The sequence below is a fragment of the Rattus norvegicus genome, chromosome 19 (assembly GCF_036323735.1).
Source record: "Rattus norvegicus strain BN/NHsdMcwi chromosome 19, GRCr8, whole genome shotgun sequence".
Taxonomy (NCBI): Eukaryota; Metazoa; Chordata; class Mammalia; order Rodentia; family Muridae; genus Rattus; species Rattus norvegicus.
In genome coordinates, this window is record NC_086037.1 from 14,312,591 (window position 1) to 14,383,962 (window position 71,372).

Consider the following 71,372-nt stretch of genomic DNA (forward strand, 5'->3'; position numbering starts at 1 on the left):
GAGGGTTCCCGGGATCCTTTAATACATTGTCTGCATTGTCTTCATTAATGTTTCTGTTTAATTTTTTATTCCATGTGTATTGATCTCCTTGTAGGGGTGTGCATGCCAAAGCATGAGTGTTGAAGGTGGAGGAAAAGCCATGGGAGTCACTTTATCCTACTGTGCGGGGTCCGAGGCTCTGAACTGGGTCATTGAGCTTCTTTACAAAGAGCTTTCATGCTGAATTTCTTGCTGGCTCTGATTTCAGGGAGAGCATCTCATAGAGCCCAGACTGGCCAGTAAACTACTGATCATCCTACCTCAAGCATTGCCATCTACTTCATGAAAGGTTGAGTTATTGACACGAGGAACTGGGGATGGCAGAGGTGCATGACTGAGGCTATCTCTGCTCAGTGGCATACCTTTGGGGACTGATAGTTTTCATCACTGATATGTCATTTGGTCATCACTGCAGTGACACCTCACCCCTGCAGTGTGTGGTCATCCCTGCAGGGACACCTCACCCCTGAAGTGTGTGGTCATCACTGCAGTGACACCTCACCCCTGCAGTGTGTGGTCATCCCTGAGGTGACACCTCACCCATGCAGTGTGTGGTCATCCCCTCAGTGATGCCCCACCCCTGCAGTGTGTGGTCATCCATGCAGGGACACCTCACCCCTGAAGTGTGTGGTCATCACTGCAGTGACACCTCACCCCTGCAGTGTGTGGTCATCCCTGAGGTGACACCTCACCCCTGCAGTGTGTGGTCATCCCTGAGGTGACTCCTCACCCCTGCAGTGTGTGGTCATCCCTGCAGTGACACCTCACCCCTGCAGTGTGTTGTCATCCCTGCAGTGACACCTCACCCCTGCAGTGTGTGGTCATCCCTGCAGTCACACTTCACCCCTGCGGTGTGTGGTCATCACTGCAGTGACACCTCACCCCTGCAGTGTGTGGTCATCCCTGTGGTGACACCTCACCCCTGAAGTGTGTGGTCATCCCTGCAGTGACTCCTCACCCCTGCACTGTGTGGTCATCCCTGCAGTGACACCTCACCCCTGCAGTGTGTTGTCATCCTTGTAGTGACACTGCACCTCTGCAGTGTGTGGTCATCCCTGCGGTGACACCTCACCCCTGCAGTGTGTGGTCATCCCGGCAGTGACCCCTCACCCCTGCACTGTGTGGTCATCCCTGCAGTCACACTTCACCCCTGCAGTGTGTGGTCATCCCTGCAGTGACCCCTCACCCCTGCAATGTGTGGTCATCACTGCAGTGACACCTCACCCCTGCAGTGTGTGGACATCCCTGCGGTGACACCTCACCCCTGCAGTGTGTGGTCATCCCGGCAGTGACACCTAACCCCTGCACTGTGTGGTCATCCCTGCAGTCACACTTCACCCCTGCAGTGTGTGGTCATCCCTGCAGTGACCCCTCACCCCTGCAATGTGTGGTCATCACTGCAGTGACACCTCACCCCTGCAATGTGTGGACATCCCTGCGGTGACACCTCACCCATGCAGTGTGTGGTCATCCCCTCAGTGATGCCCCACCCCTGCAGTGTGTGGTCATCCCCTGAGTGACGCCTCAGCCCTGCACTGTGTGGTCATCCCTGCAGTGACACCCCACCCCTGCAGTGTGTGGTCATCCCTGCAGTGATGCCTCACCCCTGCAGTGTGTGGTCATCCCCGCAGTGACTCCTCACCCCTGCAGTGTGTGGTCATCCCTGCAGTGATGCCTCACCCCTGCAGTGCAGACCTTTGGGACTGTGGCCTTCAGGTTCCAGATTATCTGTTAAACTCAGTTCATAATCAGAATGTTTTGTGTTCAGCCTCTGCCTGGACTGTACTCCAAGAAGAGTTCAAGGGTTTCTGTGGCAACATCTAGCGACCAAGCCTTAGCAAAAGGATTCTCACATCACCCTGCAGGCAGATTCCCATAGTCATCCCTAGTCCATTTAAGCTGCTGCTGAAGATGCCTTGAAGGCATAGGCACAGCGCCCCCATGTGTTCACACGTGATGTTTTCATTCAGGAACCATGATGCTGAGTCTTCTCCTAACCCAGCAGAGGGTCCCTGCATCAGGCTGGAGTTTTGAGTTTCTGTGTTGTCCTGATAACACCTGCTGTTTCCTCCTGGGTCAGAATGGATCTCAGAAGGTCTGGGCCAGTCTCACTGGTTGAGGATTCTTGCAAGGCCTCATCTCCAATTCCTGAGGGAAGGTGTAGGTTAGGAGAACGCCTGGATTTGAAATTCAGTGCTTTCAGATTTCAGGATTGGATGAGGGGAACTCAGGGTGTGCATGTGTCCATGTGTCTGTATGCATGCACATGCAGGCCAGGGATGGACACCAGCAACCTTCCTCAGTCACCCTATGCCTCTCACACAAAGGAGCTCTCACACAGAAGCTGTGGTTCACAGATGAGGTTGCTCAGGCTTAGAGTCCCAGAGATTCTTCTGCTGTGCTTCAAAACTTTGAGAGAGAGAGAGAGAGAGAGAGAGAGAGAGAGAGAGAGAGAGAGAGAGAGATTGATTCTACCAGCTTGTACAACCATGCATGCACATATGGATGCCAGAGGGAAATATCCGGTGTCTTCCTTTTCGAACAGGGTCCTAATCAACTATCAGGTCTCTATATCTTAATATCTAGCAGGGGTCCCAGCGTGAGCATACCCAGGGCATACACATGCTTGGCTGTCAGGCAGGCAAGAGGCAGAGATCTTGTTCTATTCTTCATGGTTAATGCTCTTAGTGCCCTTGAGGGCCTGGCTGACACCTGCCTGGAGATGGCTGGATCTGATGCTGGCCTAGACAGCCAGGGCTATTGATGATGGATGCCGAAAGTGGCCCTCATTCTTGGCAAACTTCTCTCTTCTAGTCTAAATGTGCTTGGGTGTTTAATGCAAGGACTGGGTTTTAGTTTTCCTCTTCCATCCTGCTGCCTCCTTGTTTTCTTCAGCGGGTCACCTGCCCTAGTGAGGAAAGAGAAGTGTGTGAGCCACAGCACCACCCTCCCATGCTTCTGCTTGCTGGTCTGTGGTATCTGTTGATGGAGAACCGTTCCTGTGGCGGTCCTGTTGCTGTTTGTGAGTTTTGAGGATACGTCAGTGTAGTAATGTGCATAGTCATCCTGGGAAACACCACAGGGAGTTGGTCCCCAGGTTTCAGCACACAGAAGCACAGGCCAGAAGAGATGCCCAGGTGTTGAAGGAGGTCCGGTAGATGTGCTGTTAGTTTCCTGTGTCTGAGGCATGATTGTCCCTTGCTTAATAAAATGTATACACAAAACTCTTTAAGTGTCCCACTGACCTCTGAGAAAGAACATCACTGGGAAGATGGCTTTGAACTCTTAACTCCCTGTTCCTGTCCTCATAACAGGTTTCTGTAGCAACCAAAGGAGAGAAGCCACCTGAGGGAAGGAAGTCCAAGACAGTGCCTAGGAGCAGAAGTAGGGTCTGGCTGTAGAGGGGACAAGTGGCTGGGTATAGGGACTCTAGGATCAGAAAAGAGGCTGTCTGGCATCTCCCACAGCAACGAAGACAGTCACGCATAGTCATGCTCAAAGGCCAGTCTGATCCACACTGTCCCTCATTTCCCAGGTGATTATAGATTGTGTCAGGTAGCAGTTGAAAACTGGCCATTATGGGGTCTCTGTAAGAAAGGGCGTGATTCAAGTGTTTATTAAGGTATCATGGCATCAAGAGTATATGAGGACATAGCCATATGTACACAGAATGACTTGCAGATCCAGAGAGCAGGAAGGGAATAGCCAGGAGCTCCTGCTTGCTGCTGCCTTAGGGGTTCTACAGAAATCCCAGTGGTACTTGGGAAGTGGAGGCAATATCAATTAGGGATTGTGGCCACATGGGGAGATTGAAACCAGCCATGTGCTGTGGCATCAGAACACTGACCAGCGATGACAAAATGGAACATAAAACACTGGTTGCTCAGCTTTGATACTGCTGACTGCTGACATGGCCAGGGGCCATCCGGTTCACCAAAGGCTCAGCCAACAGTTGTCTCTCCACTCAACAAAAGTCAAAGAGTGGCCCAGCTCCACAACCAAATGTGTGCCCACATTGCAATGGCTCCGGTACTGTTTCACCTCAGCTGCGGAGATCTCAGGATCCTTGAGTGTCCAGCACGCACACACCCGAAAGAGACAGTCTTAGGGGTCTTAGGCAGCACTGAGGGTGGTGAGCCTCTGCCTCACGGCTGAACGGCCCTGACCTTAGCATTGTTTGGGCACAAGAGAGCAAAGTGATGGGGACAGACAACCTGCAGTCTACCATGCTGGAAGGGCATGACTAACACTGATTGATCACATCCATGTGACTACTGAAGCCAATCTGGCCTACAAGAAGCTAGGTTCTATTCTGTATTTTATCAGATGTGCATAATACATATGGTCATCATTGATATTAGGTGAAAGATCTGCTCTAATATGGACACTAAGTGATGCTGGAGGATGATGCTGACCCACAATGAGCAGTGGGAACACCAGAGCCCTGTAGGGATGCCTGACAACCTAACACGTTGAACACGCACAGCTCAGTAAGTTCCCTGTGAACACACATCTCCTGAGATCTCTCTATTTAATTGGAGGTGATCCTGTCCACCTAATACAGCACCTCATGTGGAATAACAAAAGCTACCTGCAGGAGCTGTGGTGATGACTCACAGGGTAGAGCATCTGCTGCTCTCTCAGAAGAACCACATGGACCCTAACAATTGGGTAAAGTGTGTCAGTGATTACATCATAAAGTGTGTGTCTGAGACCCAGCCACATTATCCTCACAAAAGACACTATCACACTGGGTACCCCTTGGTGACTTTGAATTCACTTATTAGGCCAGGCTCCATGGAACATGCAGAGATCCATCTGTAGCTGTCAGTTCTAGGTCCACAGGAGGGGACAGAACCCTTGAATAAGAATGATGGTCTTAAGAGTCAAGAGATAGAATTCAATTTTTATTCATAACAAATACATTTTTACAACAAAACAAGATTAACATGAGTAAAAATATTTAAAAATATTTGAAAGTAAAAATAGTAACAAGAACATATAAATATGAAACAACAAAAAGAAAACTTCAATTAAAATCATAACAAAAATATTTCTAAAAGCATATTCTTAACGAACATTTAGAAGCACAGACGTATTGCTGTTTCTCCTCTAGCACACATAATGAAAGGCGGTCCCCCAAGTTGTCTCTCAAGTGCTGTTTTCTGAGAAGAAAGTAAGACCTCAATCAGTCAGGCTGGCTTAGTGGTATATGAATTTAGGGTCTCTAAGAAATGACAAATTAACTCAGAGGATGAATACTCATCCAAAAAATGTTGTTACCATTCAGGATGTTGTTGGTCATCAGGGACTCCTGAGAAAGCAACTTATTCTTCAGGAAGCTCTCTTACTGGTGTGTGTCCAATTCCAGCTCTCTTGCACTTTCTGAGACCTGGGAGAGGAAGGCAGTTTTTCAGACACTGATTTGGTGGGGAAATGCAAGCCAGCTGTCAGAATGCTGCCTTCTACCACCTCAGTTCTATTGGATAGTCAACATGGACATTTTAAGTGATATCATTGTTGCTAACTCTGTGGGCAGGGCAAAATCTCCAGAGAGCCTCACAGTAATGTGGGCTGCCAATATGGGACCCAGACTTATACCAGTGCAAAACAAGAACAGGGCAATGGCAAGAGACCTCATCAGGTTGCAGGAAGAAAGGAGATGTCCATATGTCACCAAGGTTAAAGCCAATGACAAGTACTAATTTGACATTTGCACTTGGTTCTTATCCCGGAAAGGTGCTTCCTACACAAGAAGTCGCATGACCACAGAGTGTCATTTGTCAAAGAACCAAGAACTTGTTCAAAACTCTGCATAGGATCCAATGTATCACATGGATATGCAATAATAGGATATGTTATTCATCTGTCACCATTTCTAGACTGCAGCTTCAAAAAGAGCAGCAAAATATGCTTGCACAATAATTCAGTTTCTGAAAAGTGGTTAACTTCCCAGAATACTTGTGCATAGGCAGAGCAATGAACAATTCCATTACATGAGGTGGTTGGCTGGTTGTGAGTGTAAATTAGAAAGGTGGTAAGAGAAGCAAAGATGTATCAAATTGGCAAATTTTATCAGATATTGTTAAGCTAACACATCTGCTCGTCCCTACCTGATAATGCTGGTTCTGGCCGTTGATGGTCTTTATCTTTCTTGTTGAAGTCAACCAAATATTTCTGGTTCAGTGCACAATCAAGATGTACCTCCTTGTTCTCCTGCTTCAGTGGGACCAACTTCTTCCTACATGTGTTCTCCATCAGGAGCTGGCTGAGCAGGTTTCTGGAAATACAGTCTGCATAGTAAGATCATGCTGGCCCTTTCTCCCATTCCTACTCCCAAGTCCCACTAACTCTACCAGGTCCCACATAACCATGAAGACTTAATAAAATGCATCTTGATACATATAAGGCTACTGCACAAACCATAAAGAGTTAATTCGGGGAAGAATAAATTGTTTGCTTGGCCTGACACCAATTAGTGTCCACACCTCTGAGAAAGAACATGGATCTACCACTATCCATGAAAGCCCAATGCATGGGGCCAACATCAATTAGTACTGGGCCAACACCCTCAAAAGAGGTCAGTAGAACCAAGAGAAGATCATGCTAACCATGTGGTCCACGCACTGAGTTTTGTAAAACCTGGTGTGACACCATAGGTCCAGGTCAGCATAATAACCTTCTGCTTACTTCAATCAGTACTGTTCTCTCTAGAGCCTTCTGAAGATGCCTAGACAATCCTGGGATGAGGAACAGTCTTTTATGGAACTGAAAACTGAGTCCTAATGACCCTGGAACACTGATGGGTAAATAGCGCAAGAGATAGAACCAAAGCTGAAGACCGTCCAATCCAGAACAAAGAAAGTCAGAAATGGCCATTCCACAAGTGATAGCCTTTCTGACCAGGACTTACCTAGAGAAGGTAATCTCCTTCTTCAGCTTATGGTTGTTCTCATGGACCTCAGTGTTCTCCATCTCTAAGTTGTGCAGAATTGACATGACCGCCTCCTCCATTCTCTCCAGGTCTTCATAATATGGATTTGGCCTGATGTGTGGCCTGGCCCCAAATGATAGAATACAATGAACATCGGCATTTAGGAATATATGAACTCAGGGTGGGTCCTATATTACCCCAGGCTGCTGCCTGGATCTTCCAGCACTCAGTCCCCTGCCTAGCAAGGACAGAGACTCACCATAAACTCACTGCAATTACAATCTTGCAAAGCCACCAGCTGTGAAGGGCTTTGCAAATGCACACTGGGAACTCACTCTCCCTGACTTTATCCCTGAATTCTTCATTCAGACCACAAGTTCTGCTTTTCAATAAATGGAAGCAGATGAGTCCATTTTCAATCTCACTCCTCAGGAAGGGTCAGGTTCTGAATCTCCTCTATATGGGAGGTGAGGTTTAGCACAGGGTGGTTAGGGAGGCACAGCTTTCTAGAACCCAAAACCTTAATAGGATAAGAAAAAGGTGACCTTGCAGACCCAGGAATGAAACAAGCGCATTTGGAGTGATTCATACCTGTTCTTCATGGATCTCTCTGTCAGAAACCTCAGTCGATCTCTCAGGTCATTTCTCTCCTCGGTAATGAGCTGCAGCTCTTTAATCAGCCTCTCCTTTTCCTTCATGGCCTGATTCTTGCTTAGTTCAGTGCCAGGGTATGATGTTTCTCTCCCAGCGTCTGTAGGTAGAAGAACACAAGTGAACCTGCATGGGGAGAATGCATAGAGTGTTCATAGACCTCAGTGAGGCCTAAACAGGAGAACAAGCCAGGTACCCAGTGTCATTGCTAGGCGATTGGTCTATGCTTAAGAGGCCTCCTCAGTGGATCTCAGTTCTCCCACTACTCTATAGAGACCAAGAGATGTAAGCAGCCAGGTGTTCCCTATGCCGGACATCACGTGCTTACATGTACCACGGAGATGGCTTCTCCAGGATTATTATCAGCTGAACAGGGTACAGCTTGGTTTCAGGACCCTCACTCCTGTGGCTTCAGAACTCAGATGATAAATTCACCATCCACAAAACTTGAGTGATTGGAGACACTCAGATGTCCTACCCTGATACTCTAAGCCAACAACTTTGGATTTAAAACGCATTTCCAGGGAGGATATGTTCAACAGACTTATCAGTGTCCCTATGTGAAATACCAAATGCCCCAGAAGTGCGAATAGGTTACAGGCTGAATCTTGGTCTACACGTTCCAAATAGTTTTGGTATGTAGAAAATTTTTGTAGCATACAACCTCTAATATATAAAGCAAACGATGACCATGCCAGTTAGAAGAAATCAGAGAAGGTCTAAGAACATAAGGTTATTGCCTGGAGCACAATCTCTCCCTGTTACAACTGTCAGATACCCACTGTATTTAAAGAAGCAATGATAGTGAAATACATTGCTGCCCTGTCTAAACTCAGAAAAGGTGGACCCTCCATGACTCCTGATGGTGTTATTATATCAATGTAACATAACAAATGAAGTGAAAAGTAAAGGCCAGAAGTTCACAGTATAATAGCATTGGCCTTACCATATCCTCCCAGTGGGGATGGGGAAACTAAAGTTCTGAAATCCTTGACTTTAAGGAATTGTGATATTCATGGAAATTCAATTCCTTTTCAGATGCTCCAGTTGTTGTGGCCCATTGCTAGAAAGGTCAGCTTAAGCCTGCAGCCCCCCTGACAGGAAGCTCAAAATATACTGCCCAGAACTTACTCCACATTCCCCAGAAGTGCTGTCTTTGTCCATCATTACTTTGAGACGAAAGGCCAGACTCCTTCACTCTAGTCTGTCCACAATCGACGTTCCCCCTCCCAAAACGCTTGCGAAGACGGGAAAACATGTCTTAGCTTGTAACTGCCAGACTCAGACTGAGAGAAACTAGGGCACTGGTTGTCACTGATGTCTGGTGACATCACAGAGGATGCCAGAACTCTCTAGGAGACAATAGAATGTCCAAGAAGGGACAGCTGATGTCATGGGGAGCAGACTTTGCCTCCCTGCTAATGATCTCCCTGTACTGAGCATTAGCAGAGGTGCCCTTTCCAGGAGCCTTTCCTGGGGCAGAGCCACTGAGCATCTCCTGCTTCCAAAGCCAAATTTTCCTCACGGCTTGATTATAAAAAACCTTAGTAATTCCTATGCATCTAGATGAATGTTTCCTTTCAAATCTTTCCCAAAAAAAATGTCTCACTAACTCAAATTGTCCTCATTCACCAATGTTAGCCATTAAAACGTCCTGAGATTTCACACCAGCTTGAATATGCAGTCAAAAGTTCTCTTGTCTCATTATGTACAGGTGCTTTAAATCACATCAAGAAATAGTCTGCATGGTAGGTTACAACATGCGTGTGTATTAGGGGAACACTCATGAAGTCATGTGCTTAGCAATCGACAATTGCCAGAAAATTCCTTAGGAGAAAGAGTTGAAGTCTTTAAGGTGCTAGGAAAAGTGTGGAGACCAGTTGGCAGAGGAAAGTGCAATATTGGAGCCACCAGTGAAGGGAACCTCATGCTGGTGGTGGGCTTCTCCTCTCTGCACCAATGTCGAAAAGGAGCACTGCTCACAGGCCTGAGTAAGATATACCATGAGCTTCTATCAGAAAAATAAAATAGTCAAGAGATATAGGGGGTGCACAGAAACGTCTAAAATGAGGCTATAAACATCATTAAGTGGATAGAGCAAGGTCCCTGCACCTGTACACTGGGAAATGGCCACCACACCAAACACAAAAGCATCTATCATAGTAAAAAATGAATACTTTATAGAATGCACACACTAACATTGATTGATCACATACATAGTTCAAATTTTGGGGGCAAATTCATGGCCTTAACTATCTTTGTCTCAACTTATATAGCAAAAAATAAGAAAGAACGAGAAAAGAAAAAGTCAAAACCAAAAGCTCAAGCTTCTCATATGAGGATTGCAGGAAGTGTTATATGGTAGTCAGTTCTGATTAGACCATTTTAGATAGAACAGTGCATAGTGACCCTTATTGTGATGGGCCCTATATAAAGCTTTCTGCAATATTGGAATTTTAACAAACCTCATCCATAACGTACGGAAGAGGCACCATGAGATCACCATGTGATCACCATGTCCTTACTCAGCATCAGGTTATTTTTCTGCATCCTTGATTGTCAGGCATATAACAGCAACAATCTGAAATAACTGGTAGACATGGAAAAACATGGCTAAAACTATAGTTGTGGGTTACACACCTCAACTGTGAAAGGCTAATGCTGTCTGCACAGTCCTTGGAGGCCACTCTTATAAGCCTATTTATTGCAAAGTGAAAGGAGGTTTATCTGAGCTCAAAGTGATCCTGGCCAGCCAGGTAGAGGGCAACATGTGATACTTGAGACCCTGTTTTAAACCAGCACAGAAATCCACACTTCATTCAAAGCATCATCTACGAATTCTCGATTATTTACCATTCTCTCCCTACCAGCCGTTCTGTTTGGAATGGTAGAAAACAACTGGAACTGATCTTTCTATTTTAAGGACCTTGATCTCTCTTTTTTTAGGTCCACATTAAGAGTGCATACAAATGGACATCACCATCTGAACATCTTAGTATTATCTACTCTGTATATGTAACATAATACTGTGCCTATGACAGTCTCAAGCTTCCTTGAGTGTAGTTGCCCCATCAAGAAGTGTGAAGTTCTGAGTTCAAACCCCAGTGATGCTTTAAAGGGACTAGAAGAAAGCCATCAGAGATACGCCACTTCTTTGTCCTTAGATTAAATCAAGTTGACACAATGTGAACCTGGTGGACTATTTAACCATGCATCTTTCTCCCAACCCCACTTCCACGAGTTCAGTCCATGGCAGAATTCATCCCCCACCATCCTAGATATTTCTTTGTATATTTCTACAAGAGCCAGGTTTCTTTTTTTTAATAGAATTAGTTGTAGTCAATCAACTGCTGCCCTATGTGAGAAATGATTAGTATCTATTGCAACTTACCACAGTGTATTTGTGTATCCAAGTACATTATTGGAAATCCAGCATTACTGAGGGGTTGGAAACCAGTGCTGTGGCCTTGCCTTTCTGTGCCTCTTCCTGGCTCACAGGCAGCAGGGGGCAGACCTTGAGTTCCTCTTCAGGGACAGAGTGATGTTGAATGGGCACTGAGCAGGCAGAGAAACACAGCTGAGGCAGCTCCTTTCAGTTATCAAACACATCATCTCCTTCCCATCTTTTTTTTTATTTTTTTTTATTTTTTTATTTTTTTTTATTAACTTGAGTACTTCTTATATACATTTCAAGTGTTATTCCCTTTCCCGGTTTCCGGGCAAAAATCCCCCTCCCCCCTCCCCTTCCTTATGGGTGTTCCCCTCCCAACCCTCCCCCCATTGCCGCCCTCCCCCCATAGTCTACTTCACTGGGGGTTCAGGTTTAGCAGGACCCAGGGCTTCCCCTTCCACTGGTGCTCTTACTAGGATATTCATTGCTACCTATGGGGTCAGAGTCCAGGGTCAGTCCATGTATAGTCTTTAGGTAGTGGCTTAGTCCCTGGAAGCTCTGGTTGCTTGGCATTGTTGTACATATGGGGTCTCGAGCCCCTTCAAGCTCTTCCAGTTCTTTCTCTGATTCCTTCAACGGGGGTCCTATTCTCAGTTCAGTGGTTTGCTGCTGGCATTCGCCTCTGTATTTGCTGTATTCTGGCTGTGTCTCTCAGGAGCAATCTACATCCGGCTCCTGTCGGTCTGCACTTCTTTGCTTCATCCATCTTGTCTAATTTGGTGGCTCTATGTGTATGGGCCACATGTGGGGCAGGCTCTGAATGGGTGTTCCTTCAGTCTCTGTTTTAATCATTGCCTCTCCCTTCCCTGCCAAGGGTATTCTTTTTCCTCATTTAAAGAAGGAGTGAAGCATTCACCTTTTGATCATCCGTCTTGAATTTCGTTTGTTCTAGGGATCTAGGGTAATTCAAGCATTTGGGCTAATAGCCACTTATCAATGAGTGCATACCATGTATGTCTTTCTGTGATTGGGTTAGCTCACTCAGGATGATATTTTCCAGTTCCAACCATTTGCCTACAAATTTCATAAACTCGTTGTTTTTGATAGCTGAGTAATATTCCATTGTGTAGATGTACCACATTTTCTGTATCCATTCCTCTGTTGAAGGGCATCTGGGTTCTTTCCAGTTTCTGGCTATTATAAATAAGGCTGCGATGAACATAGTGGAGCATGTGTCTCTTTTATATGTTGAGGCATCTTTTGGGTATATGCCCAAGAGAGGTATAGCTGGATCCTCAGGCAGTTCAATGTCCAATTTTCTGAGGAACCTCCTTCCCATCTTAAGGGCTACTGCTGAGGTCTTGCCCCCATACCTACCTTAATAGCAGTGAATTTGTTACACAGCAGCCAGCTCTTTCCTATTGTTCTGTAATACTTCTCCACATCATGGATGCCAAGAAAAACACTAACAAAGAACAAAAAACTCTGAGGTTGAACTGTGTGGTGCTGGTCACATACCCTGTTATGTTCTGTATGTTATGAGGTTTGTTAATCTTAACAAGTTCCCCAAGTATATTCTTCACATAGGACCCAATAGATTCAAGGAAAATTGGAACAATTATGTGTAAAATGGCCTCAGTCAGGGCCCATAGACTGAAGCATTTGCAACACTTGTGCATGAGCCCATGTGGATTTTGCAACGAGCGGGGCCTAGCAATGTCCAGTACACAGTTGTGAGCTGTTGCTCTGGTTGAACTGTATTGGTGTGTGCATTCAATGAACTACACCTATTTAAATGAATTCAGTGTCCTGTGGTTTGAATCCAGACCCCTTGACACCAGATCTTCCCTTCTGCAGCACTTGGGAAAAAGGCTAAGTTTAGGAAAGGTGACGTCTTGTCATAAGTTATGTGACAGGAGGGATGGTGAATGATCCCTTGTGATAAGAATCAAGGTTTCCTCTGTGGTATTTAGGTCTATACTGGCCCTGTGCAACAGCTTCAAGAACCCATTTCTGATTTTCCTTGGGATTCCCGTGATGATGCACTCAGACATGATTGGAAACAACCAAAACGGTGGTCAGACTTGATTTATAAAATGTAGGTAACATTGCAAACTTATGTTGTAGGATATTTGATAATATTGTCATCCCCAATATTGCGTTATTTACTTAGAAAAATACCTTCTGGCTGTGTAGTTCAGCACTAGCACCAATATTTAACCCTAGAGCTATTTTTGTTTGTTTGTTTGTTTGTTTTTTGTTTTTGTTTTTGGATGAACAAGTACTTTCCTATTTTGTGGCCCAGCCCTAGCTCTTACTTCTTTGCACAGTCATAGAGAGACCTCAAACATATACTCAGACAAAGCCAGGGGAGTGTATAAAAGGGCCTAAGGCAATACCACATAATGACATTGAAAGTGGGCTCTCTTCTTGATCCACGCCTCCAGCTCTCCTGACATCTACATGAATTATAACTCCTAATGCAGTGTAAATGATGTCTGCGCTATTGCTGAAGGAATCATGAGAATAACAACTGTAAACATTCCACCATGGATAGAATTTGTGGAAAAAGGTGACTGGCAGCCAACAAGAGGGCTCTACAGTTAAAGGGGCTTGCTGTCAAGTCTGATGAGCTTGACTCAATCCCCAGGACCCACGTGGTAAAAGGGAGAGAACCAAGGGCCAAGCTGTCCTCTGGCTTCCACTCATGCGCTTACATGTATGTGCGTATATATGTATATGTCTGTATGTATGTGTGGATATGAATGTGTGTATGCATGTATGTATACGTGTATATGTATATGTGTGTATATGTCTGTCTATATGTGTGTATAGGTGTATTTGTATGTGTGTATATGTATTGTATGTGTGTATATGTGTGTATGTATATGTGTATGTGTGTATGCCTGTATGTGTGTATGTGTGTATGTGTGTGTATGTGTGTGTGTATGTGTGTATGCATGTAGGTGTGTATGTATCTGTGTGTGAGCATGAATGTGTATAGTCATGTATAGGCATGTGTTTTCATGTACGTGTATTCGTGTATATGTACGAATGTATGTGTGTATATGCATGTATGGACACACAAACACACACAATGTTAAAACATAAAAAGCTCCTTGGAGTATTCACCGTGCCTGGATAAGTGGTGACCATGTGGGGGAAACACATGTCCATGTAAGCACACCTGTTCACATGCGCTGAGCAATGCCCAGCCTGGTCTTGAGCTCACTACCTGCCCAACGATGAGTTTCTGCCCACCTGGTCTTCTCAGAGCCAGGCGACGATTGTTCCTGCCATTCCAGTTCTGTTCCAGTTTCTCATGCCACAAACCTTCTAGCTTGAATCTCACCTACTGACGGAGAAAGTTAACAGCCTCCAACCCAGTGAAGTAACTAAACTTCTTCCTGATATCCTCAGGCTTGGTGTCCCCCATGAGTCACAGGGAGGAAGGATGGCATGCACCAAGGAGAAGGGCCATGGGCAAGGAAGAAAGGATCATAAGTCAGTCATCACTGACACCAGCAAAGTGTGTGCTTCAGAGCTGGCTCTGCTCACTCTTGTCCCAGTGGCAGGACTTAAGAGTGGTGCATACCTGTCACCCAGCACTCAGAGACGTCTGAGGCATGAGAACCAGGAGTTCATGGCCATCTTAACTAATGGTGAGATCAAAGCCAGCCTGGGCTGCATGAGACTCAGTCTCAAAGCAGGCAAGGAGGAACTTGCTATATTTGAGCAAGGAAGCTGGAATCCTCCTGGGTTCTAAACATTCACTGCAATACAGAAAGATGCTAGGGCTAGTCTGGCAGAAAGTAGGAGACAGAGAAGCTAGGTTAACCCTCCCTAATCTTCTCATGCTGTGTGAGCTATGAGTAGATGGTGCCCTATACACTGTGGACAGGATGGTCTCTCAGACGGTTCAGAAAGCCATGGAGGACTCCAGCAATTCTCCATTTGGGTGTCACTTGAGTCTTATATGTGTGTGTTTACAAGCCAAAATATAAGATCCATAGGTGACTGTGTAAATTCAACATGGCACAGCCATGTGCTGGAATATTATTCAGCCTTACATAGGATTCAGATTCTGACCCTTGAACAGGAATGAGAATGGTAGCCATTCTCCTAAGTCAGACCTCCAGGCAGTGCAAAGACAAACTAACACTGTATGACACACTGAGGGCTGCAGTGTCACCAATTATATAAAGACAGAAAGCAGGAAGGTCTACAGAGCTCCAGGGGTGACATGGAGTGGGGAGGTTGGAGGGTAGGTGTGTAAGTGGGACTGAGCCTCAGAGGAGTCAGACATGGCTGCAGAATATTCATGTGGCTGCCTCCCATACCTGTGAGTCCTGCCTCCTCAGAAAGGCAAATACAGCAAAAGAAAGGAACAGAGGAGACAGGCTCTGACCTCCTGTAGACACACACAAATGACATAACAGAATGTGCACACTGATGCCTTGCTGCAGGAGCAGTTGAGCATCCAGAAGGGTTGAAAGAGGCTGGAAGGGCTGAGCATGGCACTTAGTTCAAGGACATAGCTTTAGGTCCTGGGGAACCTACGGTGCCCAGGCCCCATCCTGCTGATACTGAGGGACATCGCTGACATTCAGGGTGATGGCCGGGCTGGGCTGGGGAATAGGTGTCCACTCTCACCTGCCTCAGCTTGCAGATGCGCTGGGTGAAGTAGGACTGCAACTGCTTGTTGGATTCATTGATGCAAATCTGCTGGAAGCTATTCTGTTCAAAGTCCTCAAATCTGAATATGGCTAAGACACCAATGGGCAAGCACTGGGAGACAAGGTTTGGTTATAGCCGGGGCCTCCTGGAAAGATTAGCCCTCCTGAGAGGAGTTGCAGCAGAGGGGTGTGTTTTCCTGACCTGTTTGGTACCCAGTGTTTTTTACCAAGGGTTCCTTTATTACTTCTTGATGGAACCAGGCCTGCACATATCCAGGAAGCATTGGGGTGGAACCTGGGCTTGGTGCCCACATGCTGGCATCGCTGAGGGTGAAGCCTAGCCTATCACACTTGCAGACACCGAGTGCAGATGCCTGGGTTCCTATAGAATGGCGGTTCTTACCGTTCCTAATCCTGTGTCTCTTTATTTCAGTTCTTCATGTTGTGATCCCAACCATAAACTTATTGGAGAGCTACTTCATGAGTGTAACTTTGTTACTGTGAGGAACTGTAATGTAAATGTCGGGTGTGCAGGAGCTCTGATGTAGAACCCACAGATTGAGAGCAGCTGCTGTAGAGGATCAGAGTCCCCTTCCAGCCCTGGTGTTTGCAGAGATCCCCTGGGTTCCTAGTCTCCATGGCTTTCCCAAGGACAGGGTTTATTCTTGGCCATCTCAGGGCCCGGGACCTCACAGAAACAGCCTCTCCCATGTCCTTCCTGTTGAGGAGAGCGTGGTTGGTCCTCAGCACAGACCAGTCAAACAGGGCGCTGTATAGACACTTGGCCAGGGGTCTCCTGCAGTTATGGCCTCTGGACAGAGGGGTTTCTTCCCTGGGGTGGGGCAACCATGCCAGGTACAGGCAGTGATGCTCAGAGTCAAGACCTAGTTTTGTCTTATTTTCATAGACAAAGTTGCCCAGGCTGGCCTCGAACTTGCCGTGTAGCCAAGGATAATTAAACAACTGATCCTACTGCCTCTACCCCCCATGGCCTGGCATTGCAGATGAGTGTCACCAGAGCTGGTTTGTCACAGCTGCTATACGGCTCTAAGTCAGGTGCCTCATGTGCAGGAGTGTTATGACTGTGCCATCCCCACATTGCAAACAGGGTTTTCACCTTTCTCCTGCTGAAGTCTGCTTAATCCCACCCTGGACCCAGGACACAGCAGCTGTGGGAGACTCAAAGCCTGGGGCTTCAGCACAGCATGGGTACACAGCATGGCATGCAGCCTACACTGCTGTGAAAAAGCCAAGGAAGTGCTTCTCAGCTCACCCCCTGTAGGAGTGTCTAGTCCATCCTTCTCGCAATGGACGCAGACATCTGCTTCCAACTGCCCGACAGTCCCTCTGGTTTTGACTTTCCTGGATGCCATGTCAATGCCACCACACAGAGTGCTGCCTCTACTGGGGACACACACACAACCTCTCTGGGGGACATCTGAGCCAAGCAGGGATTGGGTGCACTGCAGAGAGGTCAAGTCATGTCGTGAAGTACCTTGTCCCACAAAGGCTCACTGTTCAGGGAGTTGACTGGAAAAGTAAGCTTATGCCCCTGGGCAGGGTTCCCCATAGGGAGTGTCCCACACCCTGCTATCAGGTCTATTCCTGGTGCCATGCAAATTCAATTTGCAAGACCCAATGCTCTGGAAATGTCAAGAGCTAACGGAAATGTACCAGGAAGTGCACATCATAGCAAAGGGACAGGATGGCACAGAGACCTATGCTATGGGTTAAAGGGCACGGAAAGGCCACCTCGAGCACAGGGGTCAGTCACCTCTTTCACAAACAAGGCAAAGGTCAATGCTCTCAGCTCTGGGAGCCTACAGGGCTCTGTGGCTCTTAAGCCCTGCAGCTGCAGCCAGAAGCAGTACTGAACAGGATGTAAATGCTGAGTATGGCGATGTCAATAAAACTTTATTTACAAAACCAAATTGGTGGTAGTGGTGGTGGTGGTGGTGGTGGTGGTGGTGGTGGTGGTGGTGGTGGTGGTGGTGTCGGCGGACTGGTTCATTTCAAAGCACGCTGGAGTGGCATGGCCACTGAGCATCGGGAAACACAGAAAGGAATGCGACCGGACGCAGGGCTCCCAACACCCTAGACGTCGACCTATGGCACTGGAACAGGGTCCCTGAAGGTAAGTCTGGACAGTCATATAAGGTAAGTACAATTTATTACAAGGAAATGGGACAAGATAAATCTTCTCTTCATCTCGCTATGCTTAAGCATCTTTAAGAGTGCAGGGAATTCATGTCTATCAGTCTGGTTTAGAAAAGTGTTTAGAGACAGCAAGAGTAAACTCCATGGTTCCCTGACGAGGGTTCCAGGGATTCTGATATCTGGGTCAAAGTGAAAGTTAAGGTGAAAAAGGCTGTCAGGCAGAGCAAAAAGATTCCAATTTCTGGTCTCTTTGGGCTGTAATTTTTACTGTGTTCAAGGCCATGAATGCAGACAGGGTAATAACGAATACAGAACAAGAAGCTACAGCTTCATTAAGACAAAACGTAAGTAAAAGTTTTGCCCTCTGCACCATTGCCTGAAGCAGGTTTTTCTAAGTCGTTTCCCGAGGATGGCATGTTGACCATTAGATTCACAAGATGATAATGACGAATTCACCTGCCTTTTCTTTTCCTATAATTAGGCCAGCATCGATTCAAGGTGTGGCCCAACCCACTTATTATAAAGGATGATACTGGTTGGTTGAAAAAGGTAGTAGCTTTCTATGAACCATATATTAAGTTTTTATGTATATTAAAATTAACATTGGAAAGAACAATGGTAGGAGAGGAAGCTGGAGGACAACTGCTGCAAATGCTTGCTTTTGAAAATGCTAATGAAGAGTACAGGAGAGCATTATTACCTATAAAGGAGGCTGGGGATATTAATGCTTATATGAAGGCATGCAAGGGTATCTTTTCTGAAAATGGAAAGATGCATATTTGGCACGTATTGATCCAGATAGAGTTATTAAATTATATGTTTAAATACTCTTGAATATCCTACAGGCGCTTTCGCTCAGGATGAGTTGCCTTTAGAATGGGTTTATATTAAATAAAACTTTAACCAAACATTAACAAATTATGAGGAACAAATTTCTTTAATTATTCAGCAAGGCATACAAAGACCTGTTACTCTGTGGGGATATGATTGTGCTGCTATTGTTTTCCCATTAAGCAAAGATAAAGGGGAATATTTAATGCAGATGTCTGAGGTTTTTCAATTAGCCATGATTTCTTACACTGGAAATATTGAATTTCATCCTCCCCATAGTAAATTGTGGGATTGCATTAAAAAACAAAAAAAAATTTGATAAATACACTAATTTCTGTTGATCCATTACCATCACCCTTTACTGTGTTTACAGATGGCTCTAACACCAAGATGGCTTATTGGACCAAAGATTAATTTTGGGGACAAGAATCTTCTTTTGGGTCAGTACAACAAAATGAATTATTAGCGGTAATTAATGTATTCCAGGATTTTACTCATGATGTAAAAATATTATAGCTGAGTCCGCTTATGTTGTAGGAGTAGTACAGAATATTGCGACTGCTGTTGTTTCTACATCTAAGCATATATTAAATGTTATTCTCACATATTAAAGGACTATTGTTATTATGAAACTCTAGAATATTCATTACACATACTAGATCACATTCAAAATTTCCAGAATCTTTAACACTTGGCAATCCTATGGTAGATCAATTAGTGGCATTTGCTACCCCAGAAGAACACAGTCATAATCATGCCAATACAGGATATTTACATATTAAATATAAGCTTCCCTATTCTCAAGCCAAACAAATTATTGCTAATTGTCCTATGTGTCAGTCTTCACATATAAAATGTGTTCCATCTCAAATTAATCCCAGAAGGATGCAACTTAATACATCGTGGCAGATGGATGGAACCCATATTTCTGAGTTTGGTCGCCTTTCACATATAGATGTAAGCATAGATAATTTTTCAAAATTTGTGTGGGCTACACCATTGCCAGGAGTACGCACTGCTCATGTTATACAGCATCTATTGGAAACTTTTGCTGTTATGGGACTGCCCTCTAAAATTAAAATTGATAATGGACCAACATATATTTCTTATCAATATAAACAATTTTGTCAATGATATCATATTGTACATATTACTGGTACAGAACACAATACACAAGGACAAGCTTTTGTTGAAAGAATTCACCATACCCTGAAATGACAAATTATAAAATTAAAAAGGGGGAAAAGAGATGGCCTTATGCAACCTGAAGGAGTTTGCAGACCAGTCCCAGAGCTATATTGGCACAAGCATTATACGTTATTAATTTTCTTAATTTACCACAAGGTGAAGTTATATCAAGAGCCGATAGACACTTTGTTGAACTTCCCCCCAGAAGGCATGGAACAGACAGTATGGATAAAAATTGCCCGGGATGCTGAATGGCAGGAAGGGACATCATTGTATATAGGGGAGAGGGTTTTGTCTCATTACAGGATGGGAGACTATTCTGGTTACCTGGGAGATGGATCCAAGCACAGAATAATAAGAACTGCTCCCTACCCTCAAAGGAATCCAGTTAAACCAGCTACATTTTCTCCTGATGGATGTTCTCAGGAGATGAGGAGGTGTCCTCCATTACTGAGGCCCTGGCTCCTCTTAGTGTCCACAAACAACAATGGATAAGGATCCATGTAGTGACAACCCTATTACCTATATGGGGTAAGGTGAAGCGATTAAGCACTGAAAGGAATAATTTTGTCCCCTTCAGGAAAGTCCTTTACTGCTGAGCACTTATTCTTAGCAATGTGTGTTTTACTCATGGTTTCTTCTGCTGCGGCCAATGCCAGTTATCGGGCTTATAATGCTTATCATGATGAAATCCTACTACTTTTCTGTTAGTAAATATATGGATAATGACACAGAACATGATTGGAAGTTAATTCAAGCCTATTTAGAGTGTAATGAAAGTGCTTCAAAAGTAATTAATGCCTTGAAATATGATGTTCGAATGTCTTTTGGTAAACAGCTAGAAGATACTACCCCTATGGAAATAGCGAAATTATTGGCTAATCAATTGACAGGATTAGATCCCAAGGCTTGGCTTCAAAGGATTTTCCATAGCATGGGAGGAGCTAGTTTTGCCATAATCTTATGTACATTATGTATTATGTTGCTTTATTTTTACCTGACTAAACCACTACAAGGACCTTTAGCTATGTTATGTAAAGTGTTACTTTAAAACAAAAGAAAAAAGAAGGAATTGTTAAGACATAGAGATGCAGCTCCAAGGCAGGGTCAAGAAAGGCCTGGTGACAGATTCAAGTAGGGGCTGGAATGCCGCCCTGGAGAAGAAAATGTTTTTCTCACTTGGCCTTAAATTATGTTCTGCTGTGTCCCGTTTCTGTGGAAGTGGTTCTAAAGCTCTCTTGGTAATGGTGAGTATATTTTGATTATAATAAGAAAGGTGATTTTTTATATGAATATTTTTAGAAGAAGCTTTTGTTTATTCGTCTTTCTTTGTTTAATCTTCCCTCATTGTTCCTGGTATCCTGGGAATAATGATCTTATGGTATCTTGACATAATGAAAATTGTAGTAATGCATATTCTTAGCTTAATAAGGATTAATAAAGCTTGCAACTGCGTATAGTTTCTTCTGCCTTTGCTCTGCACCCCCTGTGTCCTGGGGTATGCGACCATACCCAGGGCCCCAACTCACTAGACATTGACAATGGGTCACCCCACAAAACACAGAAGCATCTACCTTAGTCAAAAATGGACATTTTATTGAATGCATACACTAACACTGATTGATCATATCCATAGCTAAGATACTAGGGGCAGATCCGTGGCCCAAAATACATTCCTCTAAACCTATAAAGTGAAAGAAAGAAAGAAAGAAAGAAAGAAAGAAAGAAAGAAAGAAAGAAAGGAAGGAAGAAAGGAAGGAAGAAGAAAAAACACAAAAAACTTAAGCTTCTCATAGGAACTTCGCAGGAAGTGTTGTCTGGCGGTCAGTTCTGATTAGGCCATTTTAGATGAAACAGTGCATAGTGACCCTTAATGTGATGGGCCCTATATAAAGCTTTTTGGAATATTGGAATTTTAACAAACCTCTCCAGAACATACAGCAGAGGCAAGGATGTGATCACCATGTCCTTGCTCTCTATCAGGTTATTTTTCTGTGTCCTTGATTGTCAGGCATAGAACAGCAACAATCTGAAATAGCTGGTAGACATGGAACAAAGTGGCTAAAACTATAGTTGTGGGTTGCACACCTCAACTGTCAATGGCTAATGCTGTCCTCAGGGACCTCGGAGACCCCTCTTGTAAGACTATCTATTGAAAATAGAAGCACTGAGTTCAAAGTGAACTGGGCCAGCCAGGGAGAGGGCAACATGGGATACTTGAGACCCTGTCTAAAACCAGCACAAAAACCAACCCTTCATTCAAAGCATCATCTATTAATTCTTTATTATTTACCACTTTCTCCCTACCAGCCTTTCAGTCTGGAATGGTAGAAAAGGACTGGGAATGTTCCTTCTATTCTAAGGACCTTGATCTCTCTTTCCTTAGGTCCACATTAAGAACACATGCAAATGGATATCACCATCTGAACAACTTAGTATCATCTACTCAGTATATCTATCCTAATACTGTGCTATGACAATCTCAAGCTTCCCTGAGTTTCGCTGACCCAGCAAGAAGTATGAAGTACTGAGGCCACACCCCAGTGATCCTTTCAAGGGGTTAGAAGAAAGCCATGAGAGATGCTCCACTTCTTTGTCCCTAGATTAAATCACATTGACACAAGGTGGGTGGACTATTTAACCAGACATGTTTCTCCCAACCCCACCTTTCTGAGTTCAGACCATGGCAGAATTCATGCCCCACCACCCTAGATATTGAGTTTAGTGATATGTAATTATTATTTAAACCTATGTATTAAATTTTGTCATTTTGTTAATTTTTGTGGTTTTCACAGTCTTCTTTGATTAACTTTCCTAGTTTTAATAATTTATCCCCTGTGTTCTCTGGTATTTTGTCCTTCCTTTCAAACTAAAGTAATCCTTTTAGGATCCTCTACAGAGCTGTCTTACTGGTAACTCATATTGTGTTAAATTTATTTTTAGTGTGCATTAGTCAGCACAGTAGCTGTGCAGCTGCCTGCCCTCCATGGTACCAGATCTACTTTCCAAACAATAAAGCTAACTCTTACAGGTTGTGTAGCATCTTGGCTGTTTTTGTTCCACTTGGACAGCCCTCAGGACTAGGCACTCCTCTCCCTTAACCATGGCTGCAGTATTCTTCCTCTCTCCTCTCCATCACACATGTTATTCCTTTATTCTCTGGCAGCTTCTTCCTCCTTCTTCCCTCCTCATGATCCTCTCTAGAAAAGCCCTCAAAGCTCCCCTCCCCCATCTCTCTGCTGTGCAGCTGTTGGCTGTTGGCTTCTTTATAATCCCAGTTAACTGGGAGCAGGGTCAGTTATTTGGGGTTAACCAGTCTCACGTTCTACAAATTAGCATTAAAATACAAGCAGCATTAGGCCAATACACTACAGGGGTGTTTGTTTGTTTGTTTGTTTGCTTTGGTTTAATTTTCATTTACCTTTTTACTTGTTATTTTATTTTTGGCTATTTATTATTAATTGGTTATTTTATTTATTTACATTTCAACTGTTGTCCTGCTTTCCACACTCCCCTCATCAAATTTACATCCCATTTCTGCTCAGCTTTGCCTATGTGACAGTGCTCCTGCACCCACACATATCCATTCCCACCTCACACCTCTAGGATCTGCCTTTGGTGGGCAACAGGCCTCACCTTGAACTATAGAGCATCCTTGCATACACTTTGGCAGGCAGTTTGGCCCCTGGGAGCTTGGGGATTAGGGAAAGAGGATCTGGTCAGATATTAAAGCCAATGATTGCTGCTTTCTCTTCTTTTTCTGGTTATAGGTGAAATTATGTTTGTGTGCTTCTCTTTTTTTAAATTATTGAGAGAAGATTAATTTCTTGGTTTTTCTTGGGTATAGTTTAGTTCATTGTCTTGGAGTTTTCCTCCTATTAGCCTCAGTTGTGCTTTCTTACAGAAAAGAATTGTTTAAATTTGGTTTTGTCATGAAATATCCTGGTTCCTCCTTTTATGGTGATTGAGGATTATGCTGGATATAGGAGCCTGTGTCTGCATTACATCTGCCCAAGATTTTCTGACTTTTAGAATCTCTGTTGAGAAGTCTGGTGTAATTCAGATACGTCTGAATTTATTTGTTACTAGATATTTATACCTTACCCCTTTTAATGTTCTTTCTTGATCTGTGCATATAGCATTTTAATTATTATGTGAATGGAGGCATTTTTCTGGTACAATTAGTTTGATGTTTTGTAGGCTTGTTGTACCTTTATGGCCTTTTCTTTCTTTACCTTATGGAAGTTTGCTGCTATGATTTGTTGAATGTGTTTACTGGATCTATGAACTAGAAATCTTAATTCTCTTCTATATCTATTATCCTTAGGTTTCAACATTTAATTGTGTCCTGAAATTCATGGATGTTTTGGATTCAATAAACCATACATGTTTATCTGAGATGGGTGTTTTGTGCTTTGTGGGATGACCTCCTTGACCCCAGGCTGCATGAAGAATCTCAGCTGACAATGGGGACATAAATTATGAGTATGTGTAGCAAGGCCCAGGCCTCTTCCAGGTTCTTGGATATTAACTGAGAACCTCAAATACAGTAGTGATGTGATAGTGTGGTGTGAATCTAGTTACTATTCTCTATTTTGATATAGATGACTCTTTTTGTGTCATGGTCAGCTTATAATGACTAGAAGACCTAAGCTTGAGAATAACCAAAGACTACATTGCTTCTCTAGCAGCTGAGCTTTTAAAAGTCCTGGTGTGACAGCAACTGTTGGTGGATATTCTGGATTATTCCTTCTGTACTTTAACTCTCTGTGTCACTTCCACCATCAGTAAGTTAGTTCAATTCCATAAATTGGAAATCCATCACCTGGAAGAAATACTCTTTTTTTTTAAAGATTTATTTATTTATTTATTTATTATATACAAGTACACCGTGATTGTCTTCAGACACACCAGAAGAGGGCATCCTATCTCATTACAGATGGTTGTGAGCCACCATGTGGTTGCTGGGATTTGAACTCAGGACCTCTGGAAGAGCTGTCAGTGCTCTTAACCACTAAGCCATCTCTTTAGCCCAAGAAATACTTTCTGAATATGATCTGAGATTGGCCATGGAAAAAGGGTAGCTTGAATGTCCCACCTAGGTTCTGGGCCTGCACAGGCCTGCTCTCCAAAAGAAACCTGTGTTCACAGCTGTTGGCTGGCTAAGAAAGATTTCACGAGACGTGATACACAGCCCTCGGACTTCTGCTCCAGTCATCTGCACAATTTTTCCCGGACAATATCCTCATACCTCCAGCAGGCGGGTGATGAAGCTGTCCACTCTCAGCTCCCCTTCAGCCATCTTGTGGGCACCAGACTCTCCTCCCTGCAGCAGGAACAAGGGCTTCTCCATGGTGGCTGCAGCAGCAGTGGTGGTTTGGCATTCTCACCTAGGAGGCCCTATGCCTTTCTACCCCAGTTCCAACTCACCTCAGGCCCGGGCCTTCCCCCCATCCACTTCCCACGGAGCAGGGAGAGCAGCACCCACTAGAAATAAAAGGGAAGCCCTTGGTCCTGCCAAGAGTGAACCCCCAGTGAAGGGGCTTGTTGGGGGGGGAGGGTGGCAATGGGAGGAGGATGGGGAGGGGACACCAATAGAGAAGGGGAGGGGGAGGGGTTAGGGGGATGTTTGCCTGGAAACCCAGAAAGGTAATAACAATTGAAATGTAAATAAGAAATACCCAATTTAATAAAGATGGAGAAAAAAAGAGAAAAGTGTCACACATTTAAAACAGAAGAATATGGACCCTAATTTTAAAGCACAGCTCTGTCAATTAACTAAACCTTTAAAAAGCTCAGAAAATCAGGCCAAACAATATTTTCTCGGTTTATGTATCTGTAATGTCGCATAAATAATAATGTCCGTTTCTTGCTATTGTGGAGGGAATTAAATAGATAATATGTAATCATGGAAATTTTGAAGTACCATCCACTTTTCTGTTCATTAAATCACTCTTCCTCATTTCATTGATCAAGTATGTATGTTTTCTTTTCATAGTTACATGTATAATAAAACCAGCATAAAAACCTTCAGAATTGTATAAGCTTTCACTTTTAACAAATTAAATTAGTTGTTCTTTGTATTTCTGCTGAACATTTAAATGTTCTTTATATGTCCCAATGCGAGTTTATTAGGTACCTATAAACTTTAAACTCTTTGCCTGAGAGCATGAGTACTATTTAATTATATAGTAACTACACTCAGGCTGTCTTTGTATTAGAACCAATTATATCAGACTCTAAGAAAAATTACTACACTTGATCTTAGCCAAAAGGCCGAGAAGCTATTAAGAAAAATTACTATTGCTTTAAAGTTTGTGTGTGTATGAGTGAGAGTATGAGTATGAGTGTCTGTCTGTGTGTGTGTGTATGTGTGTGTGTGTGTGTGTGTGTGTGTGTGTGCAGCACATGACCAAACAACTTTCAGGAGCCATTTCTCTCCTTCTGTCATGTGGGTCCCAGGATATAACCCAGATGTTTGACTTTGGCAATAAATAATATTACCCACTAAATAAATAAATAAACAAACAAAAAACAAGCCACAAATCAACTTTAAAAGTAAAGGCCAGAAGTTCACAGAATAGTAGCATTGGCCTTACCATATCCTTTCTTTGGGGATGGGAAAATTAATGTTCTGAAATCCATGACTTTCAGGAATTGTGATATTCATGGAAATTCAATTCCTTTGCAGATGCTCCAGTTGTTGTGGCCAATTGCTAGAAAGGTCAGCTTAAGCTTGCAGGACCCCCACCATCCCTCCCCCCACCCCACCTCCAAGAAAGCTCAAAAGACACTGCCCAGAACTTACTCCACATTCCCCAGAACCACTTTCTTTGTCCATCATTTCTGTGAGACGAAAGGTCAGACTCCTTCACCCTAGTCTCTCCACAATTGACATTCGCCCCTCCCAAAACACTTCTAAGACTGGAAAACATGTCTTAGGATGTATCTGTCAGACTCGGACTGAGAGAAACTAGGGCACTGGTTGTCACTACAACACTGGTGACAGAGGATGCCAGAACTCTCTAGGAGACAATAGAATGTCCAAGAAGGGACAGCTGATGTCATGGGGAGCAGACTTTGCCTCCCTGCTAATGTTCTCCCTGTACTGAGCATAAGCTGAGGTGCCCTTTCCAGGAGACTTTCCCGGGGCAGAGCCACTGAGCATCTCCTTCTTCCAAAGCCAAATTTTCCTCAAGGTTTGATTATAAAAACCTTAGTAATTCCTATGCATGTAAATGAATGTTTCCTTCCAAATCCTGCCCAAAAATGTCTCATCCTAACTCAAATTATCCTTCTTCACCAATATTAGCCATTAAAAATTCCTGAGAAATAATAACAGTTTGAATATGCAGTCAAAATGTTCTCCTGTCTTATTATGTACAGGTGCTTGAAATCACATCAAGAAATAGCCTGCATGGAAGGTTTCAACATGTGTGTGTGTTAGGGGAACACTCATGAAGCCTTGTGCTTAGCATTCAACGGTTGCCACAAAATTCCTTAGGAGGAAGACTTGAAATCATTATGGTGCTAGAAACAGTGTGGAGGCCAGTTGGCAGAGGAAAGTGAAACATTAGAGCCACCATTGAAGGCTCCTGTTGGGCCCTACCTTGGTGTTTCCCTCCCCCCTCACTGAGCCTTTCAGCCTGCTATAGCAAGAAATTGTTTACACCTTTGACAGCTGCTCTTAGCCCCTGATTTGGGGCTGGGATTTTCCATGGCACCCTTCCTCCCCACTGAGCTTTCCTGCTTCTTGTTTTTAAGAAGCTGTTTATGCCCCTGATTGGGCTGGAACTTTCACCACACAGACTTGTCCTATTTTCCTGTTTGGGGATTTTCACCTGCCTTGTTGATTTTCCACGGCTTTTGCCTCTGGTATATAAGGAGATCTCAGTAAAGCCTTGGTGGCACTGGCTAAAAAGGGGTGACCCGTGTACGTGTTTTCTTTAAACCCCACAAACCTACACCTGATATTCACACACTGTCGGCACAGGCACTGACAATAGGTATCACAATAGAAACTAGTAACTAGATTTAACCAAACTATCACATTAATGCTGTATTTCGTGGTATTTTTTTTTTTGCTCTCCTAGAACCTGGAAGAGGCTTGGGGTTTTCTAATCCTACTCATAATTTATTATCCTTCCCAACACTATGGGCTTTGTTCTGTTAATGCTAACAGCGCCATCCAATACCTAGGATATTTTCTAATGACATGTGTGACATGAGACAAAACAGTCCCTGTCATCCCTCACCTGAATAAACTTCCTTAGAGATCAGTGTAGTTGGAGGGTCCTTCTTTCCTCTCCAAGATCGAGAAACATTTCCAGTCTTCAGACAAGTGTGTCAGCCATTGTCCAGTGACTGTCTTGAGATGTCCACATTGTCAGCTGAGTGTCGTCATCCAGCCTGCCCTGTAATTGTTGTAGATGATTAATAGGGTTCCAGCCCTAGGATTTAATTCAGTGCTACAGTACTTGCCAAACATGCTAAAGCCCTAGCTGCCACCCTAGTCCTGTGTGCTCTAGAGAAAGAAAATAAAGAACCACATTGTCTATCAAGTTTCTCCTCCAATAGAAGGAGAATGTGCATCGGGTCTTTTAAGTAACTCTAAGCCCCAGCTTCCCCACAGCTCCCTCCTTCGATTCCATTATTGGTGCATTTTCAGCAACGCTCACTTTATTTTTGGTGTGCAAAGAATATGCACCATGTCAGTAAAGTGTGTGTGTGTGTGTGTGTGTGTGTGTTCATCCATGAACTCACTATAAATTATTATCAAATGACCCATAAGACTGTGGAGAAACCTGTCTATGTGCATGCAGAATTATGTTACTACTGTTCCATGGCACCTTGCAGGGAACACTGAATTAGTGGGCCGCTTTAATAGAGCCTAAAACCAGGGTATGCATGGTTTTCGGTGAGATTGTGATGTGCAACACCACAACAGAGATCAGCAGAAGCTTCATTTATTCCATGCTGCTGTTACCAAGAGGAGGCAAAGCCTCATCCCATAGAGAGTCTGGTAGGATCTGATGAAAGGAAATAAATTCAGGGTTGAAATCAAGCCTTTAGAAACAAAGAGAAAAATACAAAGTCAAGGAAAGCAAGAGCTGTCTTTTCTTCCTCTTTTTTTTTTTTTGAGAAGATCCACAATAGAGACAACCCCTTCCTCAAACTAACAATGCACAAGAGAGACAATACATGAATTAAAAATCAGAAATGAAATGAGGGACATAACAATAGACACCGAGCAAATTCCAAAATCATTAGTTCTTACTCCCGAGGACTTTATGCCAAAAAACTGGAATATTTATTCGATATTGTTGATTTTGTAGACAGATAACAATTACCAAAGTTAAATCCAGATCTGGGAAGGTATCTGAATAATACCCCTAAGAAAATAGATACACTCATTAAAGGTTGCATACATTATATATTATATTGCTTTCTTTTTGCATGATTAAAACCCTTCAAGGACATTTAGCTATGTTATAGAAAGTGTTACTTTTAAAACAAAAGGACAAAGAGAGAAATTGAGGAGTCACTGAGAGACACTTCCCAGACAGGATCAAGGAAAGACGGCTGAGAGATGCAAGCAGGGGCTGCAATGCTGCCCTTGAGAAGAAAATGTTTTTCTCACTTTACCTAACACTATGCTGTACTGTGTCCGTTTTTTGTGGATGCGGCTCTCATGCTCTCTGGGTTATGACAAGCATATTGTGAAACTAGGAAGAGGGGTGATTTGCTATACAGATATTTTAAGGAGAAGCCTTTGCTTAGTCTCACTTCTTTGCCTAGTCTTGCCTCAGTCGTTCCTGGTATCATGGGAATAACGATCTTATTATATCTTGCCAAAGGGGAAAGTGAGGTAATCCATATTCATGCCTATATAAGGGTTAATAAGCTTGCAGCTGCATGCAGTTGCATCTGCCTTTGCTCTGCATCCCCTGTGTCCTGGTTATTTGTGACCGTACCTGGGCCGCCAACGCACTAGATGTTGACAGGCATCACCCTTCTCAGTGTCAGGTTTATTTTCTTTCTTTTTTGAAATCTAAGATGTGGAGGCGTATTACAGAAACAATATGAAATAGCAGGCTGGCATGTATGAAAATTGCTGTGTTTAAGCTAGGTGTGGGGACAAGTCCTCAAAAGGAGCTGTTAAGATGGGAAACACATAATGCATTTGTTGCTGGAATTGAGTTGCCTCAGCTGTGTTGCTCTGCCTGCTCAGTGTCCATTCATCCTCACTCTGTTTCTACAGAGGAACTCAAGGTTTGCCCCAGCCGCCTGTGAGCTGTGATGTGGGCAGAGAAAGGCCAGGACACAGTGGTGATTTCCCACTCCTCAGTTATGCTGAATTTTCCACTACAGTACTTGTATACACAAGTACAGTGTGGTCAGTTATTATAGATATTTGTCATTTCTTACAGAGGGCAACTATGATTGACTACACCCAATTCCATAAAAAACAAAATTCAGGAAACCTGGCCCTTGGCAGCAATGAATCAAGAAATATCTAGGATGGTGGGGCATGAATTCTGCCAAGCAATGAACTCAGATAGGTGGGGTTGTGAGGAAGATGTATGGTTGAATATCCCAATAGATTAACGTTGTATCATCTTGATTTAATCTAAGGACAAAGAAGTGCAGTATCTCTGATGGCTTTCTTCTAAAACCTTGAAAGGTTCAGTGGGGTTTGACCTCAGTTCTTCATTCTTCTTGCTGGGGCAGCAACAGTCAGGGAAGCTTGAGATTACCATAGGCACAGTATTAGGCTAGAAATGCTGAGTAGGTGATACTAAGTTGTTCAGATGGTGATACCCATTTCATTTGTTCTTAACGTGGACCAAAGGAAAGACAGATCAAGATCCTTAGAATAAAAAGATCATTTCCAGTTTTTTTCTACCTTTCCTGAATGAAAGACTGGTTGGTAGAGAATGGTAAAAATTCAAGAATTGGTAGATGATGCTTTGAATGAAGGGTGGGTTTCTGTGCTGGTTTTAGACAGGTTCTCAATAAGTTGCTCATCAGGTTCACTTTGAGCTCAAATAAAGCTGCTTCTACTTTCCAAAAGGTAGTCTTACAAAGGGGCCTCCAAGGACTGTGAGGACAGCATTAGCCAATGAGAATTGAGGTGTGTAACCCACAACTATAGCTTTATCTGAAAGACCCTCAGACAGAGGAGACTCTCGCTCCAGTCCTGAGGACAATCACCACCCCATGAACACACAGGACTCAGTCTTGATGTAAAAACAAGAGGTTTACTTTGGGATACCAATGCACTGGGGCTCGACACAGTCCTCACGAGGAGGGATGTAAGGAGCCTCAAACAACAGAAATGTACAGCTTAAACCGTCATTTATGATCACACAGTTTCATTAGCTCAGCTATTTCGGTGCCAAGAATAACTAGGCAGATGTTTCTCGTCCTGGGATAAGGCCGTAACCACATCAATGTAGCTATTTCAATAGGAAGGATTTCTGACTTGATATATGTTTTCTTATCCTGGGGTTCCCAGGACAAGGACCAAGGATATCTGTCTTGGTAGGTGTTTCTCTTCTGGAGTTCCCAGGACAAGGCTATAGTGATGTCAGCCTATAGCACAGCTGCATTCAGTACCAAGGATATCTCACTTCTATAGTGGTCAGTCAGCTTCCCAGAGATGTTTCCTGTCTTGTAATTGCCCTGCAGTAAATATGTTCTATACCCTCTGTTCTTATGGTCGGGCGGCTTCCTAGAGAGTGGGTGGGAATGTGCTTTCTGTACTTTCTGGTCTATTGTCTAACGTCTAGGGGCTAAGCGAGGGCCAGCTTAAAAGATTCTCATGCTTACGAAATGGCTGTACTGATATCAAACGGGGATCTTTCATATCCACTTTCTTCCAAGTCTACCAGCCATCTCAGATTGTTGCTGTAATATGCCTGACAATCAAGGACACAGAAAAATAACTTGATACACAGCAAGGACATGGCAATCATATCCTGTGTCGTTATGTATGTTCTGGATGAGGTTTGTTAAAATGACAATTTGCACAAAGCTTTATATAGGACCCATCAAATTAAGGGTCACTATGCACCGTCATAGCTAAAATGGCCTGGTCAGAAGTGACCACTGGATCACTCTTCTGTAACTTCACATGGGAGGCTTGTGCTTTTTGTGTTTTTTATTTTTGTGTTTTTTTCTTATTTATTTATTTATTTATTTATTTATTTATTTATTGCTTTATATGTTGTCAGGAAGATAGTTCAAGTCATGTATCTGCCCCCAAAATCTGAGCTTTGCCACTAATACTGTAAACAGTATTAGTGTATGCATTCAATGCATTCAATAAAATAACTTGTTTTTTTTTTTTTTTTTTTTTTTTTTTTTTTTTTTTTTTTTTTTAGTATGATAGATGCTTTTGTGTTTTGTGGGGTGATCCATGAAACAGGAGTGAAGATGCTTGTTTCTTACTCTGTCTACTGAGTTATGTCTCTAGGCTTGTCCTACTCCTTTGGCTGCATCCCCCCCCCCACATTTGCTGACTATTTTATTTTTCAGATGAAATCACACGTTATAGCTTAGAGAGGCCTGTAAGCAATCCTACTTTGGTAACTTAAGTGCAAAGAGGAGAGCCCCACACTCAGCCTGAGGGTGCATTCAATTGTGGATCCAATATTTCAGTTTCCTCTCCTAACAGATCACCACATTGTTGCCAGGACCATAATGAATGCAATTCTTTCTCCTAAGGAATCTGGTGGCAACTGTCAAATGTTAAGCACAAAGCTTCAGGTTGTACCTATAACACACACCCACATTGCAACCTACCCTACAGGCTATTTCTGGGTGTGATTTCATGCACCTGCACATGATGAGACAGGAGACCTCTTTGGCTACTTATAGGAACTGGTGTGATTTCTCAGTAATCTTTAATGGGTAATATTGCTGACTGAGGAGAATTTGAGGTAGGATGAAACATTTCTGTGCAGGGATTGGGGAGAAGCACTCATTTAGATACATAGCAATGACTTAGGTTTTTCCAATCAAGCCTAGAGCCAAATTTGGCTTTGGAAGCATGTGGTGCTCAGTGGCTATGCCACAGGGAAGTCCCCTGAAAAGGGCACATCAGCTTTTGCTCAGTACAGGCAGAACATTAGCAGGGAGGCAAAGTCTGTTATCCATGACATCAGCCGTCCCTTCGTGGACATTCTATTGTCTCCTAGAGAGACCTTGGAATCCCTGTGATGTCACCAGTATCGTTGTGACAACCAATTCCCTACTTTTTCTCTTAGTGTCCAAAGGATATATCCACAGACATGTTTGCCCGTCTTTGTAGGCGCTTTGGGAGAGTTGATGTTGATAGAGAAGAGTCTAGAGTGAAGCAAACGAAACCTAAAGGTAATGATGGACACAGGACATGGGGAATGTGGAGTAAGTTCTGGGCAGTGTATGTTGAGCTTCCTCTCAGGGGTGAGTGTGGGGGCCTTCAGCTGGCCTTTATAGCAACGGGCCACAACCACTGGAACATCTCCACAGATATTGAATTCCATGATTATCACAATTCCTGAAAGTCAAGGTTTTCACATTATTAGTTTCTCCATAACCACATGGAGGATATGGCAATGCCTATGCTATTATTGGGTGAACTTCTAGTCTTTACTTTTACAGTGCATTCGGTATGTTAAATTGATATAATAACACCATAAGTAGTCATGGAGGGTATAACTTTTCTGAATTAAACAGGGCATCAATGTACTTCACTTTCATTGCTTCTTTAAATTCAATGACTATCTGACAGTAGTAAGAGGGAGAGAACTGTGCTCCTGGCATGACCTTATATTCTTAGAACTCCTTTGACTACCTCTGGCTGACGGGGCCAATCTTACCTTCATATATTAGAGGTTCTGTGTGGCAGATATTTTTCTACAGTAGCCAAACTATATGGAGCAGGTAGAGAAAGAGCCTGTAACCTATTGGAACTTCTGGGGCATTTGTCATTTCAGTAGGGGGAATTAATAAATCTGTTGACCATGTCCTCCCCCTACATGACTTTTTAATGCAAAGTTATTGGACTAGAGTAACAGTGTAGGATGTCTGAGTATCCCTGATCAATCAATTCATTGTGGATGCTGAATTGATGATCTGACTTCTGAAACCAGAGGGGTGAGGGTCCTGAAACCAGGTTGTAGCCTGCGTACCTGATAATAATCGTGGAGAAGGCATCTCTCTGGTACTTGTAAGCCTGTGTGGGCGGGCATAGGGAACACCTGGCTGCTTACATCTCTTGGTCTCTATATAGTAGTGGGGGAACTGTGATCCACTTAGGATGCCTCTTACACATAGACCAAACTCCTTGCAGTGACACTGGCTTCCAAGCATGTTCTCCTGTTTGGACCTCACTGTGGTCTGTGTATGCTCTATGCATTCGCCCCATGCAGGTTCACTTGTGTTCTTCTACCTACAGCGGCCTGCAGACAGACGTCATCCCCTGAAAATGTCCTAAACAAGGTGCAGGCCAACGAGGAAGAGGAGAGGCTGAATAGAGAACTGGAGCTAACTACCAAGGAGAGAAATGAGCTGACAGAACGCCTCCTTTATGTGACAGGTGGATCCATGAGCAAGAGGTATGCATTGCTCCAAACAAACGACCTTGTTCTAAACCTCATCTCCCATAGATAGGAGATTCAGAACCTGACCCTTACTGAGGAGTGAGATTGAAAATGGACTCTCTGATTCTGCCTGTTGAAAATCTGAACTTGCAATCTGAGTGAAGAACTCAGGGATAAAGTCACTGGAGCATGAGTTCCCAGTGTACAATTGGAAAGCCCTTGACAGGTGGTAGTTTTGCAAGGTTCTAGGTGCTGTGAGTTTGTGGAGAGTGTTTGTACTTGCTAGGAAGGTGACTGAACACTATCATCTCCTGGCAGCAGCCTTAGGTGACAGGTCCCACAGTGTTCATATCAATGCTTAAGTAGAAGGCCTGAGGCTCTGGCCTGCTCCTTCTTGTCTCTGTGCCTTACACTCTGAGACAGTAATGGTGCATGCATTTCTACTGATTCTCATTGTGCTCTTTCCATATTTGTCTCTCTTTCTCATTCTCTGAGTCTGTTTACTTTTCTTTTCTTCTTTTTTTTTTTTTGGTTCTTTTTTTCGGAGCTGGAGACCTTACTTTTCTTTTCTTGTGGGTGTGCCCCAGTTTGTGTGTCTGTGTGTGCAGAACAGCACAGTTCTTTGCCTGTGTAGTCACATTTGTCTATACATTTGTATGCCTTGGGCAGATTATAAGTTTGTGGCAATATCTGGTCTCATCTCCAGAATTATGTGTACTGTCTGCCTCTAGAATATTAGTTATTCGGCTTGTAGCATTCCATTTGTCAAAACAGGAAAAATGAAATCAGAGGTTTCTGGATGTGTGTGTGTGTGTGTGTGTGTGTGTGTGTGTCTGTGTGTGTTTGTGTGTGTGTGTGTGTGGTTGGGTAAGCTCTGTGGCCTAGGCTCTTGACAGCATAACAGGTTTGAATGCAGATCCAGCCCTCCTGATTGAAAAATGTGAGCCAGGGAACCCTTTATCTGGGTGCTTAGTTTTTGTTGTCCTGGGCACACAATTCCAAGTTTCTGAAGCTGAAGAAGATCCAAATATGTAGAATTCAGAAAGTGTCCTTCCAGGGTTGGGGTAGTACAGGACACAGCCTGAGTTCCTATAATCCTAAACCTCGATGTTCATTGGGTTCTATCTTCCTGGGGCCAGCCCCTACTTCAGGCCAAATCCATTTTATGAAAACTTGAAGATAAAGGAGAAAGAGGTCATGTCATTACTGCACAACTTAGACACAAAGAACATTGAACATCGTGAGAAATTTCAGGAGCTCAAGAAGGAGATTCACTTCTATTGGTAAGTACTTGTCAGAAGGGCCCATCACTTGTGGAATATCCATTGCTGCCTCTCTTTGTTCTGGACTGGAGAGCCTGCAGCTCTGGGTCCATGTCTTCTGCTGTTTAAATATCACTGTGCTGTGGGTCTTTTGGACTCAGTTTCAGTTCTTTAAGAGACTGTGACTTCTCACCACAGTGTCTATGCATCTTTACAAGGCTCTGGATAGAACTACACAGATTCAGGCATCAGAGTGTTATTAGGCCAACCTGCGGCTCTGGGGTCATACCAGGTTTAACAAAGCTCAATGTGTGGACCACATGGTTTGCATGACCTCCCTTGGTTCTACTGTCCTCTTGTGGTTATTTGCCGCCTACTAATTGATGTTGCCCAGATGCATTGGGCTCTCATGGGTAGTTGTAGATCCCTTGTTCTTTTGGACAGACATGGACTCTTATTGGTGCTTGGGTCACAGAAACAATTTATTCTTCCCTGGATTGGCCATTTGCTGTTTGTGCAGCAGCCTTACATGTATGGAGATGTACTCTATGAAGTCTTTATGGGTATCTGGGTCCTGGTGGACTTTGTGGGATTTGGCAGTTGGAATGGGAGGAAGAGGCTTCAGGATATTACTATGCAGAGTGTGTTTCCAGCAACCTGCACAGCCGGCTCCTGATGGACCAGGCATGTATGAAGAAGAAGTTGGTCACATTGAAGCAGGAGAGCAAGGAGGTACAGCGATATTTGTTTGAGTTGAACCCGAATGCTGAAAACGAACAGGAGAAGACCAGCAACCTCCAGACCCAGCAAAATGTGGTAGGAACAAGCAGCTGAGTCAGATTAACAATGTCTGATACCATTTGCCTATTGGATACATCTTTGCTTCCCCTATCATCTTTCTAATATCCCCACACCCAATCAGTCACCCACCTCATGTGATAGAGTTATTCATTGCTCTGTCTATGCACAAGTATTCTGAGATGTTAACCACTTTTCAGAAACTGAATTATGGGCAAGTACACTTCTCTGCCCTTTTTGTAACTGCAGTCCAGAAATGGTGACAGAGGAATAACATATCACATGACTGCATCTCCCTATTACAGATTGGATGCTATGAAGAGTTTTGAACGAGTTCTTGGTCGTGTGACAAAGGTCATACAGGGGTCATGTGATGGTTGGAAGCACCTTGTAGGGATAAGAACCAAGTGCAAATGGCAAATGAGTCCTGGTCATTGGCTTTGATCTCAGTATCATGTGGCCTTCTACTTTCTTCCTGCAACCCAGTTAGGTCTCTTCTCCTTTCCCCGTTCTTGGTTATCACTGGTAGAAGTTTGAGGAGCAGCTTGTTCTCCCACAGTACTGTGAGGGTTGTTGGTGACTTTCCCCAGGCTGCAGAGATATCAGCAATGATTTCAGTGAAAAGATCAGTGCTGTCTGTCCAATGCAGCTGAAGGGACCAAAGGCAGCAACTTGACAGCTGGTATGCGTGTCCCCACCAAATCAGTGTCTTAATAGCTGCCTTCTCCTCCCAGGTCTCAGGAACTGCAGGAGACATGGAATAGGACAGATCCCAAGAAGACAGCCCCCTGAAGAGTGAGTTTCTCTGTCAGGAGTTCCCTGCTGACGACAATCCTCAACAGTCAAAGACTTTTTTGGGGAGAATATTCTTCTTCTCAGTTAATTTCCTCATTGTATAGAGACCCTAAATTTATGTATCCGTATGCCAGCCTGTCTCATTGAGGTCTTTCTCCTCTCTCATACCGACAACACCATTTGAGAGACAAATGAGGGGACTGCCTTGAAATCTCCCTAGAGGAGAAACAGCACTACAACTGTGTTTCTAAATGTTCATTAAGAAAATGCTGTTAAGAAATATTTTTGGTTATGATTTTCATTGAAGTTTTCTTTTTGTTATATCATAGTTATATATTCTTGTTACTGTTTTTCATTTTTTATACCATTTTAGTTGTTCATTTTATGCCTGTTTTTTGTAAATTATATTCCTTATGAATAAAAATTGATTTGTAACTCTTGACTCTTAAGACCATCTTTTTCAAGGGTCCTTTCCCCTCCTGTAGACTTAGAACTGACAGCTGGATATGGATCTTTTCATGGTCCAGGCAGCATGGGTAAATAGGGAATTTAAAGCCACCAAGCTGTACACGGGGTCATAGTGTCTTTTGTGTGGATAATGTGACTTTTTTATGGACACACACTTTATGATGTAATCACTGACATACTGTATCCATGCTGTCATGTGTTCTGCTCATCCTAATCTATATCAGTCTACAACACCCATTCCTTATTGACTGTTTGCCCAGATATTGAGTAACACACACTCATGCCTGTAGAGCTGCAGAAAAAATGACAACTTTCACAAAGGAATATAGAATAATCCTAATCGAGAACCATGTGCCTCGGTTTTTCTTACAATACAGCATTAGTATTAAACCACAAAGATAATAACCATCAACGTCATTTTGGGAAATAGGTTTTTATAGGTGCTGTTTCATTTGATCATTCATATGCTGTGTTTTTTATTGTTGCTGATTATATTTATTTTTATCATTTAACTCAATGGATCTTTTTTTTTTCAAATGTATGTCTGGGCCACTCCTGAGTGCATTTCCCTCATGATACAAAAGAGGGAATAGCATTCCCCATTGTAGATGATTGTTAGGGACCATGTGGTTCTTCTGAGAGAGCAGCAGATGCTCTAACCTGTGAGCCATCACCACAGCTCCTGTAGGTAGCTTTTGTCCTTCCAGGGCATGTGCTATACTAGATGGACGCCATCATCTCCCATTAAGGAGAGAGATCTCAGGAGATGTGTATGTACAGGTGGTTGAGCAGTGCCTGCTCAATGTGGTAGCCTGCTAGGCATCCACACCGGGCTCTGGTGCCTCCACTGCTCATTGTGCATTCAGCATCATCCTCCAGCATCACTCAGTTTCAATTCCAAACAGATCTTTCACTTACTATCGATAATCATATAGATTATGCACATCTGATAAAATACAGAAGAGACTAGCCTCCTTCTACAGGCCAACTTGGCATAATGAATTCTTTTGATAGAAAGCAAGATAATTATCTTAATCTATGCAGTTTAGGGAGGTCCTCAAGAGCATCCATAGTGAATGCAGACTGCAGCTGTGACCACATGTTTCTTTTGCAGAGCAGGTCTGTGCAAGCCCAGAACTTAGGTGGGATAGTTCATGTTTCACCTTTTACGTGGAAATCTGTGATCGTATTGAGAAAGTATATTTTCCACGTGACTCATTTACAATTTATGGAATTAAACTGACTTACTGAGAGTGGAGGTGACTCAGAGAGATAAAGTGCAGAAGACTTATCCAGTATGTCTGCAAACAGATGCTGTCTCATTAGTGCTTTTCAATGCTCAGCAGCTAGAGAAGCAAGGGAGAGGCATTGGTGACTCTCAAGCTTAGGTCCTCTAGTCATTATAAGCTGAGCATGACACAAAAAGGGTCATAGTTATCACACTAGAATCTAGTAACTAGATTTAACCAACCTATCACATTAATGCTATGTTTGGTGGTATTTTTTGCTCTCTTAGGACCTGGAAGAGGCTTGGGGTTTTCTAATCCTACTCATAATTTATTAATCTTCCCAACACTATCTGCTTTGTTCTGTTAATGCTAACAGCGCCATCCAATACCTAGGATATTTTCTACTGACATGTGTGACGTGAGACAAAACAGTCCCTGTCATCCCTCACCTTAATAAACTTCCTTAGAGTTCAGTGTAGTTGGAGGGTCCTTCTTTCCTCTCCAAGATAGAGAAACATTTCCAGTCTTCAGACAAGTGTGTCAGCCATTGTCCAGTGACTGTCTTGAGATGTCCACATTGTCAGCTGAGTGAGGGCAGGGCAGGGCAGGGCAGGGCAGGGCAGGGGATTGGGGCAGGGCAGGGCAGGGCAGGGGATTGGGGCAGGGCAGGGCAGGGTAGGGCAGGGGATTGTGGCAGGGCAGGGCAGGGCATTGGGGCAGGGCAGGGCAGGTCATTGGGGCAGGGCAGGGGTTTGGGGCAGGGCACAGCAGGGCAAGGCAGGGAAGGGCAGGGGATTGGGGCAGAGTCCATGAGATGTCAGTAGGCAACAGGCCAGCTGGGGCTAGTGTGGGTACAGGGCTTCTAGTGTGGGTGTGAGAGGAGGAAATTAGGAATGGTCAGATTCTGAGGCAGCACATAGGCCGGAAGCAGCTTAGATCATCTCAGTGCTATATAGGGACATTGTAGACACTGATGGGCAGTGTGGGGATGGTAGGGTCCCATATACTGCTCTCTGCAGGTGTCAGGAGAGCATACAGTGGCTCTGTCAGACTTATGACAATCAGGCAGGCACTGGGTGCAAGTGAGAATCATGGGACAAGCCCTGTGTGCAGCCTGGTTTTGGGACATTCCCAGGTGCCCCATGGACTGCAAATTAAAGGCAAAGGACACAGGGAAGCCAGCAATTCCCATGCACAGGACATAAATACCTGTAGAACTTTCTAGAATTTCCATAGACTATCTGTTACTAGTCCTCATTATAGAAGGCACCAACATTCTGCCCTCTACTTCAACTTGGTGAGACAGTTATTCTAACTCCAGCAGGAAGGCCTCAGGGAAGACAGTAAGAACTCGCAGGTGACCCCTTTTATATTGAAACAGGGTCTTCCTATGGAGCCCAGAGTGGCTGTAGGATACTAATGCTCCTGCCTCACAGTGACTAGAATTCCAATCCACCCTCAAGAGCAGTTGATTCATCACTAGATCAGACTAAGGACATGTGAGGCCCCAGGGTGCTAGGATTACCAGGGTCCTAGTAAGTTTCTCCAGCCTAAATTACAACCTGAGTCAGTGCTGCTATTTGGGACACTGCCTGATGCCCAGTGACATCACACCTTGGAACTCTTTGTCAAACATAAGCTGTTATGGGAATGAAGTAGCCACACAATAAACACTGGTCTGGACACTCCTAGGTCAAGAATCCCCTGTTGGAAATGCCTTGGACCGCAAAATTTTAAATTCTAGATCCTTCTGGGTTTTAGAAGATTTATAAATACAAAAAAAGAAAGTTGGGCATAGTAATTTAAGCCAGTGATCCCAGTCATGGGAAACTGAGTAAGGGTGATGGAAGACTGTAAGTTCCAGGCCAACCTGTGTTTCAAGAAAAAAAAAAAAGGCATGGGGAAGATTCCACTCAAGTGGAAACCAAAAGGGTTTCACATGGGCCCTGCCATCCACTGGTCACTACATCCACTCTCATCACCACAGCCACAGGCAGACACTGGGGAACATTTCCCACTGTCTCTCTTTGGGATGCAATCCACCCCATGATTCTATGTGAGGAATCCCCCAAAGGTTGCATCATGTGAGGGACCTAGAAAGTTCCAAGATTGGGAGAATTTAGGAGTTTATAATTAGGGATGATCTACAGCTGTGGCAAAGCCTTTTCCCAGCACATGGCAGCACTAGGTTTGCCCACAACAGTAAAAATAAAATCCCCCAAAATAATTCAAACAAAATATCCTGAAGCCTGCGCCCTGACCAGTCTCCTCAAAAGTGCCAGGAACCTGGGTCCACATTTAGGACCCAGCACGACCTCTGTGACCCATGAGAAGGGATCTAATATGGGAATTAGTACAGTATGACTTATCCTTGTGGATACCTTTGGTGACAATAACCACCTGACCCCTGAAAACCCATCTACCTGGGGGGCTCAACACTCATGTCACCCAAAAAGCCCAGATCCTAGGGCCAGCATGGGCAGGTTGTGAAGAAAGTTTGTCTCTCGTGAACATCAGTTGCCGCTCCTGACCTGACTCTATCCTCAGGAGACAATGTCACCCCAGAAAGTGTGGGTGTCAACGGCTCTTCCCAGGCCAAGGCTGGAATACTCCTTAAGGTCCACAATGCACAGCAGTGCTCACTCTAGAGCTAAATGTTCTACAGCTGAAAGGGGTGGGTGCTCTGCTGGCCACGCCCCTCCCCTGCAGTATTTAGTGCACTCAGAGTGGTGCTTCAGATGTGAGGGACTTCTTGAGGCTACTCCCATGGAGAATGGCAGATTCATCAGAACGGGGCACAGGGTGAGTTCAGAGCACAGCTGGGAGGAATTTAGGGATGCCCAGCCATGACTAAGACCAGATCCTGGGCTGACAGGCAGTTGAGCTGGAGAACTGGCATCCAAAGTGTGACTGCCTAAATTCCTCTTAGACCAAAAGCCCTGGATCTGAGCTACTTTGGTGCGTGCTCCTAAGTGGGGTCCCAGACACAGCTCAGAATTGGGGCTGTGCATGGACTTTGGTGCTGGCAGCAGGTGGCTTAGCCATAAAGTGCCGAGCTTTCCCATCTGTGCCCACTCAAACTCCTCTGTTTCATTTTAGGTGTGTTTGGTATAGTTTTGAGACAGGGTATCTTGTAGCAGCCCAACTCGCTTTGAGCAACACTGTAACATAAAAATAACCTTGAATTCAAGATCCTCCAACCCCTCTGTCCCAAGTCCTGGAATTAAGACCTCCAGCTGTGACCATTTTACTGCAGCATAGGATCCATCTGTATTAGAGTGAGCTTTGGAAATACTGGAGCTCCGACTGTTCCTTAGAATTCAGGTTTCCTTAATTCTTAGCAGGAGTTTTGTGATGATGCTGATGAGAGAGTCAGGAGTTACACTGGGAGAGGTAACAGTCCTGGCAGCCCTGAGTGCACAGTGAAAGTCAAGACAGAAGCCTGCTGATTAGCACCTGAGTGAAAGTGGGAGGATTCAGAGTTCAAGAACAGACTCAGTTACATACCTAAGACCATATTGCAACAATTTTGTTTCATTTTTGGCTTGTTTTCTTTGAGACAAGGTGTTAATTTATAGCCCTGGCTGTCCTGGAACTCACAATGCCTCTACCTCCCAACGGATGGAATTAAAGGCATGTGCCAACATGCACTGCCACTAATTAATTTTTAATTAAACATGCTGGCACAATCCAGTAATCCCAGTGCTTAAGAGGCGGAAGCAGGCCGATATCTGGTTTCCTGACAAATCTGATCTACAGAGAGCATGTCAGAATAGCCAGGGCCAAACAGAGAAACCCTGTCTCAAAAAATAAACAACAAAATGAATTTGTTTTAAAGAAGAGAGGAACGATTTAACAGAGAATTAGTGGCCGAGATCCAAATGATATTGGGTAGTGCAGAGTCTAGCTTCTGAGATGAAACTGGACACCATGGGGTTAGGGTGGGGATTCTCATCTTGGACTGGGAGACAGAGGGTGACTTCAGGCATGGAAGGTCAGTCAGTCATTAGTCAGGATTCTCAATCAAGAGGGTGTTGTAAGATCCAAAATGTGTGAGCAGTGTTCTGCATGAGACTAGAAGAGCCCGCCTACCCATACAAAACAGCCAATGAAGAGTAATCACAAGCATACGTCTGGAGGTCCACAAGAGGTTAACGTCCACCTTAGTGTGGATTATTCAGAGCACAGGTGGAGAGGAGTAGAAGAGCTGATGGTGGCTGAGGCAGGAGAGGAGTTCGGGTGTGAATTTCAGCCAGGAAAGGAGCTTGTAGGTCGGGCAGAGCAATGAGAGGTCTAACAGCATAGCTGTTGAGATCCTTCAGATTAATTTGTCTTAAGAGCCTCATGCCATAGCCAAGGACAGGAGTAGATCTGACTATTGGGTGGCTGGGCTCACATAGCCCAACAGGTTTGGCCTTGCATCTGTGGGATTCCAAGTCTCTCCCTTTAGACACAGCCATGGTGAAGGTGTAGCAGTGAAGGTGCAGATGGCTTTGCAATGCTTGGCTTATGGTGTTGAGTACTTCATGGTCCACAGAGCTAGGGAATGTCCTAGAAGCCAGGGAGGCCGAGCCATGAGGAAGACATTTCTCCGTGAGAGAGAAATGATAACCAAAGTCACTAAGAACTTCCTGAATCACAGTGTCTATTAACCATATATTTTATTTACTTATTTTTATGGGCCTGAGTGTTTCACCTAATAAATGCTTGTGCACCATGTGGTATGTCTGGTGCCCATGAAGTCCAGAACGATTCCACTGAACTGCAATTACAGGCTAATACGAGCCACCATGTGGGCACTGGGAACTGAACCCTGGTCTTCTGCTCTTAGCCACTAAACCATCCATCTCTTCAGCACCACCCCCAATTGTATTGTCATTAATATTTAAGCATTTAGCCCTCAGTATTTGAATTAATGCAGATGTGACAAGAGTTATAGTTAACATGATGGTTCAGGTATAGACATGCAGGCATCTCATTGTATACAAAATATAAATCCTTTCTTTCTTTCTTTCTTTCTTTCTTTCTTTCTTTCTTTCTTTCTCTTTCTTTGTTTTACTCATGGAAACAGGGTTTCTTTTGTGTAGCTGACCTGGAACTAGCTCTATAGAGGGAGCTGGCCTAGAATTCACAGAGATCTGTCTGCCTCTGCCTCCCAAGTGTTAGGATCAAAGGTGTACACCACCACCACCACAAATCCTCCTGTTTTAAAGGAAAAATGTAGCCCTACATGGCAGCACCAGTTTAGTCCCAGTATAGACATTTTTCTAGAGTTCCTGAAGGGCTTGCTGCCTTCCCCTTTAGGCCTGGCTAACATGAGAGCTCCACACCTATGGGGTTTGCTTCATAAGAGTCTGGAGGATGAGGGTCACAGGCTGATGTAACTGTGTACAGCAAAGGATGCTTGGTGAAGGTCAAGTGGGTACAGATCAGCAGGTAAAGGCTCTGCCACCCAGCCTCATGGCCTCAGTTTGATCATCTGGTGAAAGTAGAGAACTGAGTCCACATTGTGTCCTCTGCTCTCCATGTGCATATCATGGCACAGGAACACCACAAACTACATAAAATGTAAAATGCTGAAATGCTGAGAGAAGAGGCCTATGGTAGGCGCCTCCTACACCTGAGACTTCCAACGCCGAAAAGCAGGGGGTAGAGAGTGAGGATGCAGAGTGCACACAGGTCAGGACAAGGCCATGTTACTGAAGCCTCCATGTGTGGTGAGCAGGCTCTGGGGCACCATGAGGGACATCAGGATCTTCTGCACTTTGTAGAATTACAGGGTTCCATGTTACCTCATATGCCCACGTTTTGCCCCCTGCTGCAGGGAGAAGCCAACACCAGAAGCCTCCAGCTCCCAGCCCTGCTGGAAGGTTTGAGGAAGGTGGTCCTCTTCTTGTGGTGCCTCTAGTAGGAGTAGCCCACACTTGGGCCCAGCTCCCACTATCAGGAAAAGACAGGTGGCTCTGGTCTTTGCACAGCTCCAGTGGAATGAACAGTGCATCTCTCCTCTCTCTCTTGCAGGAAGTCTCACCCTCTGGTGCAGGTGATGTTCCCAAGGCAAAGGAAAGGGAAGTGCAGAGTGAGGGTTCCCAGGATCCTTTTTAAAAATGTCTGCATTGTCTTCATTAATTTTTCTGTTTAATTTTTATTCCATGTGTATTGATCTCATTGTAGGGGTGTGCATTCCAAAGCATGAGTGTTGAATGTAGAGGAAAAAGCCATGGGAGTCACTTTATCCTACCGTGTGGGGTCCCAGGCTCTGAACCGGGTTGTTGAGCTTGGCTACAAAGAGCTTTCATACTGAATTTCCTGCTGGCTCTGATTTCAGGGATGGCATCTCATAGAGCCCAGATTGGCCAGTAAACTACTGATCATCCTGCCTCAAGTATTGCCATCTAGTTCATGAAAGGGTTGAGTTATTAACACGAGGAACTGGGGATGGGCAGAGGTGCATGACTGAGGCTATCTCTGCTCAGTGGCATGCCTTTGGGGACTGGTAGTTTTCATCACTGAAATGTCATTTGACTGCAGTGCTCCTCTGGAGAGAAGGAGTCTCTTTTGCCAGGGCATCAGGCTCTCCAGACAGGCCTGGAAGGTGGAGGTCTAGAGGCCAGGCCTGCATTCCTCTTCAGAAGCTGCATTTACCACTATGGACAGTGCTATAGCACAGGGTCACATATCCAGTTCTACCCTGAGACCTGCTGATAAAGAATGTCTATCCTGGGACAATGTCTATCATCGGTTCAAGGTGTGGCCCAACCAACTTATTATAAAGGATGATAGTGGTTGGTTGAAAAAGGCAGTAACTTTCTATGAACCATATATTAAGTTTTTATGTATACTAAAATTAACATTGGAAAGAACAGTGGTAGGAGAGGAAGCTAGAGGACAACTGCTGAAAATGCTTGCTTTTGAAAATGCTAATGAAGAGTATAGGAGAGCATTGTTACCTATAAAGGAGACTGGGGATATTAATGCTTATATGAAGGCATGTAAGTATATCTTCTCTGAAAATGGAAAGATGCATATTTGGCACGTATTGATCCAGATAGAGTTATTAACTTAAACATTGAAATACTCTTGAATATCCTATAGGCACTTTAGCTCAAGATGAGTTGCCTTTAGAATGGATACATATTAAATTTAACTTTAACAAAACATTAACAACATATGAGGAACAAATTTCTTTAGTTATTCAGCAAGGCATACAAAGACCTGTTACACTGTGGGGATATGATTGTGCTGCTTTTGTTTTCTCATTAAGCAAAAAATAAAGTGGAATATTTAATGCAGACGTCTGAAGTTTTTCAATTAGCCATGATTTCTTACACTAGAAATACTGAATTTCATTTTCCCCATAGTAAATTCTGGGATTGCTTAAGAAAACAAAAAAAAAATGTGATAAATACACTAATTTCTGTTGATCCATTACCATCTGCCCTTAGTGTGTTTACAGATGGCTCCAAGACCAAACATCTAAGACAGATGGCTTATTGGACCAAAGATAAATTTTGGGGACAAGAATCTTCTTTTGGGTCAGTTCAACAAAATGAAGTATTAGCAGTAATTAATGTATTGCCGGATTTTACTCATGATGTAAAAATATTAAAGCCGAGTCAGCTTATGTTGTAGTAGTACAGAATATTGCGACTGCTGTTGTTTCTACATCTAAGCCTATATTAAATGTTATTCTCACATATTAAAGGACTATTGTTATTCTGAAACTCTAGAATATTTATTACACATATTAGATTACATTCAAGATTGCCAGCATCTTTAACACATGGCAATCATATGGTAGATCAATTAGTGGCATTTGCTACCCCAGAAGAAAACAGTCATAATCATGCCAATACAGGATATTTGCATATTAAATATAAGGTTCCCTATTCTGAAGCCAAACAAATTATTGCTAATTGTGGTATTTGTGAGCCTTCACTTATAAAATGTATTCCATCTGAAATTAATCCCAGAAGAATGCAACCTAATACATCGTGGCAGATGGATGGAACCCATATTTCTGAGTTTGGTCGCCTTTCATATATACTTGTAAGCATAGATAATTTTTCAATATTTGTATGGGCTACACCATTGCCAGGAGTACGCACTGCTCATGTTATACAGCATCTATTGGAAACTTCTGCTGTTATGGGACCGCCTTCTAAAATTAAAACTGATTATGGACCAACATATATTTCTTAACAATTTTGTCGGCTCTTCCGGGAAAATGGTGACTCCTGCACGTGCTCCAGAGTTGCTGCTGCCAAGGACCCTGCGACCGCCATGGGCCCTGCTGGGGAACCCTGCCTGCGGGGCCAGCCTCAGCCCATGCACAATGTGCTCCCTGCCCCGCGGCTTCGAGCCCCCAGTTCCTGAGGACGTGGGGCGGCAGAGTTTGGAGGAGTTGCGGGAGAGGTTGAGGCGTCAGGAGAGACTTTTGAGCAAAGAAAAATTCATTTGCAAATTGCCCGACAAAGGTAAAAAGATCTCAGACACCACTGCCAAACTGAAAGCTGCCATTTCAGAAAGTGAAGAGGTCAGAGGGAGAACTGAACTACTTCATCCTGTTAGTGATGACTGTAAGCTAAGGCATAAAGCAACCACAAGAGTTGATACCGACATAGACAAGGCCCAGAATTCTGACCTGATGCTTGATACTTCATCATTAGTTCCTGAATGTTCCTCAGTAGACATTGAATCATCTAAAACAACCTCAGAAACTCAGGGACCTACACAGCTCACTCACAAAGGCAATGAAGAGACTTTGGAGACTGGCTGCACAGTGAATACCAGCCCCTCTGTCCGCATCACAGCCCAGGCTCCCCCATATGAAGTTAATGAACATCTCCCCCAGCATTCAAGTCAAGCGGAAGAGGTTTCCAGCAGCATCGACAGTCTGTTTATCACTAAATTGCAAAAGATCACAACTGCAGACCAGACTGAACCCTCAGAAGAAAACACCAGCACTGACAACTTTCCAGGACTGCAGAGTGAGACTCCTAAGAAGCCTCATTACATGACAGTGCTAGAAATGCGAGCTAGAAACCCAGTGCCCCCTCCTCATAAGTTTAAGACCAATGTGTTACCCACACAACAGAGTGACTCACCAAGTCATTGTCAGAGGGCTCAGTCTCCTGCTTCCTCAGAAGAGCAGCGACGCAGGGCTAGGCAGCATCTTGATGATGTCACAGCAGCTCGCCTTCTTCTGCTCCACCACCTGCCTGCACAGCTGCTCTCCATAGAAGAGTCGCTGGCTCTGCAGAAAGAGCAGAAGCAGAATTATGAGGAGATGCAGGCAAAGCTCGCAGCACAGAAACTAGCTGAGAGACTGAATATTACAATGCAGAGCTACAATCCAGAAGGGGAGTCTTCAGGGAGATACCGAGAAGTGAGGGATGAAGATGATGCCCAGTCCTCGGACGAATGCTGAAAATGAGCGCTGGGAGATCCCGGGAGTTGACTGTTGAGCTTACATTGTCTCATCGAACTTCCTTACATGTACCAAGAGTGTCAGACCTTGTTGAGGGACAGCAGTTTAAGTTACACAAAGGTAGCTACAAAATAAGAACCCAGTTTGTCTTTCTGAAGATGATCTTCACATGCTTGAACAGTTCAATATTTGAACATTGTGTTTGGCCGTATTGTGTTACAGTTTTGCAGTATATTGTGCATTGGTCTGATATTTTAGTGTGAGTACAACACACGTTTTCTTTAAGATATCTGCTTTTTCCTTCTTCGTATTCTTATCAGATAGCACTGCTTACACCCCTTCTGGTGAAATACTTTGTTACCCCAGGCACCTAAAGTAAATTAGGAAGGCCTGGTCCCCTCACTCGAGAAATGAGGGGAGCAGTCTAAAGAATGGTACGCATGCTTGCATGGACACGTTCCTGAGACGCTGGATGTGAAATGCCGCACACAACACTCGGGAACCACAACAAGTGTGTCTGCTGCTCTGTCCTCTCTTGGGGTGACTGCTGTCACCTGTGATGAGGTTAAGGAGCACTTGGAAGAAGTGCTGGGTGGGGAGGGTCTTCTGACCTGGTGTGGGGAGCTGCTCCTGGCTGCCCTAGGCTTGAACTCATTGCCATCTGGGATGATAGGTCCCTGTACAGGACACTCGTGCTTGGTAAGGAAACCTGTGTTTTTCTAAGAGTTACAGTTGAATTGTCAGTATATTGCTTTTTTTTCCTTGTTAAACCCACAGAGTTGTTTACAGGGTGCAGAAACCTCAGTCCTGTATGTGCATATTTGTGCTGTTTAAAATGATTATATGATCATTTCCAGCAAAGATAACAATGTTATCAAAAAGCCTTTGTCTATTATGTGGAACTTGTAAAGGAGAAATAAAATACCAATCAGAGCAAAAAAAAAAAAAACCCATTTTGTCAATGATATCATATTGTACACATTACTGGTATAGAATACCATCCACAAGGACAAGCTTTTGTTGAAAGAGTTCACCATACTCTGAAATGACAAATTGTAAAGTTAAAAAGGAGGAAAAGAGATGACCTTACACAGCCTGAATGGAGTTGGCATACCAGTCCCAGAGTAAATTGGCATAAGCATTATTTTTTATTAATCTTCTTAATTTACCACAAGGTGAAGTTATATGAAGAGCAGATAGACTCTTTATTGGACTTCTCCCTGAAGGCATGGAACAGACAGTATGGATAAAAATTGCCCGAGATGCTGAATGACAGGAAGGGACATTACTGTATGTAGGGGAGAGGGTTTTGTCTCCTTACAGGATGGGGGACAATTCTGGTTACCCGGGAGACAGATCCAAGCACAGAATGATAAGAACCGGTCCCTACCCTCAGAGGAATCCAGTTAAACCAGGTACATTTTCTCCTGATGGATGTTCTCCGGAGATGAAAGAGGTGTCCTCCATTACTGAGGCCCTGGCTTCTCTTTGTGTCTTCAAACAACAACGCAGAAGGATCGATGCAGTGACAACCCCATTACCTAAGTGAGGCGATTAAGCCCTGAAAGGAAAACTATGTTGACTCCTACAGGAAAGTCCTTACTGCTGAGCACGTATTGTTAGCAGTGTGTGCTTTACTCACGGTTTCTTCTGTTGCGGCCAATGTGAGTTATCAGGCTTATATTCCTTATCCACCTTTATTTGAACCTGCTACTTGGCGGGGAAACAGATGTGGTTTTATACACCACCCCAAGCATTTTATCATCTCTTGGAATAATTTGACCTTTGGAATAGAGGTGATGGAGCTTTGTATAATTTTCCTTATGCTGGATTAAAGATGCCTTTGTGTTTAGGAAAGAGACCAGGCCTACAATGAGTTATTAAAATTGGCGATTACCAGGAATAATTGTTACAGGCTCTAGGATTGACAACTTGGTCTATAACCAAAATTGGAATAACATTACATTTGTTAGCGAGCCAGTATATCCTATTTGTGCTTGGTTTACTTATGTAGGCTTAAAATATCTCCCATGCAATTGGAAATACTGCCCTGGCATGTTTCGAAAAATTATTCAAGATAAATGAATAAATTTGGGTCCTTATGGCCAATTATTAATACATGTTCAGAATGGAATGTTACCACTTGTGATTTGTCAAATGTTACCAGGATGAACTGAGAGAAGAATGAACGCCTTAATGGATGCTTGCTGATAGAGTGTGGAGATGGAGGCCTTGCTGATAACCGACTGGCCTCTGTGGAAGATCCTACTGTGTTTCAAGCTCATTTGTGGAAGACTGTCACTGCATTAAAAGAAGATGTGCTTGCTAATGGAAGCTTTTCTGGGACACTCAATCTGCCTCTCAGTATAATTTTACAACATTTAAGAAAGAAAAGGTTACTACTTCTATTCCTATGCCATATTTGTTTTTAATAGGTAGATTTAATTTTGCTAATGGATTTGCTTGTACTAACTGTCATTACTATTCATGTATTAATTCATCTATTCAGTTTAATATAAATCAATATTCTATTATGATATTCAGCAAAAAAATATATGTATGGATGCCTGTTAATTTGAGACATCATTGGTCTCAAGATCCTCTTAATTATATGATTATTGAATTTTTTAATAATCTGCTGAGGAACAGAAAAAGAATTATTGGAGTTTGTAGCTACTATTTTAAGCCTTATTTCTGTTGCTACTTTGGCAGCCCTTTCCAGCATAACATTAAAAACATCTATTGAGACAAAGCATTTTGTTGAAGACTGGCATAAAGATTCACATGAGTTATGGATCGAGCACACTAAAACTGATACTAGACTTCAACATCAACTAGATGTCTCAAAACAAACAGTAGAATGGCTGGGTCGAAAGATGTTATTTATTGAAAAATATGAGGATTGAAGATATGATTGAAATCCTACTACTTTTGTGTTAATGAATATATGGATAATGATATAGAACATGATTGGAAGTTAATTCAAGCCTATTTGGAAGGTAATGAAAGTGCTACAAAAGTAATTAATGCCTTGAAATACGATGCTCGAATGTCTTTTGGTAAACAGCTAGAAGATACTACCCCTATGGAAATAGCTAAATTATTGGCTGATCAATTGACAGGATTAGATCCCAAGGCTTGGCTTCAAAGGATTTTCCATAGCTTGGGAGGAGCTAGTTTTGCCATAATCTTCTGTACATTATGTGTTATGTTGCTTTATTTTTACATGATTAAACCCCTACAAAGACTTTTGCTATGTTATGGAAAGTGTTTCTTTTAAAACAAAAGAAAAAAGAAGGAATTGTTAAGACATAGAGATGCAGCTCCCAGGCAGGGTCAAGAAAGGCCTGGTGACAGATACAAGTAGGGGCTGGAATTCCACCCTGGAGAACAAAATGTTTTTCTCACTTGGCCTTAAGCTATGTTCTGCTATGTCCTGTTTCTGTGGAAGTGGTTCTAACGCTCTCTCGGTAATGGTGAGTATATTTTGATTATAATAAGAGAGGTGATTTGTTATATGAATATTTTGAGAAGAAGCCTTTGTTTATTCGTATTTCTTTGTTTAGTCTTCCCTCAGTTGTTCCTGGTATCCAGGGAATAATGATTTTATGGTATCTTGACAAAATGAAAATTGTAGTAATGCATATTCCTAGCTATATAAGGATTAATAAAGCTTGCAACTGTGTGCAGTTGCTTCTGCCTTTGCTGTGCACCCCTTGTGTCCTGGGGGTATGCGACCGTACCCAGGGCCCCCAATTCACTAGACATTGACAATGGGTCACCCCACAAAACACAGAAGCATCTACCTTAGTCAAAAATGGATATTTTATCGAATGCACACACTAACACTGATTGATCACATCCATGTAACTACTGAAGCTTTTTCTGCTCTCTGTAGTGGTGATGACGTCAAAATCTTACTGAAAACCATGCACACCCGGTTTAGGTTGTATTAAAGTAGCCACCATTTCAGTGTTCCCGGCAAGGTGCCATGGGACAGTAGTAGCATGAGACTGCCTGCACCTCAACAGTTTTCACTAGGGACTGCACACACACACACACACACACACACACACACACACACACACTTTACTGACATGGTGCACATTCTTTGCACACAAGGAAGAAAGTGAGCAGTAATGAAAACACACCAATAATGGAATTGATGGAGGGAGCTGTGGGGAAGCTGGGGCTTAGAGTTACTTAAAGGCCCTATGCAGGCTCTCCTTCTGTTGGAGGAGAAACTTCAAGTGCAATGTGGTTCTTTATTTTCTTTCTCTAAAGCACAGAGGGTTAGGGTGGATCACAGGGCTTTGAGCATGTTCGGCAAGTACAGTCATGCAGAATTAAATCCTAGGACAGGAACCCTATTAATCTTCTACAAAATTACAGAGCAGCCTGGATGAAGACTCTCAGCTGAAAATGTGGACATCTCAAGACAGGCACTGGACAATGGCTGACAGACTTGACTGAAGACTGGAAATGTTTTGCTATCTCACAGGAAAAGAAGGCCCCTCCTACAACACTGTACTCTAAGGACAGTTTATTCACGTTAGGATGACATGAACTATTGTCTCATGTGACAGATGTCAGCACAAAGTATCCAAGGTATTGTATGCCAATGGTAGCATCAACAGAACAAAGCACACAGTGTCATGAAGACATAAATTATGAGTTTGTGTAGCAAGACCCAGGCCTCTTCCAGGGTCTTAGATAGTAACTGAGAACCTCAAACACAGTAGTGATGTGATAGTGTGGGGTGAATCTAGTTACAACTAGTTTCTATTGTGACACAGATGACACTTTTTGTGTCATGGTCAGCTTATAATGAATGAGTAGACCTAAGCATTAGAATAATCAAATACTACATTGCTTCTCTAGCTGCTGAGCTTTGAAAAGCCCTGGGGTGACAGCAAGCTTTTGTGGACATTCTGGATTATTCCTTCTGTAATTTAACTCTCTGAGTCACCTCCACTCTCAGTAAGTTAGTTCAATTCCATAAATTGGAAATCAGTCACCTGGAAAAATACATTCTCAATATGATCCCAGATTGGCCATGGAAAAAGGGTAGCTTGAACTGTCCCACCTAGGTTCTGGGCTTGCACAGGCCTGCTCTCCAACAGAAACCTGTGTTCACAGCTGCAGGCTACATTCACTATGGATGCTCTTGAGGATCCTCCCTAAACTGCTGAGACTAAGATAATTTTCTTGCTAACAATCAAAAAACCCATTATGCCAATCTGGCCTACAGGAAGCTAGTTTCTATTCTGTATTTTGTCAGATGTGCAGAATACATGTGGTCATCATTGATAACAGCGGAAAGATCTGCTCTAATATGGACACTAAGTGGTGCTGGAGGATGATCCTGACCCACAATGAGCAGTGGGGACACCAGAGCCCTGTAGGGATGCCTGGCAAGCTAACACATTGAGCATGCACAGCTCAGTAAATTTCCTATGAATACACATCTCCTGACATCTCTCTATTTGATTGGAGGTGATCCTGTCCACCTAATACAGTACATTATGTGGAAGGACAAAAGCCACCTGCAGGAGCTGTGGTGATGACTCACAGGGTAGAGCATCTGCTGCTCTCTCAGAAGAACCACATGGACCCTAACAATTGGGTAAAGCATGTCAGTGAATACATCATAGAGTGTGTGTCAGGGAAACAGCCACATTCTCCACACAAAAGACACTGTCACACCGGGTACCCCTTGGTGATTTTGAATTCACTTATTAGCCCAGTCTCCATGGAACATGCAGAGATCCATCTCTAGCTGTCAGTTCTAAGTACATAGGAGGGGAAAGAACCCTTTAGTAAGAATGATGGTCTGAAGAGTCAAGACATAGAATTCAATTTTTATTCATAACGAATACATTTTATAACAAAACAGGATTAAAATGAATAAAAATATTTAAATATATTTGAAAGTGAAAAATAGTAACAAGAACATATAAATACGAATCAAAAAAAAGAAAACTTCAATTAAAATCATAACAAAAATATTTCTAAACAGCATATTCTTCACGAACATGTAGAGCACAGATGTATTGCTGTTTCTCCTCTAGCACACATGATGAAAGGCGGTCCCCCAAGCTGTCTCTCAAGTGGAGTTTTCTGAAGAAGAAAGTGGGTAAGACCTCAATCAGTCAGGCTGGCTTAGTGGTCTATAAATTTAGGGTCTCTAAGAAATGACAAATTAACTCTGAGGAAGAATACTCTTCCAAAAAAATGTTACCATTCAGGATGTTTGTCATCAGGGACTCCTGAGAAAGCAACTTATTCTTCAGGAAGCTCTCTTACTGCTGTGTGTCCAATTCCAGCTCTCTTGCACTTTCTGAGACCTGGGAGAGGAAGGCAGTTTTTCAGACACTGATTTAGTGGGGAAATGCAAGGCAGCTGTCAGAATGGTGCCTTCTACCACCTCAGTTCTATTGGACAGTCGACATGGACCTTTTAACTGATATCATTGTTACTAACTCTGCGGGCAGGGCAAAATCTCCAGCAAGCTTCACAGTAATGTGGGCTGCCACTCTGGGACCCAGACTTATATCAGTGCAAACCAAGAACTGGGCAATGGGAAGAGACCTCATTGGGTTGCAGGAAGAAAGGAGATGTCCATATGTCACCAAGGTTAAAGCCAATGACAAGTACTAATTTGACATTTGCACTTGGTTCCTATCCTGGAAAGGTGCTTCCTACACAAGAAGTCACATGACCACAGAGTGTCACTTGTCAAAGAACCACGAACATGTTCAAAACTCTACATAGGATCCAATCTATCGCATGGATATGCAATAATGAGGTACATTATTCATCTGTCACCATTTCTATACTCCAGCTTCAAAGAGAGCAGCGAAATATACTTGCAAAATAATTCAATTTCTGAAAAGTGGTTGTCTTCCCAGAATACTTGTGCATAGGCAGAGCAATGAACAATTCCATTATATGAGGTGGTTGGCTGGTTTTGAGTGTAATTAGAAAGGTGGTAGGAGAAAGCACAGATGTATCAAATTGGCAAATTTTATCAGATATTGTTAAGCTAACACATCTGTTTGTCCCTACCAGATGATGCTGGGTCTGGACGTTGCTGGTCTTTATCTTTCTTCTTGAAGTCAAGCAAATATTTCTGGTTCAGTGCACACTCAAGATGTACCTCCTTGCTCTCCTGCTTCAGTGGGACCAACTTCTTCCTACATGTGTTCTCCATCAGGAGCTGGCTGAGCAGGTTTCTGGAAATACAGTCTGCATAGTAAGATCATGCTGCCCCTTCTCCCATTCCTACTCCCAAGTCCCACTAACTCTACCAGGTCCCAGATACCCATGAAGACTAAATGAAATACATCTCGATACATATAATGCTGCTGCACAAACCACAAAGAATTAATTCTGGGAAGTTAAAATTGTTTGTTTGGCCGGAGAACCAATTATGGTCCAAATCTCTCAAAAAGAACATGGATCTACAACTATCCATGAAAGCCCAATGCATGGGGGCAACATCAATTAGTAGTGGGCCATCACCCTCAAAGGAGGTCAGTAGAACCAAGAGAAGGTCATGCTAACCATGTGGTCCATGCACTGAGTTTTGTAAAACCTGGTATGACACCATAGGTCCAGGTCAGCCTAATAACTTTCTGCTGACTTCGATCAGTGCTGTTCTATCTAGAGCCTTCTGTAGATGCCTAGACAGTCCTGGGATGAGTAACAGCCTTTTATGGAACTGAAAACTGAGTCCTAGTGACCCTGGCACACTGATGTGTAAACAGCACAAGAGATAGAACCAGAGCTGAAGACCGTCCAATCCAGAACAAAGAAATCAGAAATGGCCATTCCACAGGTGATAGACTTTCTGACCAGGACTTACCTGGAGAAGGTCATCTCCTTCTTCAGCTTATGGCTGTTCTCATGGATCTCAGTGTTCTCCATCTCTAAGTTGTGCAGAATTGACATGACCCCCTTCTCCATTCTCTCCAGGTCTTCATAATATGGATGTGGCCTGAAGTGTGGCCTGGCCCCAAATGATAGAATACAATGAACATCAGCATTTAGGAATATATGAACTCAGGGTGGGTCCTGTACTACCCCAGCCCTGGAAGGACACCTTCTGAATTGTACATATTGGGATCTTCTTCAGCTTCAGAAACATGTTTCTGTGCGTCCAGGACACCAGAATCTCGGCATCCAGATGGAGGGTTCCCTGGATCCCTTTGATCCATCAAGAGGAAATCTGCAGTCAATCCAGTTAAGCTATCAAGAGCCTAGGCCTCACCTCTCCATGCTCCTCCACCCCAACACACCCAGAAACCTGTGACTTCTTTTTTCCTCTTTTGATAACAGACCTTATATCAACACAAAATTATAATCTGCACAAAGAATAAAAATAAACAGACAAACGTGGCCACATAGGCAAAGAACTGTGCTGTTGACAGTGGGGCTCCCAGAACAAAGCATTCACATCTCCATGAAAGTGTTACAGGTAAATACTCAGGCCAAGACATAGACCCCTAGACTCCAAGTGTGGAGGGAAATATAAACATATAAAAGTTGTCCATATGCATTTGGATGTATGCACACACAGACTCACAGACTGAGATACACCCACAAAAAAGAGAAATGTAAACAGAGTAAGAGAAAGAGAAATATGGAAACAGAGAGCACTGTGACAACCAGGAGAAATGCCTCCATCATTGCTGTGTCCGAGAGCAAGACACACAGACAATAACAAACAGGCCTGAGCCTGAGACCTTCTAGTCAAGCATTGAGATGAATAGTTTGGGACCAGGCCACTCAGGCTGCTGCCTGGATCTTCCAGCACTCAGTCCCCTGCCTAGCAAGTACAGAGACTCACCATAAACTCACTGCAATTACAATCTTGCAAAGCCACCAGCTGTCAAGGGCTTTGCAAATGCACACTGGGAACTCACTCTCCCTGACTTTATCCCTGAATTCTTCATTCGGACCACAAATCCTGCTTTTCAATAAATGGAAGCAGATGAGTCCATTTTCCATCTCGCTGCTCAGGAAGGGTCAGGTTCTGAATCTCCTCTATATGGGAGATGAGGTTTAGCACAGGGTGGTTAGGGAGGCACAGCTTTCTAGAACCCAAAACCTAAATAGGAGAAGATGAAGGTGACCTTGCAGACCCAGGAATGAAACAAGAGCGTTTGGAGCGATTCATACCAGTTGTTCTTGGATCTCTCTGTCAGAAACCTCAGGCGATCTCTCAGGTCATTTCTCTCCTTGGTAATGAGCTGCAGCTCTTTAATCAGCCTCTCCTTTTCCTTCTTGGCCTGCTCCTTGCTTAGGGCAGTTTCAGGGGAAGATGTTTCTCTCCCAGCGTCTGTAGGTAGAAGAACACAAGTGACCCTGCATGGGGAGAATGCATAGAGTGTTCATAGACCACAGTTAGGCCTAAACAGGAGAACAAGCCAGGAACCCAGTGTCACTGCTAGGCGATTGGTCTATGCTTAAGAGGCCTCCTTAGTGGATCTCAGTTCTCGCATTACTCTATAGAGAACAAGAGATGTAAGCAGCCAGGTGTTCCCTATGCCGGACATCAGGTGCTTACATGGACCACGGAGATGGCTTCTCCAGGATTATCAGCTGAACAGGGTACAGTTTGGTTTCAGGACCCTCACCCCTGTAGTTTCAGAACTCAGATGATAAATTCACCATCCACAAAACTTGAGTGATTGGAGACACTCAGATGTCCTACCCTGATACTCTATGTGAACAACTTTGAATTTAAAAAGCAGTTCCAGGGAGGGAATGTTCAACAGACTTATCAGTGCCCCTATTTGAAACACCAAACACCCCAAAAATTCGAATAGTTTACAGGCTGAATCTTGGTCTACCCGTTCCAAATAGTTTTGGTATTTTAGAAAAATGTAACATACAACCTCGAATATATAAAGCTAACGATGACCCTGCCAGTTAGAAGAAATCAGAGGAGGTCTAAGAACATAAGGTTATTGCCTGGAGCACAATTCTCTCCCTGTTCCTACTGTCAGATACCCACTGTATTTAAAGAAGCAATGATAGTGAAGTACATTGCTGCCCTGTCTAAACTCAGAAAAGGTGGACCCTCCATGACTCCTGATGGTGTTATTATATCAATGTAACAGAACAAATGAACTGAAAAGTAAAGACCAGAAGTTCACAGTATAATAGCATTGGCCTTACCATATCCTCCCTGTGGGGATGGGGAAACTAAAGTTCTGAAATCCTTGACTTTAAGGAATTGTGATATTCATGGAAATTCAATTCCTGTTCAGATGCTCCAGTTGTTGTGGCCCATTGCTAGAAAGGTCAGCTTAAGCCTGCAGCCACCCTGGCAGGAAGCTCAAAATACACTGCCCAGAACTTACTCCACATTCCCCAGAAGTGCTGTCTTTGTCCATCATTACTTTGAGACGAAAGGCCAGACTCCTTCACTCTAGTCTCTCCAGAATCGACGTTCCCCCTCCCAAAATGCTTGCGAAGACGGGAAAACATGTCTTAGCTTGTAACCGCCAGACTCAGACTGAGAGAAACTAGGGCACTGGTTGTCACTACAACACTGGTGACATCACAGAGGATGCCAGAACTCTCTAGGAGACAATAGAATGTCCAAGAAGGGACAGCTGATGTCATGGGGTGCAGACTTTGCCTCCCTGCTAATGTTCTCCCTGTACTGAGCATAAGCTGAGGTGCCCTTTCCAGGAGACTTTCCTGGGGCACAGCCACTGAGCATCTCCTGCTTCCAAATCCAAATTTTCCTCAAGGCTTGATTATAAAAACCTTAGTAATTCCTATGCATCTAAATGAATGTTTCCTTCCATATCTTGCACAAAAATGTCTCATCCTAACTCAAATTGTCCTCATTCACCAATGTTAGCCATTAAAACGTCCTGAGATTTCACACCAGCTTGAATATGCACTCAAAAGTTCTCCTGTCTCATTCTGTACAGGTGCTTTATATCACATCAAGAAATAGTCTGCATGGTAGTTTACAACATGGGTGTGTGTTAGGGGAACACTCATGAAGTCCTGTGCTTAGCAATCGACAATTGCCAGAAAATTCTTTAGGAGAAAAAGTTGAAGTCTTTATGGTTGTAGGAAAAGTGTGGAGACCAGTTGGCAGAGGAAAATGCAATATTGGAGACACCAGTGAAGGGAACCTCATGCTGCTTGTGGGGTTCTGCTCTCTGCACCAATGTCGCCAAAGGAGCACTGCTCACAGGCCTGAGTAAGATGTACCATGAGCTTCTATCAGAAAAATAAAATAGTCAAGAGATATAGAGGGTGCACATATACATCTAAAATGAGGCTATAAACATCATTAAGTGGATAGAGCAAGGCCCCAGCACCTGTACACTGGGAAATGGCCACCCCACCAAACACAAAAGCATCTATCATAGTAAAAAATGAATACTTATAGAATGCACCCACTAACACTGATCAATCACATCCATAGTTCAAATTTTGGGGGCAAATTCATGGCCCTAACTTTCTTTCTCTCAACTTATATAGCAAAAATAAGAAAGAAAGAGAAAAGAAAAAGTCAAAACAAAAAGCTCAAGCTTCTCATATGAGGACTGCAGGAAGTGTTATATGGGAGTCAGTTCTGATTAGACATTTTATATAGAACAGTGCACAGTGACCCTTAATGTGATGGGCCCTATATAAAGCTTTTTGCAATATTGGAATTTTAAGAAACCTCATCCAGAACGTAAGGAAGAGGCAAGGGTGTGATCACCATGTCCTTGCTCTCTATCAGTTTATTTTTCTGTGTCCTTGATTGTCAGGCATAGAACAGCAACAATCTCAAATAGCTGGTAGACATGGGAAAACATGGTTAAAACTATAGTTGTGGGTTGCACACCTCAACTGTCAAAGCTAATGCTGTCCTCACAGTCCTTGGAGGCCACTCTTGTAAGCCTATGTATCGCAAAGTGGAAGGAGGTTTATCTGAGCTCAAAGTGAACCTGGCCAGCCAGGTAGAGGGCACCATGTGACACTTGAGACCCTGTCTAAAACCAGCACAAAAACTAACCCTTCATTCAAAGCATCATCTATTAATTCTCGATTATTTACCATTCTCTCCCTACCAGTCGTTCAGTTTGGAATGGTAGAAGAAAACTGGAACTGATCTTTCCATTCTAAGGACCTTGATCTCTCTTTTTTTAGGTCCACATTAAGAGTGCATACAAATGGATATCACCATCTGAACATCTTAGTATTATCTACTCTGTATATGTAGCATAATACTGTGCCTATGACAATCTCAAGCTTCCTTGAGTGTTGTTGCCCCATCAAGAAGTGTGATGTACTGAGCCCAATCCCCAGTGACCCTTTCAAGGGGTTAGAATAAAGCCATCAGAGATACTCCACTTCTTTGTCCTTAGATTAAATCAAGGTGACACAATGTGAACCTGGTGGACTATTTAACCATGCATCTTTCTCCCAACCCCACCTTTCTGAGTTCAGTCCATGGCAGAATTCATTCCCTACCAGTGTAGATATTTCTTTGTATATTTCAGAAGAGCCAGGTTTCTTTTTTTTTTTTTAAATAGAATTAGTTGTAGTCAATCAACTGCTGCCCTATGTGAGAAATGATTAGTATCTATTGTAACTGACCACACTGTATTTGTGTATACAAGTATGTTATTGGAAATCTGGCATTACTGAGGAATTGGAAACCAGCGCTGTGGCCTTGCCTTTCTGTGCCTCTCCTGGCTCACAGGCAGCAGGGGGCAGACCTTGAGTTCCTCTTCAGGGACAGAGTGATGTTGAATGGGCACTGAGCAGGCAGAGAAACACAGCTGAGGCAGCTCCTTTCAGTCATCAAACACATCATCTCCTTCCCATCTTAAGGGCTACTGCTGAGGTCTTGCTCCCATACCTACCTTAATAGCAGCGAATTTGTTACACAGCAGCCAGCTCTTTCCTATTGTTCTGTAATACGCCTCCACATCATGGATGCCAACAAACAAACAAAAGAACAAAAAAACCTGACATTGAACTGTGTGGTGCTGGTCACATACCCTGTTATGTTCTGTATGTTATGAGGTTTGTTAATCTTAACAAGTTCCCCAACTATGAGCTTCACATAGGACCCATCAGATTCAAGGAAAAGAGGAGCAATTATGTGTAAAATGGCCTGAATCAAGGCCCATAGACAGCAGCATCCAGCACCTGTGCTTTAGCCCACGTGGCTCTTCCAATGAGCTGGGCCTAGCAATGCCCAGGACACAGTTGTGAGCTGTTGCTCTGGTTGAACTGTATTGGTGTGTGCATTCAATAAACTACACCTATTTAAATGAATTCAGTGTCCTCTGGTCTGAGTCCAGAACTCTTGACACCAAATCTTCCCTTCAGCAGCACTTAGGAAAAGAAGCTAAGGTTACAAATGGTGACATCTTGTCATAAATTATTTAACAAGAGGGATGGAGAAATGATCCCTTGTGTTAAGAATCATGGTGTTCTCTGTAATATTTAGGTCTACACTGGCCCTGGGCAACAGCTTCAAGAACCCAGTTCTGATTTTCCTTGGGATTCCCGTGATGTAGCACTCAGACATGATTGGAAAGAACCAAATCGATGGTCAGACTTGATTTATAAAATGCAGGTAACACTGCAAACTTATGTTGCAGGATATTTGATCACATTGTCAGCCCCAAGATTGTGTTATTTACTTAAAAAATGCCTCTGGCATTGTAGTTCAGCACCAGAACCGATATTTAACCCTAGAGCTTGTTTTGGTTGTTTGTTTGTTTTTTGTTTTTGTTTTTGATGATCAAGTACTTTCTTATTTTGTGGCCCAGCCCTAGCTCTTTCTTCTTTGCACAGTCATAGAGAGACCTCAAAAATATACTCAGACAAAGCCAGGGGAGTGTATAAAAGAGCCTAAGGCAATACCACATAATGACATTGAAAGTGGGTGGCCCAAAGGTGTTATAAAATTAACCTCACTTCAGCGAGCAATGACATACCAACCTGGTGGCCTATGATATATACCCCCAAGAGTCTGGAAAATTAATCAGAATCCTTTAGTCATATTAGATCTTAATAGGAACAAGGAAGCAGTCATTTCCTGAAGTATATATTCATCATATGTAAAGAAGTTATTAAATCCATACACAACTCAGAATAGAATTATCCCCAAGACCGGAAAGTTCTGGCAACATTAATATTAGAAGCTTCTCCTATGTCACAATGGTAAGCACAGAAGAAAGAGGAAGATACGGCTGAACAAAAAGCATCAGGCCAGAAGCACTGTTCCTCAGGAGGAGCTGCAGGTGACGGTAAATAAACTGTGCATCAGATAAGAATTGCATTCCCAGTATTTAGTCCATTTGTATTTGGTAAAATTGGACAAGGTACTTCATTATCTGAATTATATTAGCCTAAAATATTGTACCTAAATCACTTTCTATCATGTTTTAAGCTTTTATCTCCTCTATCTATCATAACTTGCTGAGCAGCTCAGGGAACCTGACTTGTCCCCACACTGGCATGTGGCAGACAGACAGGGCAGGGATACTCACTTCCTCTCCTCGTCCAGCAGGTAGAAGATGCCAGTGGGCTTCATGCTGATGAGGTGGGTACAGCCCACATTGTCGGTGTAGTCAGAGTTGTGCCATGAGATGCCACCACCCTGGTACTTCTCCTGAAAGGTGAAGAAGGTTAAGGAGGGCACTCACTGACTTGGCTTCAGAAAGGGGTTCCCTGCACACAGTGTGGTTGAACTGAGGGCCTTGCACAAGATCAGCAGGGGCACCACCACTGAGACACCCCCATTCCCTCATTGGAGATTCTAGGCAGGGGCTCTCTTCTTGATCCACGCCTCCAGCTCTCCTGACATCTACATGAATTATAACTCCTAATGCAGTGTAAATGACGGCTGCGCTGAAGGAATCATGAGAATAACAACTGTAAACATTCCACCATGGATATCATTTGTGGAAAGAGGCAACTGGCAGCCAACAAGAGGGGTCTACAGTTAAAGGGGCTTGCTGTCAAGTCTGATGACCTTGACTCAATCCCCAGGACCCACGTGGTAAAAAGGAGAGAACCAATGGCCCAGCTGTCCTCTGGCTTCCACTCATGGGCTTACATGTATGTGAGTATGTATGTATATGTCTGTATGTATGTGTGGATATGAATGTGTGTATGCATGTATGTGAATACGTGTATATGTGTATGTGTGTATATGTCTGTCTATATGTGTGTATAGGTGTATTTGTATGTGTATATATGTGTGTATGTGTGTATGTGTGTATGCATGTATGTGTATATATATGTGTATGTGTGTGCACGCATGAATGTGTATATGCATGTGTATGCATGTGTTTGCATGTATGCATATTCGTGTATATGTTCGAATGTATGTGTGTATATGTATGTATGGACACAAAAACACACACAATATTAAAACATAAAAAGCTCCTTGAACTGTTCATGATACCTGGATAAGTGGTGACCATGTGGGGGAAACACATGTCCATGTAAGCACACATGTTCACATGCGCTGAGCAATGCCCAGCCTGGTCTTGAGCTCACTACCTGCCCAACGATGAGTTTCTGCCCACATGGTCTTCTCAGAGCCAGGTGACAATTGCTCCTGCCATGCCAGTTCTGTTCCCGTTTCTCATGCCACAAACCTTCTAGCTTGAATCTCACCTACTGACGCAGGAACCTAACAGCCTCCAACCCAGTGAAGTAAGTAAACTTCTTCCTGACATCCTCAGGCTTGGTGTCCCCATGAGTCACAGGGAGGAAGGATGGCATGCACCAAGGAGCAGGGCCATGGGCAAGGAAGACAGAATCATAAGTCAGTCATCACTGACACCAGCAAAGTGTGTGCTTCAGAGCTGGCTCTGCTCACTCTTGTCCCAGTGGCAGGACTTAAGAGTGGTGCATACCTGTCACCCAGCACTCAGAGACGTCTGAGGCATGAGAACCAGGAGTTCATGGCCATCTTAACTAATGGTGAGATCAAAGCCAGCCTGGGCTGCATGAGACTCAGTCTCAAAGCAGGCAAGGAGGAACTTGCTATATTTGAGCAAGGAAGCTGCCATCCTCCTGGGTTCTTCACTTTCACTGCAATACAGAAAGATGCTAGGGCTAGTGTGGCAGAAAGTAGGAGACAGAGAAGCCAGGTTAACCCTCGCTAATCTCCTCATGCTGTGTGAGAAATGAGGAGAAGGTGCCCTATAAACTGTGGACAGGATGGTCTCTCAGACAGTTCAGAAACCCATGGAGGACTCAAGCAAATCTCCACTTGGGTGTGACTTGAGTCTTATATGTGTGTGTTTACAAGCCAAAACATAAAATCCATAGGTGACTGTATGAATTCAACATGACCCAGCCATGTGCTGGAATATTATTCAGCCTTACATAGGATTCAGATTCTGACCCTTGAACAGGAATGAGAATGGTAGCCATTCTCCTAAGTCAGACCTCCAGGCAGTGCAAAGACAAACTAACACTGTATGACACCACTGACTGAGGGCTGGAGTGTCACCAGTTATATAAAGACAGAAAGCAGGAAGGTTTAGAGACCCAGGGGTGACACGGGATTGGGAGGTTGCAGGGTAGGTGTGTAAGTGGGACTGAGGCTCAGAGGAGTCAGACATGGCTGCAGAATATGCATGTGGCTGCCTCCCATACCTGTGGGTCCTGCCTCCTCAGAAAGGGAAACATGGCAAAAGGAAAGAACAGAGGGGACGGGCTCTGACCTCCTGTAGACACACACAAATGACGTGACAGAATGTGCACACTGCTGCCTTGCTGCAGGAGCAGTTGAGCATCCAGAAGGGTTGAAAGAGGCTGGAAGGGCTGAGAATGGCACTGAGTTCAAGGACATAGCTTTAGGTCCTGGGGAACCTACGGTGCCCAGGCCCCATCCTGCTGATACTGAGGGACACAGCTCACATTCAGGGTGATGGCCGGGCTGGGCTGGGGAATAGGCGTCCACTCTCACCTGCTCCAGCTTGAAGGTGTGCTGGGTGAAGTAGGACTGCAACTACTTGTTGGATTCATTGATGCAAATCTGCTGGAAGCTATTCTGTTCAAAGTCCTCAAATCTGAATATGGCCAAGACACCAATGGGCAAGCACTGGGAGACGAGCTGTGGTTATAGCCGGGATCTCCTGGGTAGACCAGCCGTCCTGAGAGGAGTTGCAGCAGAGGGGGTGTGTTTTCCTGACCTGTTTTGTACCCAGTGTTTTTTGCCAAAGGTTCCTTTATTACTTCTTGATGGAACCAGGCCTGCACATATCCAGGAAGCATTGGGGTGGAACCTGGGCTTGGTGCCCACATGCTGGCATCGCTGAGGGTGAAGCCTAGCCTATCACACTTCCAGACACCGAGTGCAGATGCCTGGGTTCCTATAGAATGGCAGTTCTTACCCTTCCTAACACTGTGACTCTTTATTTCAGTTCCTCATGTTGTGATCCCAACATAAACTTATTGGAGAGCTACTTCGTGAGTGTAACTCTGTTACTGTGAGGAACTGTAGTGTAAATATCTGGTGTGCAGGAGCGCTGATGTAGAACCCACAGATTGAGCAACCTACGGCTGCTGTAGAGGATGAGAGTCCCCTGCCAGCCCTGGTGTTTGCAGAGATCCCGTGGGTTCCTGGACTCCATGGCTTTTCCCAAGGACAGGGTTTATTCTTGGCCGTCTCAGGGCCCGGGCCCTCACAGAAACAGCCTCTCCCATATCCTTCTTATTGAGGAGGGCGTGGTTGGTCCTCAGCACAATCCAGTCAAATAGGGCGCTGTATAGACACTTGGCCAGGGAGTCTCCTGAATTTAGGGCCTCTGGATAGAGGGGTTTCTTACCTGGGGTGGGGCAACCGTGCCAGGTACAGGCTGTGATGCTCAGAGTGAAGACCTAGTTTTGTCTTATTTTCATAGACAAAGTTGCCCAGGCTGGCCTCAAACTTGCCATGTAGCCAAGGATAATTAAACAACTGATCCTACTGCCTCTACCCCCCATGGGCTGGGATTGCAGATGAGTGTCACCAGAGCTGGCTTGTCACAGGTGCTATACGGCTCTAAGTCTGGGGCCTCATGTGCAGGTGTGGTATGACTGTGCCATTCCCACCCCTCAACCATGGTTTTCACCTTTCTCCTGCTGAAGTCTGCTTAATCCTACCCTGGACACAGGACACAGCAGCTGTGGGAGAATCAAAGCCTGGGGCTTCAGCTCAGCATGGGTACACAGCATGGCATGCAGCCTACACGGCTGTGAAAAAGCCAAGGAAGTGCTTCTCAGCTCACCCCCTGTAGGAGTGTCTAGTCCATCCTTCTCTCCATGGACACAGACATCTGCTTCCAACTGCCCAACATGTCCCTCTGGTTTTGACTTTCCTGGATGCCATGTCAATGCCACCACACAGAGTGCTGCCTCTACTGGGGACACTCACACAACCTCTCTGGGGGATATCTGAGCCAAGCAGGGATTGGGTGCACTGCAGAGAGGTCAAGTCATGTCGTGAAGTACCTTGTCCCACAAAGGCTCACTGTTCAGGGAGTTGACTGGAAAAGTAAGCTTATGCCCCTGGACAGGGTCCCCATAGGGAGTGTCCCACACCCTGCTATCAGGTCTATTCCTGGTGCCATGCAAATTCAATTTGCAAGACCCAATGCTCTGGAAATGTCAAGAGCTAACGGAAATGTACCAGGAAGTGCACACCATAGCAAAGGGAGAGGATGGCACAGAGACCTATGCTATGGGTTAAGGGGCACGGAAAGGCCACCTCGAGCACAGGGGTCAGTCACCTCTTTCACAAACAAGGCAAAAGGTCAATGCTCTCAGCTCTGGGAGCCTAAAGGGCTCTGTGGCTCCTAAGCCCTGCAGCTGCAGCCAGAAGCAGCACTGAACAGGATGTAAATGCTGAGTATGGCGATGTCAATAAAACTTTATTTACAAAACCAAATTTGTGGTGGTGCTGGTGGTGGTGGTGGTGGTGGTGGTAGTGGTGGTGGTGGTGGTGGTGGTGGTGGTGGTGGTGGTGGTGGTGGTGGTTGCGGACTGGTTCATTTCAAAGCATGCTGGAATGGCATGGCCACTGAGCATCGGGGAACACAGAAAGGAATGCGACCGGATGCAGGGCTCCCAACACCCTAGACGTCGACCTATGGCACTTGAACAGGGTTCCCTGAAGGTAAGTCTGGACAGTCAGATAAGGTAAGTACATTTTATTACAAGGAAATGGGACAAGATAAATCTTCTCTTCATCTCGCTATGCTTAAGCATCTTTAAGAGTGCAGGGAATTCATGTCTATCAGTCTGGTTTAGAAAAGTGTTTAGAGACAGCAAGAGTACACTCCTTGGTTCCCTGACGAGGGTTCCAGGGATTCTGATATCTGGGTCAAAGTGAAAGTTAAGGTGAAAAAGGCTGTCAGGCAGGGCAAAAAGATTCCAATTTCTGGTCTCTTTGGGCTGTAATTTTTACTGTGTTCAAGGCCATGAATGCAGACAGGGTAATAACGAATACAGAACAAGAAGCTAGAGCTTCATTAAGACAAAACAAAAGTAAAAGTTTTGCCCTCTGCACCACTGCCTGAAGCAGGGTTTTCTAAGTCATTTCCCGAGGATGGCATGTTGACCATTAGATTCACAGGATGATAATGACGAATTCACCTGCTTTTTCTTTTCCTATAATTAGGCCAGCATCGATTCAAGGTGTGGCCCAACCGACTTATTATAAAGGATGATACTGGTTGGTTGAAAAAGGTAGTAGCTGTCTATGAACCATATATTAAGTTTTTATGTATATTAAAATTAACATTGGAAAGAACAATGGTAGGAGGGGAAGCTGGAGGACAACTGCTGCAAATGCTTGCTTTTGAAAATGCTAATGAAGAGTACAGGAGAGCATTATTACCTATAAAGGAGGCTGGGGATATTAATGCTTTTATGAAGGCATGCAAGGGTATCTTTTCTGAAAATGGAAAGATGCATATTTGGCACGTATTGATCCAGATAGAGTTATTAAATTATATGTTTAAATACTCTTGAATATCCTACAGGCGCTTTCGCTCAGGATGAGTTGCCTTTAGAATGGGTTTATATTAAATAAAACTTTAACCAAACATTAACAAATTATGAGGAACAAATTTCTTTAATTATTCAGCAAGGCATACAAAGACCTGTTACTCTGTGGGGATATGATTGTGCTGCTATTGTTTTCCCATTAAGCAAAGGTAAAGGGGAATATTTAATGCAGATGTCTGAGGTTTTTCAATTAGCCATGATTTCTTACACTGGAAATATTGAATTTCATCCTCCCCATAGTAAATTGTGGGATTGCTTTAAAAAACCAAAAAAAATTGATAAATACACTAATTTCTGTTGATCCATTACCATCAGCCTTTACTGTTTTTACAGATGGCCCTAACACCAAGATGGCTTATTGGACGAAAGATTAATTTTGGGGACAAGAATCTTCTTTTGGGTCAGTACAACAAAATGAATTATTAGCGGTAATTAATGTATTCCAGGATTTTACTCATGATGTAAAAATATTATAGCTGAGTCCGCTTATGTTGTAGGAGTAGTACAGAATATTGCGACTGCTGTTGTTTCTACATCTAAGCCTATATTAAATGTTATTCTCACATATTAAAGGACTATTGTTATTATGAAACTCTAGAATATTCATTACACATACTAGATCACATTCAAAATTTCCAGAATCTTTAACACTTGGCAATCATATGGTAGATCAATTAGTGGCATTTGCTACCCCAGAAGAACACAGTCATAATCATGCCAATACAGGATATTTACATATTAAATATAAAATTAAAAAGGGGGAAAAGAGATGGCCTTATGCAACCTGAATGGAGTTTGCAGACCAGTCCCAGAGCTATATTGGCACAAGCATTATACGTTATTAATTTTCTTAATTTACCACAAGGTGAAGTTATATCAAGAGCCGATAGACACTTTGTTGAACTTCCCCCAGAAGGCATGGAACAGACAGTATGGATAAAAATTGCCCGGGACGCTGAATGGCAGGAAGGGACATCATTGTATGTAGGGGAGAGGGTTTTGTCTCATTACAGGATGGGGGACTATTCTGGTTACCCGGGAGACGGATCCAAGCACAGAATAATAAGAACTGCTCCCTACCCTCAAAGGAATCCAGTTAAACCAGCTACATTTTCTCCTGATGGATGTTCTCAGGAGATGAGGAGGTGTCCTCCATTACTGAGGCCCTGGCTTCTCTTGGTGTCCAAAAACAACAATAGATAAGAATCCTTGCAGTGACAACCCTATTACCTATGTGGGGTCAGGTGAAGCGATTAAGCACTGAAAGGAATAATTTTGTCCCCTTCAGGAAAGTCCTTTACTGCTGAGCACTTATTCTTAGCAATGTGTGTTTTACTCATGGTTTCTTCTGCTGCAGCCAATGCCAGTTATCGGGCTTATATTGCTTATCATGATGAAATCCTACTACTTTTGTGTTAGTAAATATATGGATAATGACACAGAACATGATTGGAAGTTAATTCAAGCCTATTTAGAGGGTAATGAAAGTGCTTCAAAAGTAATTAATGCCTTGAAATATGATGTTCGAATGTCTTTTGGTAAACAGCTAGAAGATACTACCCCTATGGAAATAGCGAAATTATTGGCTGATCAATTGACAGCATTAGATCCCAAGGCTTGGCTTCAAAGGATTTTCCATAGCATGGGAGGAGCTAGTTTTGCCATAATCTTATGTACATTATATATTATGTTGCTTTATTTTTACATGACTAAACCCCTACAAGGACCTTTAGCTATGTTATGTAAAGTGTTACTTTTAAACAAAAGAAAAAAGAAGGAATTGTTAAGACATAGAGTTGCAGTTCCCAGGCAGGGTCAAGAAAGGCCTGGTGACAGATTCAAGTAGGGGCTGGAATGCCGCCCTGGAGAAGAAAATGTTTTTCTCACTTGGCCTTAAATTATGTTCTGCTGTGTCCCGTTTTGTGGAAGTGGTTCTAACGCTCTCTTGGTAATGGTGAGTATATTTTTATTATAATAAGAGAGGTGATTTGTTATATGAATATTTTTCGAAGAAGCTTTTGTTTATTCATCTTTCTTTGTTTAATCTTCCCTCATTATTCCTGGTATCCTGGGAATAATGATCTTATGGTATCTTGACACAATTAAAATTGTAGTAATGCATTTTCTTAGCTTAATAAGGATTAATAAAGCTTGCAACTGCGTGCAGTTTCTTCTGCCTTTGTTCTGCACCCCCTGTGTCCTGGGGTATGCGACCATACCCAGGCCCCAACTCACTAGACATTGACAATGGGTCACCCCACAAAACACAGAAGCAGCTACCTTAGTCAAAAATGGATATTTTATTGAATGCACACACTAACACTGATTGATCACATCCATACCTAAGATACTAGGGGCAGATCCGTGGCCCAAAATACATTCCTCTAAACCTATAAAGAAAGAAAGAAAGAGAGGAAGAAAGAAAGAAAGAAAGAAAGAAAGAAAGAAAGAAAGGAAGAAAGAAAGAAAGAAAGGAAGGAAGGAAGGAAGGAAGAAGAAAAAACACAAAAAACTTAAGCTTCTCATAGGAACTTCGCAGGAAGTGTTGTCTGGCGGTCAGTTCTGATTAGGCCATTTTAGATGAAACAGTGCATAGTGACCCTTAATGTGATGGGCCCTATATAAAGCTTTTTGCAATATTGGAATTTTAACAAACCTCATCCAGAACATACAGCAGAGGCAAGGATGTGATCACCATGTCCTTGCTCTCTATCAGGTTATTTTTCTGTGTCCTTGATTGTCAGGCATAGAACAGCAACAATCTGAAATAGCTGGTAGACATGGAACAAAGTGGCTAAAACAATAGTTGTGGGTTGCACACCTCAACTGTCAATGGCTAATGCTGTCCTCAGAGACCTCGGAGGCCCCTCTTGTAAGACTGTC

General features: G+C 43.6%; 4 protein-coding genes and 1 non-coding gene across 5 annotated transcripts; 2 read left to right on the plus strand and 3 right to left on the minus strand.

The window, feature by feature from the left end:
- Positions 1-5,033: 5,033 nt before the first annotated feature.
- On the minus strand, positions 5,034-9,003 carry LOC134483129 (uncharacterized). Its single transcript, XM_063278374.1, has 6 exons — positions 8,756-9,003; positions 7,565-7,724; positions 6,953-7,096; positions 6,153-6,319; positions 5,323-5,431; positions 5,034-5,204 (listed from the first exon to the last, which is right to left on the minus strand). Exons 1-5 carry the CDS (start codon positions 8,880-8,882, stop codon positions 5,367-5,369), a joined length of 663 nt encoding a protein of 220 aa, XP_063134444.1. The 5' UTR covers positions 8,883-9,003; the 3' UTR covers positions 5,034-5,204; positions 5,323-5,366.
- Positions 9,004-25,967: 16,964 nt separating this feature from the next.
- Positions 25,968-26,155, minus strand: LOC134483724 (U2 spliceosomal RNA). Its single transcript, XR_010060607.1, has one exon. It is a non-coding gene; the product is annotated as a U2 spliceosomal RNA (small nuclear RNA).
- Positions 26,156-35,598: 9,443 nt separating this feature from the next.
- Positions 35,599-37,576, plus strand: LOC134483352 (disks large homolog 5-like). Its single transcript, XM_063278654.1, has 3 exons — positions 35,599-35,738; positions 36,371-36,533; positions 37,250-37,576. Exons 1-3 carry the CDS (start codon positions 35,653-35,655, stop codon positions 37,277-37,279), a joined length of 279 nt encoding a protein of 92 aa, XP_063134724.1. The 5' UTR covers positions 35,599-35,652; the 3' UTR covers positions 37,280-37,576.
- Positions 37,577-47,342: 9,766 nt separating this feature from the next.
- On the plus strand, positions 47,343-48,499 carry LOC134483124 (DNA-directed RNA polymerase II subunit GRINL1A-like). The gene has a single exon (XM_063278362.1). The coding sequence runs from the start codon at positions 47,343-47,345 to the stop codon at positions 48,435-48,437; it is 1,095 nt and encodes a 364-aa protein (XP_063134432.1). The 3' UTR covers positions 48,438-48,499.
- Positions 48,500-54,454: 5,955 nt separating this feature from the next.
- LOC134483132 (disks large homolog 5-like) lies at positions 54,455-58,976 on the minus strand. Its single transcript, XM_063278377.1, has 6 exons — positions 58,808-58,976; positions 57,621-57,780; positions 56,305-56,448; positions 55,506-55,672; positions 54,679-54,784; positions 54,455-54,557 (listed from the first exon to the last, which is right to left on the minus strand). The coding sequence occupies exons 1-5, from the start codon at positions 58,932-58,934 to the stop codon at positions 54,720-54,722; spliced, it is 663 nt and encodes a 220-aa protein (XP_063134447.1). The 5' UTR covers positions 58,935-58,976; the 3' UTR covers positions 54,455-54,557; positions 54,679-54,719.
- Between the last annotated feature and the right edge of the window lie 12,396 nt (positions 58,977-71,372).

Excerpts from the sequence above, each read along its gene's own strand:
- LOC134483352 (XM_063278654.1), top strand. The coding sequence starts at position 35,653 with ATGTCATTACTGCACAACTTAGACACAAAGAACATTGAACATCGTGAG. Across the intron at positions 35,739-36,370 it reads AAGGAGATTCACTTCTATTG|CAACCTGCACAGCCGGCTCC; the intron begins GTAAGTACTTGT and ends GTGTGTTTCCAG. Across the intron at positions 36,534-37,249 it reads TCCAGACCCAGCAAAATGTG|GTCTCAGGAACTGCAGGAGA; the intron begins GTAGGAACAAGC and ends TTCTCCTCCCAG.
- LOC134483124 (XM_063278362.1), top strand. The coding sequence starts at position 47,343 with ATGTGCTCCCTGCCCCGCGGCTTCGAGCCCCCAGTTCCTGAGGACGTG.
- LOC134483132 (XM_063278377.1), bottom strand. The coding sequence starts at position 58,934 with ATGTTTTCCCGTCTTCGCAAGCATTTTGGGAGGGGGAACGTCGATTCT. Across the intron at positions 55,673-56,304 it reads AAGGAGATGACCTTCTCCAG|AAACCTGCTCAGCCAGCTCC; the intron begins GTAAGTCCTGGT and ends CTGTATTTCCAG. Across the intron at positions 54,785-55,505 it reads TCCAGACCCAGCATCATCTG|GTCTCAGAAAGTGCAAGAGA; the intron begins GTAGGGACAAAC and ends TTCCTCTCCCAG.
- LOC134483129 (XM_063278374.1), bottom strand. The coding sequence starts at position 8,882 with ATGTTTTCCCGTCTTCGCAAGCGTTTTGGGAGGGGGAACGTCGATTGT. Across the intron at positions 6,320-6,952 it reads AAGGAGATTACCTTCTCTAG|AAACCTGCTCAGCCAGCTCC; the intron begins GTAAGTCCTGGT and ends CTGTATTTCCAG. Across the intron at positions 5,432-6,152 it reads GCCAGAACCAGCATTATCAG|GTCTCAGAAAGTGCAAGAGA; the intron begins GTAGGGACGAGC and ends TTCCTCTCCCAG.